Source organism: Panthera tigris, chromosome A3 (genome assembly GCF_018350195.1).
Source record: "Panthera tigris isolate Pti1 chromosome A3, P.tigris_Pti1_mat1.1, whole genome shotgun sequence".
Classification (NCBI taxonomy): domain Eukaryota; kingdom Metazoa; phylum Chordata; class Mammalia; order Carnivora; family Felidae; genus Panthera; species Panthera tigris.
The window spans coordinates 136,207,592-136,279,680 of NC_056662.1; the positions used below are offsets into that span (position 1 = coordinate 136,207,592).

The window sequence follows — 72,089 nt, forward strand, 5'->3', positions numbered from 1 at the left end:
GGCCATACCCAAGGGAGCTGAGAAATGTGGTTAGCGGGCCATTGGCTATTCCTCTGCTGCTGTGCTCCTGCGGAAGAAAGGGGGGGCGGGTATAAATCCCTGCCACAAATCCCAAGGATCAAAGAAATTAAGCAATGTGCTTCCTCCTCATTTTGTCTGTATATGAATCTTACTAATAAGGCCTGGATCTAATTCTATGTCTTTTGTAAATTCTTGGATAATCATTGCATTCGAAAGTGATTTTACTTCCGCTGAATCATCTCTGTGTCCTTTACTGTCTGACCTGTTTCGTTCTCCTTTCACTATCGGCTGCCTTTGTGTGGGAGATGTTTGTTTTCAACTAGGCTGTGAACACTTAAAATTATCGAGAAATCTGATCGCATAGATCTGTATTGTATATTTTGAGGCTTGTATTGTGTGTTTCACGTAGTAAACATTAATTTTGAAACGCGGCTAGCAATCCGTGGTAGCAATCCATGGTTGTATTTGTGACTCTGTTGTCATGCAGCACGTGGCTGTGATTGTGTCAAAAAAAGGGGGTGAAGAATGGGGTCTGGTGGGGCTATGAAATGTGTGCACGCACACACACACACACACACACACACAGACACACATCCTTTCCCCTTCAACCAGACCTGTCATTTCTGCATTCTAGTTGTGCTGGATGAAAGTCCCCTGTTATGGGTTGAATTCTCCCAAACTCCTATGTTGAAGCCCTAACCCCGGTACCAGTAAATGTAACCTTATTTGGAAAAAGGGTCTTAGCAGATGATCAAGTTAGGATGAGGTGAAGAGAGTGGGCTCTAACCCAGTCTGACTGTGTCCTTATAAAAAGAAGAAATGTGGACACGAGATACAGAAGGGGCCAGCTCTGCCCATGCCTTGACCTTGGACTTCTCTTCTCCAGAAGTGTAAGGGAATGAATTCCCGGTAAGCCACTCAGTGAGGGCACTTGTTGTAACAGCCCCAGGAGACTAATTCACCCTCATCCGTAACTTTCCACACATTCCTTGGTGTTCTGTAAAAAGAACCCACTCACTCCTTGTGCGGCTACCTTACGGTTGGGTGTTACTACAAGTTCAAAACTGTGTCAAGTATCAGAGAACCCCACGGTCAGAACATCCTGCTTTTACATGTCTAGGTAACATTGCTTATATGTACTCTAAACCCAATGGATTAGATCCTCTTTGTAATAATGGTCCCTTTCTGGCCGCAGGTGGAGTGTTTCCATTTTAAATTGTTTTCCTATTAGTTGTGTTGCCTTGGCAAATTAGATAGGAAGAATACAATTGCACTCTTTCAAGATTCCGTCTTCTTCCTCTGAGCCCGCTGAAACTTTTTTTCCCTGAGATCTGTGAAAAGCTTTTCTCCTTTTCAAGATTCTCTTTTCAAGCCATAAATACACGCACATTTATAGAGCTAGATAGCCTGCCATGTATTTCTGCAAAATCAGAGGCCCGCCTCCCTCACAGAGTTAAATACTGTTTAGCAACTTGCGAGGCTGCAACAGATCTAGAGGCTACTGCTTCCCCATCTTGTGCCCTTAATGAAGCCATACGAGCCTTATTCTCGTAAAAATATATGCTCCTCACAATGGTGGCTAAATACAAATTCCATACCTTTAAAAAATAAACAAATGAGCCACATAGTATTCATCACATAGCTTTGTGCCACTTGATGTGTATAAAGATGCGTGTCTTTAATTAATGACATTACATTTCCTAGAACCTCCCAAACCTTTTGTGAAATGTCGGCAACAGTACGCACTCAGTAACTGCTTGTCTATTTGACTTTTCTTCTATTTACATCATGACTGGGATTTTATAGGTGAGAACCATGAGGCTTGGTTCAGGCTTTTCTTTCTTTCTTTCTTTCTTTCTTTCTTTCTTTCTTTCTTTTTCTTTTTCTTTTTCTTTTTTTAATTTTTTTTTCAACATTTTTAATTTATTTTTTTTGGGACAGAGAGAGACAGAGCATGAACGGGGGAGGGGCAGAGAGAGAGGGAGACACAGAATCGGAAACAGGCTCCAGGCTCCGAGCCGTCAGCCCAGAGCCTGACGCGGGGCTCGAACTCACGGACCGCGAGATCGTGACCTGGCTGAAGTCGGACGCTCAACCGACTGCGCCACCCAGGCGCCCCCCCTTTTTTTTTTTTTTTGTATGTGATGTGTATTTGCTTCTTGGCTAGCAGGTTTAGAGGTCATGGGCATGAGACATACTAGCTGCTCTAATGTTGTGCAAGAGAACTTCTGGGATCCTCAGATCCTGAGGATCGATGCCGTGATTAAGTGAGCTACTCTACAAAAACCATTCAGCCCCGCACTCCGTGTTAGCAATTATTATTAACGTCATCTGCTTTGACCAGCCTCAAAGACAAAGGTTGCCCTTGACCATTTCAAGCATCATCCATAAACTGTAATGTTTTTCTGATGCCTTTTTTCTTGGAAGGCTGTCACATTAACTCCGGGACTTAGCCAGGCTTGGTGGATTCCTGAGGAACAGCATCTTTGTGAGGATGGAAACAGGGCCCAGCAAGAAGCCCACTTCCCCCAAGATTTCCCAAGTGCTTTCTGATGGAGAGGAAACAAGAAAATGGCTTTTCCTCTGTCTTTCCCCTGGAAGAATCCATTCTGCGACTCCTTCTGTTGCTTCTCCCTTCCAAAGTCCCTTCCAAAATAGGATAGGTAGAATTCCTCCCACAGATTGTTTTACCTTAGGTCTGAACAAAATTACTGTATTAGCAATAAACCTAGGATTTGCATCTAGGGATGGAGGGAAGAAAAGGAACCAGTCATCAACAAAATGGTTGTGCTCAAATGTCAAAGGACGCCACGGGATGCCCTTAACCCCATCCTGCCACACAATAAAATTGCTAGAAATCTCTTCCAATGGGGATATGGATCTCAAAATCGTGATTGGATCTCAAAATCGTGATCTGATCTCGACCAAAGTTGCACAGATGTGCTGAGAATAACACAGGAAATAGGTCATTTGCAGCATATGCGTACATCTTTCTTCCTGAAGGTCCACTGCCACTCAATAAGGTAGGTATCATGTGTTTTTCCTGGATCAAGCTGTACTAATTTTTGTCTACCTGATTGCCAATCAGGTGTTATTTAAAATACTACCTCAGGGGCTCCTGGGTAGCTCAGTCGGTTGAGCATCCTGTCCGACTCTTGATTTTGGCCCAGGTCATGCATGATCTCACGGTCTGTGAGATCGAGCCCCACATTGGGCTCTGTGCTGAGTGTGGAGCCTGCTTACAATTCTGTCTCTGTCTCCCTCTCCCTCTGTCTCTCCCCCGTTCATGCCGTCTCTGTCCCACTCTCAATAAAACAAAATAAAAAATAAAATACTACTGGAAAGAAAATGTTTTAACTTTAGTAATCCAAAAAATAAAATAATTCCAATCAAAACGTGAGGGAGAAATTTGAGGAAGAAGTGTGTAGACATTATAAGCAAGTGAGACATTTTCAGAGTCACTTGGGATGACTCTTGCTTTTGTTTTTATCTACCTTTTCTCTATTTTCCTGAGGCTTTAAATCCAGAATTTTTTTTAAGTCAGATGTTGTGAATTAAAATCGACACCCAATAAATGCACGATGTTTAGTGACAGTTCTGTGAGTTTTAACAAGTCATAGTGATGGGTGGCCACCACCAAAATCAAGACATGGAAGTGTCCCAGCACCCCTGCAGGTGCCTCCTGGGTCTCCGTCGCAGAGTCCTCCCTGCTTCTGGCCACCCACAAAGTCTGATCTGTTTCCTGCCCCTTAGCGTGGCCCGTTTCAAAGTGTTTTGTGAACAGAATCACACAGTATGAAGCCTTTGGTCTGGCTTTCCCCTTAGCACAGCACAAGTGATACCCATCCATTTGTGGACAGGTCAGTGGTCCTCCTCTTCATGAATGAGAGGTATTGTATCTTGTGCCTGGGGCTCTGTTTGATTATTATTTATTCGCAGTCGAAAACATTTGGGTGGTTTCCAGTATTTTGAAATTGTGAATAACAATGCCGTAAGCATATATGTACCAATCTGGGGGTGAACCTACTTTTTTCTTTCTCTTGAGTAAATACCCAAGAGTGCTGTCATTGGCCATGATGACAAGTGTATGTCAAAATTTATAGACAACCATCAAATTGTTTTCCAGAGTGGCTGTACCATTGTCCATTCCCATCAGCAACAAGGGAGGGTCCCAGCTGTTACACACGTTGATCTGGACTGAGTACGGTCAGGTCTATTTCTTTTATTTTTCAATTTTAGCCTCCTCATAGGCATATCATTGTGGTTTTAATTTGTAAGTTTCCTAAGGGGTGGTGAAGTTGGTCAATTTTTGTGTCCCTATACGCCATCTGTATATTTTCATTGGTGAAAATACTCTAATCATGAGCCCATTTTTAAGGGTTTTGTTCTTAATTTTGCAGTTTTGAGAGTTCATTATGTATGTGCTCTGGATTTAAGTCCTTTATCAAATATGCTTTTCCCAATATTGTGTCATATTCTGTTGGCTGACATCATGTTCCCAACAGGGTTTTTTGAAGTGTGACAGGTTTTAGTTCTTACAATGTTCAGTTTGTTCATTTTTACTTGTTGTGATGTTACTTTTGGTGTCATTTCAGAAATCTGGTATTCCAAGATTGCGGAGGTTTTTCTCCGAAGTTCTCTCCTGAAAATTGTATAACTTTAGGTTTTATATTTATTTCTAGGAACTATTTTGAATTACCTGCATTTCTAATATAAAGTTATGGGTGGAGGTTTCCTTTTTCTTTTATAAATGTCTAGTCATTCCAGCTTTGTTTGTGAAAGCGATTATCCTATTTGCACTGAATTATATGTGCCTTTGTCAGAAGTCAACTAGCCACACACGTGGGTCGTCTTCAGACCATCCATCCGCTGATGTCTGTGTCCAAGGTTTCGTCGGTATCATACTCTCATTATTACTGTAGCTTTATAACAAACCCTGAACATGACCAGTGTGAGTTCTGAAATTGGTTTTTGTTTTCTTTTCCTTTTTTCAAAGCTGTTTTCGGCTTCTGAGTTCCTTTGCTTTTCTGAGTAACATTTATGAACAGCTTGCCTATTCCCACGATTGGAAATTCTTCTAGAATATTTGTTGGGATCCTACTAGCCCTGGACTTCAGTTTGGGGATCACTGGCATCTCAACAGAACTGAATCTTCCCATCTGTAAAGATACACCATCTCTCCACTTGTCTAGGTTTTCTTGGATTTCTTTCATCATTATTTTGGAACTTTTCATGGGCAGCTCTTGTGCCTATTTTGTTAGATAACCCTATATCCAGTTACACTAAGGATAATTATTTTCTGAATATTCTTTCCTTGTTTCTGAATTAATACTGTATTTTTTTTAATGGAAAGCACTCTCCATTCAAGGTAAATATACATGTCCTTGGATCTCTTAATTTTATCAACCAGTGGCAGAGAAAATATTTTGAAGGCACACAGGGAAGTAGAAATGATGTTGCATTTTCATTTTATCGTATGAATTGTGCCTATTCAACATATGGGCTCTGTTGCACCAAAAGGTTTATTATTTTGAAATAATAAAAGTTTGCCTTTGAAATATTTAGTACAGATGTGTACCAAATGCATACTTTTGACTAAGTGACATTTTTTAAAGTTCTGGAATAAAATTGCAATTTCCTGACCCAGATGATTGGGAGCGGAGGTAGGATCCTGTGCTACCCACCTGTATACTTCCTGTATGGAGCAGGATCCTTGGATGGAGATTTGTTCTCACCTAGAACTGTCCACTCCAGGGCCTTGCTGTCCATGGTATCAGTGGCATAAAGAGATACTACTGTGTTGCAAAATGCATGGGCCAATGTAGAAGCGTGTTCCTGGCCCAGAGTAACCAGTTCAGGACAATGGAGAAGTTCTGGGATATCTGAGGGGGGTTATTCTCCGTTTTCTTATGGATTTGCTAAGAAAGTAATAGAAATGATCAGTCTTTTGAACACCCATGCATATAACTACTTAAAAAATCGATATAAAATGATGCTGGCAACTGTTTAAATTACTCATGATAACACTTCCAAGCTTCACAATTTGATTGAAAAAAAAAAAACACTACATTTAGTAGAAATAATGATCCAATCTCGAAATGCATGATGGCAGATGTTATGGTCAATACATGATATGAATGTACAACAAATATATAAATAGAATTTTACCATAAAACTCACTCAGACAGGCATCATTCTCTAGAAAAAAAAAAAAAAGATGTTCTGGAAAATAGAAACTAAAATGGAGAAATTCAGACATGTTTTCATTGTGCATTGTAGGTAAGGCATGAATTGATTAAATAGATTTTACTGTAATTGGCTTTGAAAAATACTTTCTAAACAGAAGTCCATCCGTCAGCTTGTGTTATACTGTCTAAGTCTGGCTCCCGAGCGCTTGTTTGATGGACAGCAGGAGCTGACGGCCATGCATTCTGTCCCCTGGGTGGTGGGGCGCAGGGTGGAGGTCCCTGGAGGAAGATAAAGTCTAACTCCAGGGGATCAGAGTGGATACACACAGGGTGGCGGTAAGCTCTGGTTTGAACGTGCAGATGAGTTAGTAAGGGGAAATATGATGGTTTTCTCTACATCACCATAAATTTGCTCAACACAAGCAGCAGCTCTAGGAGCATTCCTTTGGTGATCTAAATTCATGCCATGGTCAGAAAGTTGAATTTTCATGATATATATTAAATGTGAGGAATTGAGTCAGGAATTTAATTTCTGTTAAGAGTTCTCTCTTTTAGGGGCACCTGGGTGGCTCAGTCGGTTAAGCGTCTCCCTTCGGCTCAAGTCATGATCCCTCATTCCATGAGTTCGAGCCCCACATTGGGCTCTGTGCTGACAGCTCAGAGCCTGGAGCCTGCTTCAGATTCTGTGTCTTCCTCTCTCTCTGCCCCTCCCTCGCTCACATTCTGTCACTCTCTCAAAAATAAATAAACATTTAAAAAAAAGAGTTCTCTCTTTTAGAACCATCAAGAGTAGAATGGAGAATTTCTTATCACAGTCTATACTTGATGTCCCCCAGTACCAGGCTGGTTGACGGGTTAGATTTCCTAAATTGCTAATGGACTTTCAGGGGCTTGGTTCTGCATAACTCAATGTTGTCGTTCAAAGAAAAGAAAATTTGAATCGCAGACCTTACATCTGTGCTCACATGGGTGCTCCTGGGCTTGGCTCTGGGTTGGCCTAATCCCAGTCCGTATTTGGGACCATCTTCAAGAATCAATGTCAACCTGATCTTGCGTAACATATTCTTCTTAATCTGTTCAGTGTGTCTCCTTCTTCTGGGACACAGCTAACATCAAAGGGTGGACCTTGAATTGCTTGCAAATGGGAATTCAACAGGCAAACAACTTATGAGTGTGTTTTCAGACTCTGAAACAAAGAAAACAGCAGTGCATTTTGGTGGCTGCGCTGTTTTAACGCTCCGAGGATTACGGAGGGAACTGTTGGTATTTCTGAGTCTGAAAAATACTATGTAATTGCAAGTCATGTGACAAAGAGAAAATTTTCTCTGACGCCCGCGTGGGTTGGGAAGTAAAGCAAAACCTTCCCTCAGGAAGATCATAAGCTTACTGTGGTGGCGAGAAGGTAGAAAGGATGTATAACAAAATGCCAACAAGTTTTTAAGTAGTAGGTTCTGCGGATTTCCCAGGAAGAGAAGGACCACGATGAACTGGTGTCTTCGGGAAGGACTTCCGAGAGAAGGATAAAAGTAACACACGTTTTTGATGTTTCTTGGGATCTGCGTGAGGTGAAAGCATTGAATGGATAGAGCACAGCAAACGCAGGAACAGTGAGTCACCAGTGGGTGCCCTGGGAACGAGTAAGCGTTTTACTCAGTTCAACAAAAAAATGTATTGAGTCTCCCTGTGTCCCAGATGCCACACTGCGTGCTAGGGAAACGACACTAAATTAACCTTAAAACTTTGTCCTTGGGGAGCCTGTTTTCCGGTGGGGAAAGAGACAAGTTAACAGTGATCTGAATGTCGCATACATGTTGTGGTTGGAGCAAAGGCAGGTGATCCAGCAAAACATGGAAGGGGGTGCATCTAATCCAGCTGTGCTGTCACCACATAAACCTTGGAGGAGAGCATCTCTAAGGAGACGTCTAAAGGGTGGTTGAGAACGGCACAGAGGGCGGTGTTCCAGGCAAAGGGGAAAAAAAAATGTGTGAAGCCCTTGTCCCCAGAGTGTAAGGAATAATCCTGAAGCTTGAAGAAATTTACAACAATGGAGCTCAGGGGTGGGTAACGGGCGGTGAAGAGCGAATACTTTGAGCACCCAGATTAAACTTCACTAAGACATTCGGGCCGTGTTTTAATGGCAAGATCAGATCTGCGTTTTGGAAATACCACTCTGGTGGAGGGTGGAACTCCATCTCTGTTCCACAAGAGAAACATCCAGGGCTGGAACAGAAGCCGGATAGTAGGGAACACACAACAGAGTCAATGGGGAGAGAGCAAGTGTGTGTTCACAAAACACACAGTCAGGGATACTCGAGAATGGAAACAGCAATCAAGGATGACGCTGGATTTGTGGCTTGGACTAGTGGACTGATGTTTGTAAAAAAATCATTGGGATCTTGAAGGTATATTATTCATCAAACATCTAAATTGCGCAGCACATTCACATGTCTGTCCATAAACAATCTGAGTTCAGGATTTGGGAGTTACAAGCACATAGGTATTACCTGAAGCCATGAGAAAAAGAAGGACACATACCCCCGATGATGTGCTTCAGAAAATACACAAGAAGGTTTGGTGAGGGAGGGGGTACACGAAGCAACTCCTGCCCTTCGGCTCTGCAATTACTTTCGTGGAACTCTAAATATCAGGCCACAGAGTTTCAAACGATCTTGTAAACAGTGAGGACAGCGCCGGGGTTCCCCCGCTCCCCTCTTCCAGAAAGTCGGTACGATGCACAAGCAAAGTGAAATTCAAACTATGGCAGCTGCATATTTAATTGTGGAACTTGTTGGCAGTGTTATAAATAGATTATTACGGAAGTCTAGAGAAGTAATTAAGGAGATGAACAAGAACGGTGGCCAAGGAGACAGAAAACAGGCAAAGACAGATGTGAGAGAATCAGACGTGTCTGCCGACCTGCTACATCATAAAAAAATATTAGTCTTCCCTAGGAATTTTTCTTGGGTAAGAGCAAGCAAAATAAAATTAAGCCACAACGAGAACAAAGTGAGCAGTGTCCACCCCCCAAAGCAGGATTCTAACTATATCTAGATTGGGATTGGCAGCCATGAGTTAAAGTCCCACCGAGCTGGGAAATAGCCCCGGCCTTCTAAGAATGTTCAGATCTAGGATTTTAGGCTGTGATGCCACGTTTAAAAAAAAAAATGGAACAGAATTAAGCCTTGATCCCATCCTGAAACCACCCGCACTCCAGGTTAGAAAAATTCCCTACCTCGTGGAAAAGATTCCTATGCCATCTGTGACGTTTCTGATGGAAAACCGACACAGGGATACAAACATTTGTTTGTGTGGAGGCTGCATATCTTTCCTGCTCAACATCTGCTGCCTGGTTAGGTACAGTCTACAGCTCACATTCCACACGTCAGATTCACTGAGATGGTTTTGGGCCTCTGTTAGTGACTCTTCTCCAACCTCATTTAAATAGTCAAGCATTCATTATTTTGATGCAATTTTTTTTTAAGTTGTGGATGAATACTTCTCCATAAGTAGCAGAGAACTTAGATTTTGCGTTTGTAGGGCACAGTCATGTCAATGTCTGGTTAAGCTGCATGGCTCCCTAGGGCAGTGAGTCATTTCTATGGAAACTTCTTGGTCTAAATGTGAGATTGTAGAGAACAGGATTAGGGGCACCTGGGTGGCTCAGTAAGTTAAGGGTCTGGCTCTTGATTTTGGCTAAGGTCATGATCTCATGGTCCGTGATATTGAGCCCTCACATACAGCTCAGCACTACCAGTGTGGAGCCTGCTTGGGATTCTCTCTCCCTCTCTCTGCCCCTCCCCCCTGTGCACTGTCCCTCCCTCTCTCTCTCTCTCTCAAAATAAATGAATAAATTAAAAAAGAGGGTCGCCTTGGGGCACCTGGGTGGCTCAGTTGGTTAAGCACCTGACTTCGGCTCAGGTCATGATCTCGCGGTTCACGGGTTCAAGCCCCGCATCGGGCTCTGTGCTGACAGCTCAGAGCCTAAAGCCTGCTTCTCATTCTGTGTCTCCCTCTCTCTCTGCCCCCCCCTCCTGCTCTCATTCTGTCTGTCTCTCTTTCAAAAATAAATAAACATTAATTTTTTTAAATAAAAGAAAAAAAAGGAAGAAAACAAGATTAGATTTCTTTGAAGTCTCGGTACTTTCTTAATACATTTCTTATACCAGTTCTCATCCTCCACAGAAGGCTCAATCAAGAATAAAAGCATCTGCCCTTGAAGTTGAAAGGGGTTTTGAGAGGTCACCACACCCACATTCCATTAAAACACTGCTGATCCGTGGGGCGCGTGGGTGGCTCAGTCAGTTGAGTGAGCAGCTTAGGTCGTGATCCCAGGATCCTGGGATTGAGTCCACGTTGGGCTCTGCGCTGAAAGTGGAACTCGGGATCCTCTCTCCTCCCTTTCTCACAGCCCCTCCCCCGCTGTGAACGCACCCGTGCTCCCTTTCTCAAAAAAGAAAATACACACTGATGCTCCTTGCATATCAGTAGAGATGAAGCCTGAGCTTTCAGTGACTGGACACCTGCCTGGGTGTGGATGTTCTCCCTAACTTGAGACCCCCTGGCAGGAGTTTTGGGAGTCAGATGTTTGGGTTTTTTTTTTTTTGATTCAAATTCCAATTAGGCTAATTCTTATCCGTGCAGTGTCTGATAGTTTTAATCTCATTTAAAAAAAAAACAGCGCTGATAATTTATGCAAATATGATTTTTTTAGTAACTTATGCATATTCTTGGCATATGTACATGTCTTCAACCTACCCCATCGACCACCCCATTTCCCGCCAGTAGAAAACAGCACGTGTCAGGGACTAGTAGGCATGCCTATCACAGTGCCGGTGGTGAGTTTTACATTCTCGTGATTTCATGTACTTTCAAAAAATGAGAATAGGGGCGCCTGGGTGGCTCAGTCGGTTAAGTGGCCGACTTCAGCTCAGGTCACGATCTCGCGGTCCGTGAGTTCGAGCCCCGCGTCGGGCTCTGTGCTGACAGCTCAGAGCCTGGAGCCTGTTTCAGATTCTGTATCTGCCTCTCTCTGACCCTCCCCTGTTCATGCTCTGTCTCTCCCTGTCTCAAAAATAAATAAAAAAAATTTAAAAAAAACAAAAAATGAGAACAAACTGAGGGCTGATGGGGGGTGGGAGGGAGGGGAGGGTGGGTGATGGGTATTGAAGAGGGCGTCTTTTGGGACGAGCACTGGGTGTTGTATGGAAACCAATTTGACAATAAATTTCATATATTTAAAAAACAAACAAACAAAAACGAGGTACTTTCAAAAACGAAAAAGCAAGGTTTCACACAAGGACAGGGTCGTGTCACGGCCCACCCCCAGGCGTGCCAGGGAGAAGCTTCGGAAATGGATACCAACCGCCTGCAGATCAAGCGGGCAAGTGGTGTCGTGGGGCCGCGACTCCCCCCACCAGACTCACTTCAGCCTGCAGGCATCGGAATAAGTCAGAGGCAGGACTGGTTTAGTGTGATACGTTTCCTCGACCCTGTGCACCATGGACAGCCAGGGCTTGGGCAATTTCCACCTGCAGAGACAGGTACTTCCTTCCTGTTCCTGGCACCATTTCCCGGGTTTTCCACCGATTTCTGGGCACTTCCTCCTGGAAAGCGTAGCAAGGAAAACCCACAGCGGGCAATGTATTTCATCAAAGTGCTCTGGACTGGGATGGCAGAGAGGAAGAGCCGATCCTAACCTAGCGTGCTTAAGTGGTCCAAAGCCATAGCGACAGTGCTGCCTTCCAGAGGACAGAGGCTCCTGCACAGAAATGTGTAGATCTGCGCTGTTAGCGGATCGATATTCCCTGAGCTTGCGCGTGAACTCACATAGAGAAGCATCACGACGTTTATGAAAGCTAATGCAATAGACATGTAAAATATCCACACCAGGAAATTACAATCTAATTTCAGACTTTGATATCCAATGGCTGTCTAAAAAAGCAAAAGGCACAACAAATTAAGCTGAAATAATCAACTGCTGCCTGAAATCATTGATTTGAATCACACAGAACACATAATTGTCTCAATTGAATAAAGTCGCAATCCAAAACAATCCAGTTTTAATAACGAGGCATTTTAAATGAGTCACAATTATAAAGGCCCAGCTGCGACTGTATTCACCCTTAGATGAGAGTATAATATTCTGTCTCTAGCAAAAAGCAATTCCCTTCTCCTTTCCTGGTGCAAGAGAAATAAATAGGGATTTTAACAGGACCGATCTGTAGTAACTTTTATAGACTGCAAAACATCTTTGTAATCATCCTGATTTCATAGCTGGAGCCACTAGTTTGTGGCTCCTTTTCTTCCCCTCCACTAACTTGAGAATGATAATGCTGCACTAAACACATTTGGGAATTGTATATCCAGCATCTAGCTTTACTTGAAGAGGTAGACAAGCTCATGTTTAAAGCCACAGACTTTCATACGTGTGCTGGAAGAGATCTCATCGTAGAGTACGCTTACGTGAAAATGGCCATTTTTTTGTGTTCAGACAAACTCGGGTGGGATCCAGCCTCGATGAGTTACTCAACGGCTATCGGAGGGATGTCGGACAAGTCACCTAACCTTCATAAACTGGTTTGCTTAGCTGGAAAAAAAGAAAGGAAAACAACCTTTGAAAATGACATCGCACAGTGCAGAAAGTGCCCAACACACTTCCATTTTCTTTCCATAAATGAGCCTGTGTGTTTTTTCTCTGTGTCGTCAACACTTACCACAGAGACGACACTCGCAGCTTTTTTATTAAAATAAATCATACAAATGGGAGAACAAAGGTTATGGATGTCAAGCAACAACCCCAAGATCCCAGGAGACTCGGACTTAGTGTTCTGATTCAGGGTTTACAACAATTGCTGGATGACAAACCCTGGGGCTCATCGAACCAAGGGCCTTCGGACACATCGTCGCAAAAACTTTTAATCTGGAAAATACTAGGACAGGAGGCGGACCTCATGCGTCTGATGGAGACCGTAGGCTCCAGCTGAAACTTGAAAATGCCCTGCCAGAAGCCATGAATATGGTTCCCAGAGCGCAGATTTGAAGAACACTATTGTTATGGACTGAATATTTGTGTCCCCCCAAAATTCATAGGTTGGAATTCTACCCCCTAAAGGATGGTATTTGGACATGAGGTCTTTAGGGGCTAATTAGGTCATAAAGGTGGGGCCCCTATGAATGGGATTATTGTAAGAAAAGACCCAGGGAGCTTGCTTCTTCCCTCTCTCTCTCTCTCTCCCTGCTCTCTGCCATGCAAGGACACAATGAGAAGACATCCATCTGCAAAACAGCAAGGGCTCTGACCAGACACCAGATCTGTGGACACCTTGATGTTGGACTTCCAGCCACCAGAACTTGAAAAATAGGTTTATTGTTCAAGGCTCCCAGTCTGTGGTGTATTCGTTATAACAGCCAAGCAGACTAAGACAGGTGTTACCGGAGGAGAGGAGCGCCCCATAGATTTTAGCTCTCGAAGGACAGTGTGGGAAAATGAGATATATAAAGGCATTCCCAGATGGGGGAATCCTGACCTGGTCCCATGGCTTCTTCCTCAATTAGAATCAATATATTTGAACACTTGGGGATGTTTCTATGGGTCAGTGGAGTCAGAATCCACAGATCTCGCTGGGATCTTAAAGAAGCACCCTCACTATCATCCCACCCACCATAAATGTCTGAAACCTGCTGCGCTGAGGGGTCCTGGACGTGATGAATGACGGTGCCTCGCACTCAGTGACAGAGCGACAGGCGTCCCGTCCTCTCCGCAGGCTCTTACACACCCCCTGCCATGTTCGGGCCCTCGGTAAATATTCCCGGAATTATTCTGGGCTGTAGCTTCTGGAAGATCGTTCTTACTCGAAAGGCCGTTTTTCACAGTACATCGAATGCCTCGTAACACTCTTCTTCATATTCTGTTGAGGTGCGTGCGTTTTCACAGTGTCACAAAAACTGTTTGCTGCAGTCTTGGTGGGATGATAGCTCTCATGTAATTTTTATATTACAAAAAGATACTTTCGTATCTAGTAAATCACCCACCACAAACATTATAAAATGCATCCCAAAGCTGGCGGTTGGAATGATATTTTATAGGTTTTTCATCGGAGGATCATACTTCACCATTATGTCATAGTTGTGAAATTGCTTTTCCAAACAGTTAAACTCGGAAGCATTTTGCTTATCATCATCGGAAAGCTGTTTTCTCTCTTCTCTGGGGTCCACTTTATCCTGGCACAGAGCTCTCGGCTCTATTTCCTGCTTCCAGCGGCTCATCTCCTCGTGGCCACCGCTGGGACAGGTTGTCACTGACGGAGGGAAGGAAGGGGCTGTAAATCACTGAGGCAGCGGCGCCCTTTCTGGGTCAGCTGAGTCGCCGTGACCCTGCCCTGCGCACACAGTGAGTGGGTCCCAGGGGACAAGGACCCCTTACTTGCGTCTTCCCCTCTAACTTAGTTGGTCCTCGTAAGGGTGCTTAAGCAGACAGGAGAATTTTTTTTTTAAATGAAAGAGGAAACCAAGGCCCCGACAGCAGAGGTGACTTACCCGAGTTAGCACAGCGCACAGGAAGCAGGTCAGGGCTCAGGTGCAGGCATGTTTCCCCTTAGGGTCTTTCCTCTGCCCACCCCAGGGTCAGCGGACAAGTTCTACGTCTATAGTATCAGTTTCCAGTGAGGACGCCCGAAGTATGCTTTTCTTCTTGTTTGGTGTGATTTTGGATCAAGAGAAGTTGTTATAAACAGCTGAGAACCGGTCATGGCAGAAGCACCTGGAAAGACCACCTGAGGGGTGGGGCCGAGGGCAGGGGTGGAACTTATAACACCCGAGAGCCAGCGGGGGAGGTGTTGGAGCTGGAGCTCCAGGGGAGAGGGTCACTGAGCCTGGAAACCCAACACCAAGCATGTGAGTGTGTGTGTGTGCACGTGTGTGCATGTGTGCGCATACACACGTGTGGTTGCACATGTAACAACCCTACCTGTTGGTTTCTTCAGTGTCCTCACCCGACAAAGCAGTTGTGGAGGAGTGAGAACTCGTGAAAGGATGATTGGTTTTAATGATATGTTTATTTTTCTTCTAGGATGGAAAGTAAAGAATCTTGTGCACTGTCTTCTAAACTCCTTTCTGTGATCTCTGACCATTTATGTTCATATCCTTGCGATATTTAAAAATAACGGATCTCATCGATGAGGGCTATGTCTGTATCCAAGGGGAAGAGAGGCAGACCTTGTGCATCAATTACTTGTGAATCTGAAAATTTGTGAGGCAAGGGAATTATGTCATCCGGATCGCATTAGGAGGTCTAATTTTGGATATTTCCAGGCTGAGGTGCAATTTGTTTTACTGAAGTGACAAGACTCATTTTGAATGCAGCAACATGCAATTGCAAAACCATGGGTATGTTTTAGGGCACGTTTCATTCTTCAACCACAAATGTATCATCTAGTTCAAAAAACACATTCATCGTGAAAATTGATCAATTGAATAAGTAAGACAAAATAGTAGAAATCTTCATTTCCTTATAATTCACCATGGAAATGGTAAACCTTCACTTCACAGTCTGCGAAGCTTATAGATAATGTATGTCAGTCTCTCTTCGCGTTATTCTGTCAGCAACATGCTGTAATTCGTAAGGTATTTAGGAAAAGGAGTGCCGTAAGTTTACCAAGAACTTCTGAATGTTTGGTAAACGTATAGGCCAAAGGAAGGAGTGGACAGAAGAGTGAGGTAAAGGAGGGAGGGAGGAGAGACAAAAGGAGAGAGAAGGTAGGGTATCGTATTCCAGTTGCTAAAGGGACAGATCCCAAACAACAAAGGGCACCATTATCTTTCCCTCTCTTGAGGCAGTCTTGCAGCTCGGGGAGTTCTTTCCCACCGTTCTCCAGTGTTCCTGGGTTGCTGGTCACCCAGCGAAAGTGGGTGCAACAGCGGCATTTCTGGAAATGTGCAGGTGGCACTGGATGGCCAAGCCGCAGGGGATCACTTCCTCCGTTGCAGCGTTGGGGATGTTTCCGTGACTTGATTGTGTGTCTGTCCTTAATTGTGAACACAGAGGAAGTTAATTATATAATCTTTAAAAGTTAATACTGTGAGACGACACAGTAATACGTTGTGTCCTTAACATGACTTTTTTGGGCTCTGGAAGCTGCAAATCAAGAGTATGGCGACCACTTGGCAGAGAGGTAGCTCCTCGTTGCTCTTGTCACTTGAGCAACCATCCAACACCATTCCTTCCAACACAACAGCACCACGGAGTGAGACACCCAGGTCTTAGAGGCACAACCGGTGTGAAATGTCCTCAAAGAAAACCACCCCCGGGGTAAATTACCTTAGCCTCCTAGATCTTCCTCTTCGTCTACAAAGGGCTGCCAGCAATACCGACCTTCCACGGTAGTGACGGGAATTCAATGAGATAACGATGTGTGAACAAATTAAGCGCCGGCTGTATGTTCGGAGTACTAAGTCCAATTCTATAGGGGACACACACAGGAGCAAGGCAGCTGTATTCCCTGTCCCAGGACCGGGGTGTTCCAGTCCTTCCAGATTATAACTACAGATGATATTGATACAGATGTTGAAAGTAGTTTCTTTTTTTTTTTTTTTAATTTTTTTTTTAACGTTTATTTATTTTTGAGACAGAGCGAGACAGAGCATGAACGGGGGAGGGTCAGAGAGAGGGAGACACAGAATCTGAAACAGGCTCCAGGCTCTGAGCTGTCAGCACAGAGCCCGACGCGGGGCTCGAACTCACGGACCGCGAGATCATGACCTGAGCCGAAGTCAGCCGCCCAACCGACTGAGCCACCCAGGCGCCCCAAGAGTAGTTTTAACAGAGGAAGGCATCCCAGTAGCTTAAGATAGCACGGACATACTTATGGGGTTTTCCAGATAGATTTGGAAATGTATCTTAAATGTAAACAGCAATTTTAGAGAAGTGAGGAGAAGGAGGAAGGAAGAGGGAGGAAGGAAGACAACTTCAGAGGAAATATGATGAGGTTTGACTTCTTTAGGGGCTGGTAGAGTTTGCTTGAAATAGCGACCCATGCATGGGCTACTGAGGTGTGGGACTCACACAAATTGGTGCTGTGTTGTGAAGGGGTCTGAGTGCTGGCTAACACATCAGGGCCTTATCTGCTAGAAAACGTGTAAGAATTACAGAATTTGGAATGGCGGCAGAGGTCACCATGACTGGGACTAGACGTACAAAGAATAACAAGGAAGCTTCTCAAAGAATGGAGTCAGCCCAAAGAGGAGGTGTGGGACACAATCATTCCTGGAAGAAAGTCTCAGATACCAGCCACGTCCTTGTGCTTCTGAGCAAGTTCTGGTCCCTTCACTCAAGCACACAGGGCACTCGGTTTTCTCCAAGTCAACAGACATGTGCTCGTTTGCACTTCCCAGTTCGTACAGATCTCAAAAACAAAAATGCAAACTATTGACTGCATTTTGAACCTAATGGGGAAACAGAGATGGGGAAGAGACGCTTGCAGAAATCACCAAGGTACTTGTGAGCTGAAAACCAAGGGACATACACAGGTGCAGGTGCAAAGTCCCTGTGGCACACAGTCTTGGATTGTAGGCCGCCTACCCTGCTTTACTAGTCCGTGTCTAAGGGCGATCTTTCTCACTGTTTGAGTCCACACCTTTTCGTATTCCTCTAGATTCTGTTCCTTCAAAGAACAGCTGCTGGATGAGAAGTTGTCATGAGGGAATTGCCCATTATATTTTCAGAGCCTAGCCCATATTTCTGTTGGTCCATGAGCAGAATAGGGGCCACGAGCATCCACGGAGCCCTCAAGGGGACGGGACGAGTGTGGCGCATGGTGCAACATTGTGACTGTCCGCTCTCTTCCATGGAAACTCATTTCTTTCACCGTCTCCATGCCGGAGGGGGCGCTGTGCCCTGGGACCCAGGAAACCAGACTTGGAGTTCTTGCCCTGCCAGAGTTTTTCGTCGAACATCTGTTAAGTTCAAGTCGTCTGGCCTTTTTTTAGATCTCGGGAAGAAGCGTTTGAATAACCAGAAAATCAGAGACTCCAAACAACCCGGGAGTCCACACAGAGTATCTACGCACGCCGTGTGCATTTCCCAGGGAGAAGGGTCTGAGCTTTCGGCTCTTGTCACCTTATTTGGGTTTTTGAACAAACAGTTGACGATCTCCCTCAATAGAATGTAACGTTTACCCGGAAGAACGGGATGTCGACAGCACAATTACTCTCCCTTTCAAGTTCGCTTTAAATTTCAAAAACGTCCCCTGAGTTTTCAGATGTGTTCCCTTCTTCCTTAGAGGTGAACGGTGGCAGGACGTGGGTCTCAAAACACAGAACGTTTTCCTTTCTCACGGCACGCGAACTTTGGGGGACACTGTACTCGGGCTGTGTTCCTCTAGATGTGAAACTGCTAGGGATCCCACCACACGCCTCCACACCTGCAATCCAGATGTTGCCCCATCTCCCGCTGCCTCCGCCGCAGTTCGCACATCGCTGCCGCACAGCAAGTTGGTGATTCATCATGCCGCGATCTTCCTAAAGCGGGATGATAATAGAAAGTCTCCCAGCAGCTGTCAAGGCAGCAGGAACAACACGCCATTGCGAGGCGGCACCACCCACGTTCGGTGTGCGGGCTGGAGCACCGCCGGCCAGGCTCGCCTCCCAGGCTCAGGCTCGGAGGAACGTGGCGAAAAATCCGCCGTGTACACCCCAAGGCGGGGGGATGCGTGACCCCGTGGCGGCGACCTGCCCCGAAGGACGTTTCGCGGGCCGAAAGAACACGGTGATCTGGGCACAGAAGGCACCAAGACTTCCAGCCACACCCTGGGCCTGTTCCAGCCACACTGGGCGTGCGCCTCAAAACTGCGTCTCCCCTTGAAGAGGAAGGTGAGCATAAATCCAGACCTTGGCCGTGCTCGGTAGCACGCCCGAAAGCAGTCAGTCTGACCCCAGAGTTACACTCCCCACTCCCCAGTAATTCCGCTCTCTCTCTATATATGCTTTATGCTTTATATGCTATATATATATATATATATATGTTATATATGCTTTAAAGCATATATGTATATATATGAAGTGTTCGGTGTACTAAGTTAAATTCTACAGGGGACACACACGGGAGCAAGGCAGATGTATTACCTGTCCCATTACAGGGGTGTTCCCATCCTTCCAGGTATACAGATTATAGCTATATATATACATATATATATATGTATATGTACGTATATGTATGTATATGTGTATGTATGTATATGTATATGTATATGTGTGTGTGTATGTATATGTATGTATGTATGTATACATATATATATTTTCTGCATGGATGCTATTGTGTTTTCTGACACATTGTTGGCCAGTCTTTGGCATAGTGAAAGGATAATTATTTGGGAAGCATTCGGGGACTGTTAATTGACATGGGTGGTATTAAGTGCCGATGCAGAGGAGAAAGAGCGTGGTCTTCCAGAGAAAAGGAGAACAGGAAAAACAATGGTCATAACCATCATCAGAACAAAATGAAAAGAAAGAAAATGTGGGTTGCTGGATGGCATCCAGTAAAATTGTAATTCAACCTCCTGATAGATCTCAGACTCCAGTTTAACCGAGGGAGGAGTTTACCGTGGAACGCCGCAAAGGCAACGCGGAGGATTGCAGAGCTCTGTGGCAAGACCGGAAGATTGGAATGCAACAAAAAATAAAACAATAAACTCTGATGCACGTGTCCAAACCCGTGATGTATTGAAAAGAGGCTTGGAGAGCATATAACTTTGCATGGCAGCCAAACTTGTTTGAATACTGGAACACAATTTCTTTGTTTTTCTTTTACAAGTTTGTGAGTAGATGAGACTTGAAACTTTATGTTGAAATCAGAACAAAGCCTTCGGGAATAACCTGGAGAATGTCTGTGGCGAGCAGTCAAGTTGAAGTCAACACGGCAAACACTTGGTTTGCGGAGCTCAGTCACCTTTTGCCGTGTGGCCGTCATCACGAGTGTGCCTCTTGACATGGCGGCCCTTCCCTCCAGAGCTCCTTCCCTGCTGCAGGCCGCCGGCCCCCTGAGGACAGGAAGCTTAATGTCTGCCGGTGGAGAAGGGGTTCTTCCTGCCATTACTGACCCTCTTCCCGTGCCCCCCCCAGCCCCCCCTCCTCAGCTTGCTTTTCAACCACCCTGTCTCTGTCCTGTCACTCAAACTAGCAACTCCTTTCGTCAAGAGTGTCTGGTTTTCACTGTTTCCCCCAAAGCAGAGAAGTTTCCAGGAGTCCCAGAACTACAGCCCCCAACCACATTCTGTGGGGCTCCAAGCTGGGAGAGACCCCAGTCCCTGCCCCCGGGTCCTGACCAGCAGACATGCGGGTGCACATCTTGTGCTCAGTTGCCTGTAAAGTCATCCTTTATAAAACCAAGTTTTTAGTGAAGGCCTGGTTCCTTCAGCGCAGATGTACTGCCCTCAGCAGCTTCTAGAAGAAAGAGCGGAGAAGGACTTGCGTAAAGCATCCACTCTGAAAAACATAGATGCGATTTTTGCCTTATCGTATGGTGGGTAATTTTTCCAATTACGAAAATTCAAGTCGAAAATCTGTATCTTAGTTTCCATCCGAAATTCCTGTCATTGTTGCAGATGTGCAATATGTCTATCTACGCATATCCCCTTCCCACAGCCCCGCGGCAGCATGGGTCCGGGGGTCCAAAGTGAAGACAGTGCCCTCAGCGATGTGGGAAGCTCCCAGTTCTAGTGCATGGTCTTTCGTTCACGTATCAGCTGTCATTTTGGAAGGAGGGGACCGTGCTGAGAATCTCAGATTTCTGGAATGAAACGAAACAGGCAGATGTTCCATTGTTATCACGGTAAGCAAAGAGCTCAGCTCCTTTTCTGTGAGAGAGAAAACCGTACTTAAGACAGCCCGGGTTGGGGAAATGCTCATCCCCCTCACCCACACCCTCTCCCCTACAATTTCACAGATGTGCCTGGCTTCCCGGCTCCCTTCTAGACAAACCTGCAAAGGTGGGGCTTGCAGAAGAAAGTGCTAAGAAAAATAGAAAAGAGGCTATGAAATAGACTAAGCTTTTGGCCAAGAGACGGAGACTGTCGTCTTGGAGAACTCCTACCTCTCAGCCTGAGTCAAAATGAGATTTTCTAATAGTAACATATAAATAACATCAGACATCGATAATAATAATAATAATTGATAGAAAGAGAAAGAAAGAAAAAGAAACAAACAAAGGGAAGGAAAGAAAGAAAGAAAGAAAGAAGAAAGAAAGAAGGAAGAAAAAAGAAAGAAAGAGAAAAAAGAAAAAAGAGAAAGAGAAAGAAAGAAGAAACAAAGAAACAAACAAAAGAGAAAAGGAAAGGAAAGGAAAGGAAAGGAAAGGAAAGGAAAGAAAAGAAAAGAAAAGAAAAGAAAAGAAAAGAAAAGAAAAGAAAAGAAAGCAGATGGGCAATGTGCTGCCCTGCCCTCCTGGGGCTGATAATAACGCCTAATCACACGCCTATCGGGCCCTTATCGGGCGGTCTGCGCCCTGCCACCGCTTGGTATTTGGGTCACGTCTCCTAGTTCCTCGCACCAATTTGAAAATGATGACATTCACAGCTATTTTTATTTCTCTCCAATGGAACAGCGAGATTTCTTCCTCTGCTCTCTCTCCCTTCCTCACGTATATTCCAGGGTTGGCCTCTGGTTGAACTCCTCTGCTCCGAAAAAGCGCCTTCCTCTGTGGATTCGCACAGCGGCAGAAATGCTTTCGGTTCAGGAAAACTGCGAATTCGTACGGCAGATAAAGGTGTCTGCACGTAAAGCTGAATATGCCAGCGAAATGCTGACTTGCCAATTAACCAAGAGTGAAATTGTTAATCTTCCAATTACCCATCTCGGAAAGGCTTCAAGCTGTGAGTTGGGTCATTTACAGCAAAAGGAGAGAAGCCAATAGCCCGTCTGAGGCAAGAGAATGTGATTGTAAAAGTACATGCTTGTGTGTGTCAGCATGGATTCACCACGGGCACGCAGGGGCTTCTCGAAACCTCGTTTCTAGCTGCGCGCAGGGCATGTGTTTGGAGTCAGGGGGAAAAATGCATTTGCATTTGCTTTTCGGAAGGTCACGATTCCCCCTGAATTAGTTAATGCCACGTCCCTGGATTTCATCAGATCAGCGTCTTCCCCGAAGCAAGAGGCAGCAGAGACTGGGAGCCGCTCCCGGTTGCCCTGCACATCACAGTCAGGGCTGGCTTTTCATAAGCAAAAGGCAAAATAATTCATGTGTTTGCAAAGCCATCCATTGCTAGAACCGGTTTGACAACGACTACAGCGTTTTCTTGGCACCGGGAGAAAAGCTTTTTCCCTCTCCTTGCGAGACGTGAGTGTGCACAGAACACAGAAGCAGAGGATGAGCGGGGACTGATGAGCTTGCCCTGGGAGAGGAGCGAAGGAGACACTTAACCTGGGGGAGGCGTGGGGGGCGGGGCACACATAATTACATTTGATGGTTGAAAAGCTAGAGTGCAGTGCAACAATCCCGGAAGCTCTTCTCTCCCCTCCCCCCCAAACTGAAGTAAGGACCAAGGGGTAAATATTCAAGGGAAAAGATTTAGCTCAAGGCCATGGAGAATCTTCCAAAAGAGCGGTCCGTCCCTGAGATAAACCGCCCGAGAAACTCTGAGGAAGAGGTGAGGCTGCTTTCCTCGAGACACGTGTTTCTCTGCTTAACAGTGGTTACTACCCCTGGGGTCGGGGCAGGTTGGGAAGAGAGAATCTTCCCAGAGAAACAGGCAGAGGAGGAGAGTCCCTCCAGGAAGTGCCGCAGAGCCAATGGGAGCTCTCCATGGTGGCTGGAGGCGGGCAGAGCCCTGGCTAACTCTCTTCCCGCCTGTTGCTCATAGTCAATTCTGGTTAGGCCTTTGTCGGAGCAAATCATCAACATAAAATCCTTTGTATAAGAATCATCATCAGATTTTAAATGAATTATGGGGTGGGCTGCCAAGAGGCGCAAACCAACCTATTATTTTATTTTATTTTTTTGGTCCTAACGAAATGCACACGATTAAAAAGTTGGCATGCTAATTTTTACCTCTGCCCATCCTAAGCAAATATTCACACGAAATCAAGTGGGAGAAGGATTTCCTGCAGTACGTACAATTGGAGCTTTACATACTTTCTTTCTTTTTTTGAAAGTTAAGTATTTATTTTGATGCATTAAAAAAAATAACTCCTATATAAAACTTTCCAGAGATAGCTTTGCTTAGATTGAAGCTAAAGGTAGAAATGGGGGTGCCTGAGAGCTAGTTAATAAGTGAATATTCATCCTGTCAGTACCGAGAGAAGATCAAAATCAAGGCTGGTACATAGACAACAGAAGGAGGCATAACCATGGGACTAGGAAACGTCCCCAGACTGACACAGAAAAGGCCCCGCTCATCACTAAATGGGATCGTGTTTTACATTTATATGGGAGGTAGTTTGGGGGACTGATAAAAATTAAAGCTATGTTCATTAAATAAAATCATATTTAGAGTGGTATTTTGCCTGTTCTTATTAATGTTTGATGTGTCGAAGGCAAACTTAATTTGTGTTTTTTATTTGCACTAAAACGCTAAAAAAAAATGAAGGACTAATTTAGAATCTGATGCAACATTTGTGCTTGTACTTAAATCAGCACCTCTATATCACCACATTTAACATTCAACAACGTCAGATCTGACACTGCTTTGAGCGGAGCCAGCTGCATAATTGCAAAGCTCAGTGCAAAATGAAAACGTGGGCCCCGTGTTCAAAGAGCAGAAAAAGATCTTGCTATTAAAGAACTAAAATATAAATCTTTCCCTTTCTTCTGTGGTCTCTTGTTCAACTTACAGCAATTTTATTTGCTTCTTTAATGCCCTCAGTAAAGAAAATTTTAAGTTATAATTATTAGCATATATCATTCATCTTTATATTGTACAATGCTAACTGTAAATTTTAGATGCAAATACCAGAACATTTCATGGTATGTGAAATCACAAAAATCGCACAATTCATATTCCATAGCTCATATTTCATTCTTACCCAATCGGTGGAAGCACAGCAGAAAACTAACTCAACTGTTTTTATGTCACTTCTTGATTTTCACATATCCTACCAATCTTTTCCTTCCTTCTATTATTTTCCGTGCTAAGTAGTTGGCCAACACGGAGAAATGAAATGACAAAGGAAGACTAAAAGATGGGTTCTTTGGTCATTCTCGGTCCCTTATAAGCCACTACCTTCCCCCAGCAAATTCTGGTTTGCACAGAAGGCATGGCCGCCTGGGCTGTCAGTGACCCCATTTACTCAGTAGTAGACTTATCATGCCTAGCCTGTATTGATTTGAGTCTCACTGAGATCCCACACCTGCCATCTTGGGTTGTCCGGAATCCTGTGCTCAAGCCGGCATCACCGACACTTTATGAGAATGAGGTGGCAAGAAGGGAGACCATGTTGTCTGTCAATCCTCTGATCGCCTGCCTTCCATACTGTCCCACTGGACTTCACTTACAAAACATGAGCTCAGAGATGCCATTATCAAGAAGTCCGGCATTGACGGAGCCTGGGGTCCATTTGAGTGTGGGACCCCATGGGATTGCCTGGGTTGAACCTCAGCAGTCCGACCCTGGCTTGGAGAGAAGAGGGCTAACCCCAGTTCCAATAAAGTGAAAACACGGGCAAAACCATGATGCTTTTTAGTATCAGAATCAGACGGTTGAGAAGCTAGAATCATTTTCTTAAGAAGTCCTGCTTAAAGTTATTACTGTGGATACTTTATAATGCTCTTTTCAAAAAAAAAAAAAAGTTCTGTTGATCTATACTCCCATGACTTGACCTTGAGTCAAGGTCACCACCCAAGCACAAGATACACAGAACAGTTTACCAAACACCGGTTCCAAGTCCGCTAGCTATCACTAATTTATAGGTAACTCATGGTGTTCCCTGAAGTAGGTAAATTATGGGTCTCGCTAAAATTTTAGCTCATAAAGGGGCGCCTGGGTGGCTCAGTCGGTTAAGCGCCTGACTTCAGCTCAGGTCATGATCTCAGTTTGTGAGTTCGAGCCCTGCGGCGGGCTCTGTGCCGACAGCTCAGAGCCTGGAGCCTGCTTCGGATTCAGTGTCTCCCTCTCTCTCTGCCCCTCCTCCACTTGTGCTCTGTCTCTCAAAAATGAATAAATGTAAAAAAAAATTTAAATTTTAGCTCATAAAGCTCCACGGAATCATGTGCTACCACCTAAATGGTGTTGGCAAGACATTTAATCTATTTATACCTCAGTTGAACTACATGACTTTTGACGAGGCTTCCACATCTAATTTTGGGCAAAAGCATCCTATCTTCCTGCCTGGAAATGATTCCTTTCAACAATTGATCATTTCCTGTGCTGCAACCAAAATAAAATAATCATATTTTTGTTCACTACGTGGACCTTGCCTCACACAGGAACCTTATAGGCTGCAAAAGCAAATGGAATATGGGGAATGAAAGCAATCTCACTGAAAAATGGTTGAAACGGCAATCTTATGTTATATACGTTTTACTACAATAAGTGAAGTAAAAAAAGACCAGCTGATCCCGTGTTTTCTGCTTTTCAGACGATTATGTACGCATCGTAACATGTGATCATCAGCATAATTTTTGCATAGAAATACCAAGTGGCTTATTCTCATGTTTTTAGGTACGGCCTTCGAAGCAGGCGCGACTGAAAATGGATGGCACACGATGTCGGCCTCTGAGCTCCAGCCCAGGCCCCTGCGACGTTCTGTCCTGCTCTTTAAAGACTATGTGCTTTACTAGTGGTTCCCTCAGTATCGTTTCTCCGTAGTTAAAACGCGACAACTATTTCACCAAAGTTGGTGTAAGTCAGGTAGATTTGTGTGGGGTCCCGCGCCGAGCTCCCCTGCATGACACACGGTGAGTAAATGCACACTCTCCTCCCACGACATGCTTCCCTGAGTTCAGAAGGCTGTTGCCATGACTGTCTCAATTTTGGTTTGTACTTGCTTTTGCATTGATCTTTTGCTTTCTGTGGTGCTAAAAGTTGCCTTGCAGAGCTCAAGCTGTTTTCTGCGCTATTCAGAGTTCTTGAATTCCTTCCTTTCTTCATCACCTGTCATGGCCCTGATTGTCCAGTCCCTAGGATGTGAGCAGGAAACCAGCCCAGGACAGCACCACTCTGTCTGAGGTCTCTCTCCAGTGGCGACCCAAGTACAGAGGGTCTTGCCACACCTTGGCTGCACCCCGGCCCCTTGTCAGGACAGTCACTTCGCCACCCAAGAGCTCCGCTGAGCAGCCATGGGATGTGCCAAAGCCAGCTGCACCACAGCTACCCTTTCCTGCCCTGAAATGACATCCCAAGGACCACCTTCATCCGGCTGGGTCTCTCACATAACTTTTCTTCCTGCTGGGTCTCTGGCATGACCTCTCTTCCTGCTGGGCCTCTGGCATGACCTCTCCTCCTGCTCATCTAGGGGACCCTGTCCCACGGAGACACTTAATTCTCCTTAGCTGGACCATCTAGGCTCCTGAAGATACCAAGGATTCAGGTTTAGACCCCACATCCAGTTTGGGGTGTATTGTGTCACAGGGATTAGGGACACAAATAAAGGGAATTTCTGAGAATTCTGTGACAGTGATTTAGGGTTTTACCTTTCCTTTGCATTCATGGATTACCTATAATCAGACTGAGGGGACCCCAAGGCAGGAGATGTGTGTCTTACTCTGTCAATGCTGGCATCATGTGGGTGAGACAGACAGCTGAGTACATTCATCTAAAATACAACCCTTGATGGGGCCCCTGGGTGACTCAGTCAGTTAAGCATCTGACTTTGGCTCAGTTCACGATCTCACCGTTCGTGAGTTCGAGCCCCACTTCGGGCTCTGTGCTCTCCGAAGTGAGCCCGCTTAGGATCCTCTGTCTCCCTCTCTCTGTCCCTGCCTTACTCATGCTCTGTTTCTCTCTCTCTCTCTCTCTCTCTCTCTCTCTCTCTCTCTTAAAAATAAATAAACATGAAAAAAATGATAGAAGACAACCCTTCAAGAACAGCAAGTCCCCAACTCCTGCAGTTGGACTTCCAGCTAAGCCCTCTGGTTGGCCTGGTGAAGGGGCAAAATGGTGCATTTGGTGGCCAGCCCCTCCCTCTGGCACGTCTTCTTCTTTATTCCCACGTGGCTAACTCAAACAAAAAAAAAAAGTTTGTGTTTCCAACCAGCTGATCTCATTTTTTACAGGGTAACGTTACTCCTCTTAGAAGCAGGCGCATTTCTTAAGGCTCTTCCTCTTCTAACGCAAACAACCAAACACCCACCGTTGCTGTTCACACAATTTTTGACTGTACGTGCGTCAATCACTTCTGCCTCTAGGTATTGTTCTGGTGAAACACAACCGCCAAAGACAGAAGCTGTGCGGGATAATATCATGCAATATTAACACTGAATAAGCATATTAAAATTTTAAATCAAGCACATCTACTAATTGCCAGCGCGTTCCTGTAATAACAAAACACTTAATTTTCTAGGAAGTTGTACTATCACTAACAGTATACTAATGCGGTTGAATTTGGCTCTGTTTAGAAACACGGTGCCAGAACCTCGCGCTCTGTTCCGTTGGCTGGAGGCAACGCACTCAGCTCCAGCCCAGGTCCGGAGCTCACACGCGGTCTGCAAGAGAGCAGCACTGGACCAGAGGAGGAGACGGCCCTCCTGCTTTCCTGCACGCCTTTCCTGGAGTCCTGCAAACTATCGCACCCCTTACGTACGATCTTGTGAAATTTTTTCAGTTTAGGGTTTGAAAGCCCGTGTTGCAGATGATATTACATTATGATAGAAGCCCTAAGTGACCATGATAGAAAAAAAAAAAATTAAGACTGTAGAAAATCACATATTAGGGGCGCCTGGGTGGCTCAGTGGGTTACGCGTCTGACTTTGTCTCAGGTCATGAGCTCATGGTTTGTGAGCTTGAGCCCCACGTCGGGCTCTGTGCTGACAGCTCAGAGCCCGGAGCCTGTTTCAGATTCTGTGTCTCCCCCTCTCTCTGTCCCTCCCCTGCTCTCTCTCAAAAATAAACATTAAAAAAATTTTTTTAAGTCACATATTAAAAAGAAAAAATATATGTATATTTTTACCATGATATTGGCATTGTACCCTTCCAGTCTATTTTAGAATGCTAGGAATATATTCAGAATGACTATATATATGTATGTAATATAATATTTTTTTAAGTAGGCTTCTCGCCCAGCTCGGAGCCCAATGTGGGGCTTGAACTCACGATCCTGAGATCAAGACCTGAGCTGAGATCAAGAGTCAGACGCTCAATGGACTAAGCCACACAGGTGCCCCACAAAATGCCAACATATTCTTGAAGACTCTATCAATTCAGGAGTATTTTCATTTTTCCCATCAAGTGTTTACAACTGGATGGCATGATACACATTTGTAAACGTGGATTTTGTTATTTGTGGCAACTCACAAAGATGTAGAAGTGTCATGGTTTTATGAAGGATGGTTGACTGTGGATAAAGCATCTCATGAGACACTAATTTGTCAAGTCTATAAAAAAAAGAAAGAATTAAAGGAGCATTAAACTGAGGGAAGAAATGCCAAACTCACGACAGCCGAGTCTCCTGGCTGCTGCTGGCAGTGAAGGGAGTCGTGCAGTCTCCCTGGTCCGTGTATTAGTGGAAGAGGTGACACAAAGTGAGAATTGCCCCTTGGATCTCAGACTGGCTCAGGTCCTACCTTGTAGCCACAGAGAGCAAGGCAAGTGAGCCTTTGCACAGACACAATTATAACGATACCTTATTTACAAGTAGGAGGAGGAAAAAAATAAACCTAAGGGCGGAAATAACCAGATGTGCCCAGAAAGTGTTGGAAGGATGCTTAAATCTAAGACCCCAAGTCCACGGCATGAAAAGTGGACAGTGAGATCACGGCTGAGCTTAGTGAATGGTGGACCGTGTTGTGATGAAGTCCTGAGGAGTGGGGCTGGGTGGGCACTCCAGGGGCACCGTCTGTGGGAGGTCACTGCACACCCCTCTCTGAGCTCCTGGTGGACTTCTTGGAGGAGGTGCCAAGCACTTATGGTCTTCCTGTAAGGCATCACGGTAGGACTCTTTATAGATGTTTTTATTTGTTTTCACGAAATACTTGTTATTTCCTGAGTTTATGTGACAAAACTGGGGCACTTTTCTGTGGCCAAAGCGACAAAGCTAATGAGAGGCAAGGCTGGTATTTTAAACTTGGGTCCACCCGAATCCAAATCTTTCCTGAAGGGAATGTAGAAACCCCTTCCCATTCCCATCCAAGCGTCCTTGTGCTTTATAAAGTCGCAACAGAAACACGCGATCAAATGACGGGAGCATATTGAGAAGAAGTCTCTCTCCTGGGTTATCTTCAGAGTGATTCTAAGATAGAAGAGGTGGCCGAACATCAGGTCCCAGAGCCAGACTGTCCGGACACTACTGGGCGTGTACCATTGGCCCCGTTTCTTCATACGTAAGATGGAGACAGTAAGAGTATCCGCTACAGGGCTGTTGTCTGACGTGTATAAATCAATCTATGGGAGATCTTGGCAACAGGGCTTCCTACTAATGTACAGAGCTGTACGTTCTCGTATGATGACGATGATGGTAATGATCCTGCTTCGTGAGTCAGGCTGACACACGGCTCTTTGTCCTTCACCCCATCAGCACCAGAGCACAGCCTTACGAAGCCCGTCTTCGGCTGGTCTACCTTATACTTGTTTTGGTGAGTTGGTGAGTGAGGACGAACAAGGTCAGAGTGAAGCGGTCAGAGTAAGGACACAGAGAATTATGAGAGATAATAAGAGTAGGATTACCGCATATTCAATACCTAGATTATCTATTATTTGTTAAATTCATTATCGCTTAGGGGCGCCTGGGTGGCTCCTTCGGTTAAGCATCCGACTCTCGATTTCGGCTCAGGTCATGATCTCATGGTTCGTGGGTTCGAGCCCCACATCGGGCTCTGTGCTGACAGTGTAGAGCCTGCTTGGGATTCTCTCTCTCCTTCTCTGTCCACCCCTTTCTCCCTCTTTCTCTCTAAATACATAAATAAACATTAAAAAATTTTAAAACATAGGCACATGTATGCCAACATATGAGAAGTTTCTTGCAGAAAGGGCCTCCAAATGAGAATTCCAGATTGTTAGTAACGTAACTTTTCTGTGACCTAGAACAGGCAACGATTCCCTCCCCCTTTAATGACAGCCCTTGACAATGTACCCTTTACTCTGGTAAGGTACTCATCTCGGTTCCCTATAGCTTTACGAGATTTGTCTCATAAGAACATGTCGTTGCTGTAAATATATTGTCAAGATGTTGACATAAACTGTAATGAAGATTTTTTTAAAGTTATGACCAGGTTTTGAAGGAGCTCGCACGTTAAGGAAAAGAGGAAGTTGAAGAAGTTCCTGCCGAGGCGACCAGCGGAGTGCTGATATGTAACACAAAGCAATTATATCAGCCCGTCGTAGTCATACATCAATATACTTGCTAATAGTAAAATATTTGAAAACATGCATAAGTGAAATGTCGATAAAAATCAGCTGTAGTCTCTTCACCTCAAAAATAATTACAGCTATTATGGTAAACACTATTCCGGATCTTTATGCCTATGTTAATATAAAGGGATTCATAGTGTACAACCTGTTTTATAAGCTTTATTTTGATTTCATTCTTTATCTTTATATGTGGCTATGTTAATAAATATAATATAATCCTAAAAGACTGCTTAATATCCCATTTTAAGTATGCACTACCAAATGTCTACTATTAAGCATTTTGTTTTCAATATCTCGTTATTATAAACAGAGTGTCAGTGAATATCCTCGTAGGTAGATCTGTACGTAAGTACTTATTTATCCTTAGGATAAAACCCCAATAACAGAAGATCTCTCCATGCGCTGGTATGACTAATGCTTCTGCAAAGGGTATCAAGTGAGCTTCCACAAAGGCGTTCCCCTTCCTCTCGGCAGCGTGTGGGGTCCCTGCTTCCTCTGCTCTCTTGCCATCATTGGATGACTTCAAAAATTCCGTGTATTTAATGTGTAAAAGTGCAGTCATGTTTTGATGACCAGCTTTGTTGAAACTGTATATATCAATGTGTGTGTGTGTGTGTGCATGCGTGCGTGTGTGTGCACACGAGTATGTAGAGGGGCAGGCATACACACCCATGCACATGTACACGTAGGTACACGCACGTGTGTGCAACCTTAGCGTTTTCAAACCACGTACTTTAAAGAGCACCACAGTTCGCTTCATGCAGTGGGGATGTTCGGCCGACACAGGAGCCAGCTGGGTGGGGAAAGGAGGAGGGTGGCACCAGGTCCTGTCCTTGTGTGTGGGCCCGGGGAGAAAGCCGGGTGTTTCTACCTGACTACATCAGCCGTGCGAAAGACGAGGGACTCAGATGACCGTTGCCAACTTTAGCGTTGCTGGTCTCCTGGGCTTTGTAAGAGTTCTCCGTTTTTCTCTTTAAAGGCAATATTTCCTCAGTCTTACTTTATCGTTATTTTTAGATACGGAACCCCCGGTGTGTCCAGGGGCCTGTGGGCTTCCTGCCAACACACGGGCATCCACGTCTGGTGTCACCTTAGCACAAAGGTGCGTTTCCTGTAAGACCTGGAGAGAGACAGAGAGGAAGGACGCGTGTCGGAAATAAATGTTGAGCCATAAAATCCTTGAAAACCTGTCTTATTTTATAAAAGATCTGCTCACAGCCACGGCACCCTCCTTCCTCCTTCCCACATGCTTGCGCGGTGCCCTGCGGCTTTCCTCCTCTCTCCATGTCCCTGCATCTGTCCCTGATGGACAGCAATTGAACTGTCCTTCCTGTTTCCACCCCCTGCCCGTCAGCAAGGTGAGCTAAGGATGTGACAAGGTGAGCCAAGAGGGTGTGGCATGGCTGTGGTTGAGTGACAACGTTCTGCAGTCACAAGCATGTATTTTAGTTTCTTTAAATTTTTTTTAATGTTTTATTATTTATTTGAGAGACAGAGCAAGCAGGGGAGGGGCAGAGAGAGGGAGACACAGAATCCGAAGCAGGCTCCAGTCTCCGAGCGGTCAGTACAGAGCCCGACGCGGGGCTCGAACTCAAAAACCATGAGATCATGACCTGAGCCGAAGTCGGACCTTGACCAACTGAGCCACCCAGGCACCCTGCAAGTGTGTATTTGAAAAGGCCCATTACAGAGGCACCTGGGTGGCTCAGTCAGTTAAGCATCTAACTCTTGATTTGGGCTCAGGTCATGATCTTGTGGTTTGTGGGATCGAGCCCCGTGTCGGGCTCTGTGCTGACCGCTCAGACCCTGGAGCCTGCTTCGGATTCTGTGTCCCCTCCCTCTCTGCCCCTCCCCTGCTTATGCTCCGTCTCTCTCTCTCTTTCTCTAAAATAAATAAAATAATAAAAATTAAATAACATTTAATAAATAATATTTAATAAAATTTTTAAAGACTTAAAAAATAAAAGGCCCATTACAGTCATTAGTTTATTCCTGTTCTCATCTGACACCATTTCCATCAATAAGCATTCGCATTTTGTCCTTCTCATTTGTAACTCTGGCTCCGCCCTGGGTCCAGGGTGACCAGGGAAAGGGCCGGCACGAGGGCTACCTCCCCAAGCCCAGCCCCAGGGACGCTCTCCTGTGGCCATGTGCTCTCATGGCCCTTTGTAAATGCACCGGGCCGAGGACAAGCGCCAGGGTCCAGCTTTTGTTTGTTACGTAGGAGTGTGTGTGTGCATGCCTGCCTGTGTGCACATGCGTGTGCATGTCTCTGGGGGAGCAGTGTGCCTCACACGAGTTCTACACCTGACAGAATAGGTACCTCTCCTTTCGAGGGGGTCTCTTTCTTTTTCGCTGCCTCCCTGCTTCTGGAATGTCCTTGGGCAGAACCTATATTCGCCAGGAGACGTGACTTGGCTTCAGGACCGTGCCACCTGGGGCTGGCCTCTTCGGGGCTGGATCCCCCCTCGGTTCCCCAGTCCCCACGTCTACGGCCTGTGGCGTGTTAGCAAGTCCGAGTGCCTTCGGGAGGGCTAGGAAGTGGGCTCAGTCTGCATTTTATCCTTATACCCCTCCGAATATGGGACCACAGCCCTTTATGTATGTTTTGTCATGAAGAAACTCACCAACACATGATGGTCACACCTCACATTTGCTCGATCTCTTTCTCCCTTTTGTGAGTTCCAGAGGCTCCCTTCCCTACACTTGATACGGTCACGATCGGTGGTCGAATCGAGTGGCTTGCAGGCCGCAGAATGTTGTTACTTGTGCATCAGACCACGTGGACCCTAACTTTCTAGCCGAGAATCACCTTCCACGCGTCCAGGTCAAACGAGAGACAAGTCCAGTCGTGGTTACCTGCTCAGCTGCCAATTCTGGTTTGTTGGGAATAGATTTTGTGGAAAAACCGTATTCCGTTAACAGGAGCGCAGGCAAAGAGACTGATTTTCCCGAAGCCTCAAGCTGAGGACGCCAAGCTCAAAGCCTCCCGGAGCTTTGAGGCGCCCGAACGGGACCAAAGCCCAACGGGACCAGGGTGTGCGTGTGTCACACGTTTCCCCCTCCCCTCCCCGTCTTTTGCCTTTACTGTGACGAGACGTGTGTTTTGTCCCGATGATCTGCCTCAGCCCCTTTACACAGCAACTGTGCTCATTTTCTCCCCGGAAGGATCTCTCCCGTTCACGGGCATGCTTAGGTTCTAGGCAGCTTTCAAAGAACACATCCAAGGACTGGACTCGTCTGAACGCCTCTGTGATTCTCAGCTCCAGGCCTTTCCTCCTCCCCAGTCAAAACCAGTATCTTCCTCTTCTTTAGCCCACATATGCTGTGTGTACCTCCCCTTGACTTACGGATTTTATAACCCACCATATCCTTGGATCCCTGTTGGCTCAGCGGGCTGCACAGAGAAACAGAATGGTGTGAGGCTTTAGGCTTGTGTTGGACTCACAGCCCCGCTATCTCGGGGCCAGAGAAGGTATTTGCTCTAGTGAAACCTTCCCTGAATTCTGCCCCTTCCGTGAGAACTGGAATGATAGCCAGTGTGGCAGTTAATGCTGGATGGCTGACCCAACCCCCTGCGGGAGCGTAGAGGCTCCAAAAATAACAACTGTACTTCTCAGACGAGCTGAAGCTGAGGTTAGAGGTGCTGGGAGTCCTGCCGATCGGATTTACTCGGAATATTGGATTTTCCAATGGATCTAAGGGGATGAGCCCCATATTCTGTCGACGTGCTCCGGGAGGTGTTGGCTGCCCCATGGCTTCATGCATCAGCCTCGATGTCCTGAGTGTGGCAGGGCCAGGGGCTCCCTTCATGGCTCCAGCTTGAATGTTGCCAGGCTCCACCCCAAAACCTCAGTCCTTCTGACGATCGGCAGCCTAAAATAAAGCCCTTCCTTTAAATTAGCTTAAATTAAGAGCCATACAACAATCTCCCAATATCCCCTGTGTCAGTTGAATGAAATTATACGTACGACTACCCACAATGATACGTGTACATAACAAACACATTATCTTTTTTCAACTGAAAGGGGTCTTATTTTATCAATCCCCCAGTTCTCAGGTGTGGGATCGTTCTGATACAGCTCATTGAGAACAAGACCCATGGTTCGTTCTTCTCTTCTTTGCTCTAAATACCCACCAAGTGCGTTTCTACACGACTGGTGTCCACTAATCCATTTTGAATTAAGAAAGGTAAAGGGTGGGGCGTCTGGGCGGCTCAGTCGGTTAAGTGTCCAACTCTCGATTTCGGCTCAGGTCATGATTTCAGTTCGTGGGATCGAGCCCCACGTTGGGCTCTGTGCTGACAGCGTGGAGCCTGCTTAGGATTCTCTCTCTCTCTCTCTCTCTCTGTCTCCCGACATACTCTTTCTCTGCCCCTCCCAGTCTCACATGCACTCTCTCTTCTTCCTCTCTCTCAAAATAAATAAATAGACTTAAAAAAAAAAAAGAAAAGAGTAATAAGGAATATTTTCTATGACACTGGTACATTTTTGTACTAAGTAAACTGTCAAGAACCATTGTATGTTTTAACATTTTTAAGGAAGAAACAGAGAAAATCTTGTTATTCTTGATTTTTTTACCTCGATGACCAAATAAAACGCCAAAACCTAATGATGTACCTGGCTTTGTTTCAATGTACTCCCTGAATGCCCTTTCTACTGATGGGACCTTTCAGTGACGGGGCTGGGGACGGGGGCGGGGGGGGGGGGGGCGGGGATAAACACAACCATTGTTGCTTTTGTTTCTAGGATGTTTGCCCTATAAAGGCCTATCTTAAGATGCTTTGTGGGCATTGCCAGAGAACATTCCTATAAGGAAAATATGCATTTAATTTAAACACATGATGAGCTAAGAGGAGGATAGGAGACCCACTCAGTGGCTGTACCAGTGACGAGCCCAATGGCAGACCTTCCAAGGTTGTGCCCAATGTCACCTGCTGACTTTCTCCACTTCCTCGAGGGCATAGTTTACCTGCTCATGTATGGTTTTTGGAAACACTGATGGAAAATAAGCCCAATTCCTGGTTGTTTCTGGTGCTTTGGAAAGAATTATTTACTGCTTTTATGGGAATGTGCTGCTTCTGTCTCTTCCTACCGGCCCTCAGCATTGTGCTTCCAGAATGATAACCATCTATTTCTTTCCTCACACTGCCGAGCCCAGAGTGACCCCGTCTGACCCAATTGAAATTGATTTTGTTGTTGAACTCCTGGCTAGTGCAAATTAATCTTAGATCCATACAAGATCAGGGAGGCAAGACAGAGAGGACAAAGACCTCAAGTACTGAGGGAAAAATTAGTTCTGGAGAAGGTATTTTAAGTTTGGCAAGATAAATGGCCACAATGACTTCCTTTGATAGAACATCTGTAGGAAGGGGGAGGAGAATGGCAGGGCCCCTCGGAGAAAGGCTGTAATTTAATAGCCTCATTTCCTGCCTCGTCTTGCAAAACTACCTGCCCGCTCCTGACAGCTGATGAAAATCACCAAGGGTTTGACTGGGTCCCTAGTGGGGGACAAGTTGAGACCCATCTTTCCTTCAGACTCCTGAGGCGAGAGTATGTTAGCAGGCCGGGAGGGTTTCTGCCTCCTCTCCATAAAAAAAAATCTGATCATTTTGCTGAGTTTTTCCCAGATCCCCGGAGGGACTGGCCAGGGCCTGCCTGCCACACGAGACCTACCCTCACCCCGCTGTCAGCGGGGGAAAGCGATTTCGTTCAGGGGCGGCCTTTGGAACTTACTCTTTTCCCTGATAAGAGATCCAGCCGGGTTCCCGGACAGTGGAAACAGAAATCTCGCTCTGTAAAGGGCTCCCCTGGTTCGAATCGAAGTCCTGCGTACTTGTAAAGTCTTCTCACAGCCGCTGTAACATCTCCAGCGTGCCTGTGCGCGTTCTTGCCAGGAGGGCCCTTCTAAGTCCTTCTCTAACACGCTGACCACTTCTCCACCTCCTGCACGGTCTTCCTCTTTGAACAGTGCACCCTTCGACGGGCCTGGGGGACATCCGATCCCGCGGCGTCCCGGTGCCTGTGTCGGATCAGTAACACTCCCGGCTCCTGATGTGCCCTGCGAAGCAGGAGAGCAGCGTGTCCTCTGGAGACGTCCCCCACGTGGGCTGTTGGGCACGGACATGTCAGGAGCAGAGGACTGAAATCTGACAGCCCTGCTCTGGGAAGACAGAAGTCAGGGCTCCACTGCTCCCCTTCAGCACCTCAACTTTGATCTTCAGGCAGATGACGCTGCCCTTTTATTTTACTTCCTATCTCACGATTTTTACACAGATCAATTTTCGGAAAACGTTGACTAACATTCGTGGCCATGTTATAAATAAAAATGCAACGACGCCGGGTTGTTTTGTTGTTGTTGTTAGTGTTTTTAAATTTATTTGCTTTATAATAATGTTTAGCCGCAAAGTACCAGTGTTTTATCACTTAGCTTTTAAAATTTTTTTTAGTGTTTATTTATTTTTGAGAGAGAGAAACAGAGCATGAGCAGGGGTGGGGCAGAGAGAGACACACACACACACAGAATCAGAAGCAGGCTCCAGGCTCTGAGCTGTCAGCACAGAGCCCGATGCAAGGCTTGAACCCACGAACCGTGAGATCATGACCTGAGCCGAAGTTGGATGATCAGCCAACTGGGCCATCCAGGTGCCCCAATCACTTATCTTTTTAAAATAAATAATTTAACTGGAAACAAAATAAGGTATTATGTTTTAAATGCTTAATGTAATCTTACCGGCCAAAGACAAGAACTTTCATTCAGTATGCTAATGTGTAAGTTATATACATATGTAACATATACATAACTTAACATAGTTTAAATCAGTAGCATATCTACTCTTTTCCTGGAACAAAGTGTCCCAATTTCTATTCATCTATATGGACTCCATCATCATAATTTTAATGTATTGCAATATTGCATATTTTACTACTATTTATAGTATTGGGAAAACATGCCCATTGCATACATTGATTTTTCTATGAAATGATTCGTTTTGAATCAGTTGCTAAGAGTGCAATTGATGGATTGTCAAAGTGTAAAAATATGAAAGACTCTTGCTATCCATTGCCATTTTTATCCACAAGAGGTACATCGATGTGCACAGCCACCAACAAAGGCCACCAGTGTATGCATGGATGTGTGTGTACGTATGCACGCATGACCAAACTACACCGGTTATATCGATCTTAAAAAATAAGGATTTGCAGAACTCTCTAGACTTCTTATACGTAAAGTCTCCTCAGAGTATTTCGGAGGATTATTGCTCTGTTCAATCTTCCACCAGTGAAAACATAATTTAAGTGGAAAGGCTCAGTGTAGCTGTGGAGGATCTGGAATAAAACCTACAATTTGTGGCTGGGCGACTCTACAACGTTCTTATTCAAAAAAATAAATGATGTCATTTTCTATAAAACCAAACATGACCTATGACTCTAAATCACATGAGTGGGTTCATTTATGCTTTTAAATACGTTGCATATTAAGTTTAGCCTAAGGGTATTTTAAAAGAAGAAGCGAAAATATGTGAACTTGAGAGACACACGGTGTGGGGGCACCACACCATGGTGGTTCAGCCAGTTGAACGCCCAACTTCAGCACAGGTCATGATCTTGCAGTTCTTGAGTTCAAGCCCCGCATCGGGCTCTCTGCTGTCTGCACAGATCTTCGGATCCTCTGTCCCCCTTTCTCTACCCTTCCCTCTCTCTCTCTCTCTCTCTCAAAATACATAAACTTAAAGACACCCTGGAAACCCCAGGAAATGGTTAGAGTGTGAAAATGAGTCTGTGATGCAACCATTTGAAAAGGAAAAGTACTTCGCAGGCTCCTGGAAGTCTGCATAAAGGACCCTGAATTATGGATAATTCCTTCTTGCCCCAGAGGTAGTCTTTGCATTAAATGTCAGTGCACCTGCTTGACTGGGGAGGATTCCTTTCACTTGAACAGGAAAGTCATTTAAAAATAGCTACAGAGTTAAGGATTATCTTTTCATCCAGCTGAACAACAAATTCAAACTAAGCCACCGCATTGCCCCCAGTGGACGGACGATCGCGAGCCCTCGGTTGGGGCTTGGCGGTGCGTGATCTTGGTCAGTCTGCCACGCTCCCCCGTCAGGCTACCCCGCCACTTTTCTAAGAAGAATCTGAAACTCAAGGCTCCACGTTCTTGCAATGAGAGTGTGCGAACAGTGCTTCCGACCTGGGGATTTCCTCAGGGAAATTCTGGGATGAAATACTAAGCAAGTTATTAGAATTGTCCTTAAACGTCTACGGTACTTGGTCAGGGTATGAGTGTGAATATTAAAACCTGTGCGTTTCTATAGGTCTTCCCAGTGTTTGTTTCTCAGCAGACAGAAAAAAAACAAAATGCCAGCTTCGATGAATTGTTTATCCGGTGAAGCATTCCACCTGCATTGGGGAAAATGGGTTTCACGTTAGCATGAAGGAATTCTCATAAATCCAAAATATCTACCGATAAGCTCAGGATGTGTGATCAGTTACTTTCTGGTTAGTAATTGGTACAAAATGTGAAGAATCAATAACGTGTAGCGTTTGCTGATTTAACCAGGCAAAGCAGGTTATGTTCACTTAGTCGTGGACTAATCCTTCAGAGATAATCAATATTGTAATTACAATACATAAAGAAACAACAAGGAAAAGGAAGCCATAATAATTTATTGTAAATGATGTCTTTCTGGTGTCTCTGGAACATTCCCAAAACAATTATAGCTCATTTTTCTACATTGTGCTTCACTGTGAAGACTTAGCATATAAATCAGATGATTATCTAATTGGATTTTGAGTCTTTCGAAAATTGTTAAATTTCTAATTTCTTCCTCTCACAGCATACTCGGGAGTTATGATACACGAGGCAAATGGTTAGGAGCGTAATTAGGGCCCAAGAACGGAGCATATGTTACGTTTAACCTTGTGAATATAAAGGCTGAAGTGCAGTCGAGTTCTGTTTAACCTTGATATCGAGACCAAATGAATAAAGTGCCTGTTAATGAGGAGAAGAGAAAAAAGAAGAAGTCACTGTAATCATATGAAAATCCATGGAATAAAATCCACATATATTTAAAAATGTCTCTCTATAGCATTTGACAATATCGCCAACTAAATATTAAACTCTTCAAAAGGTCTGTATTAGAGGTGACTAGAAAACAGGTTTTTATTTGGCATTGATCAATAGCATATTTGGAGACAATCCGTTGCTCTCCCCCTGATTTTCTGGTTTACCTTGAAGAAATCCCTATCTGTTTATGTTCTCGTCATTTCTATGGTGAACCAGTGAATCACATGCCATAAACATAGAGCTTAGTGCTTTGGGAACTGCTGAGGCATTAAAGCATCCTGGTGTTTCTGTCTGGCACTCTGTGGAACATGCAGGACGCATGGCCATTTCCGAACGCGTTCACACGCACTTTGGTTCCACAGGGCCCAGTCTGGGAATATGGGCAAGAGGACTTCACTGGGCCTTTCTCCAAGCGATGGTTCCATGATTTAAGGAAGCCAAGTACATTCAAGGTAAGAGAGTCAAGGAATTCATTCCAATAGGCATAATTGACTTTGACACAAAGGACAGAGAGGACTAGAAATGGAGGGGGGCATTGGCCTCTGTTCTTTGGCTCCAATAACAGTGCCCTCCTGGCTCTACTAAATCACCTAATGGTCCACTATGAGACATACTTCTTCACCTCTCCATTTAGCTCTTTCCTGTGAAAACACAAGCCTATCTCAGTGTGTTTATTCCTTACACATGGTTCCCAACATGCATGTCCCAAAGGGAAAGTGAATGTGTAGTGAGGCACTTCATATGAGGTGTGGACCGCAATACTTGCCTTGGAGTAAGAGTTCGATTGCTATTATACCAGTATTCTCATCGCCGTTGGTTGTCGCCCCCATATTGGCCGTTCCAAATGAAAACAGTTAAGTAATGCGGAATGCCCTAGAAACCCCCAAGCATCAACCAGGCATTCAGACTGACAGAGACGTCCAGAAGAAGGACATAGGGACCATTAAACCCTACTTCCCCAAAACAGTCCTATCACACAGTCTTCTCCTGGCTTACCCCTAAGCCTATTTTAAATTTAAAGGAACCTAAGCTGCCACAGACTGAATGTCTGTGTGCCCCCAAGTCGGTAAGCTGAAGCCCTCACCCCCAAGGTCATGCTTTTAGGAGGTAGGGTCTATAAGAGGTGATGAGGTAGTAAGGGCTCCACCTTCATAATGGGATTAATGCCCTTATAAGAAGAGGAGAGAGAAAGCTATCATCTCTCTTTCTGCCATGCGAGGACTCACCATGTATTCATTCGGGCCTTATGGACCTTTTCGAACAGCGAGGCGGTGTCCTGCTAGTTCTCGCCCCAGATTCCGCAATCCTGGAATGCCTCCATCTCTAGTTTTTATGTCCGGGTCGTACAGCTTATTAATTGCATTTAATTGCATGTTACAATCATGGGCTTCGCTACTGGCCACAGGAAACTATTGCATTATTTTTTGTTTGGTCGCCTGCCCTTTACTGGCGCACGGAGCCCTTACCTTTCTTTAAAAACAAAATTTTTTTAATGTTTATTTATTTCTGAGACAGAGAGATACAGAGCATGAGTGGGGGACGGGCATAGAGAGAGGGAGACACAGAATCCGAAGCGGGCTCCAGGCTCCGAGCTGTCAGCACAGAGCCCGACGCGGGGCTTGAACTCACGAACTGTGAGATCATGACCTGAGCCCTAGTCGGTCGCTCAACCCACTGAGCCACCCAGGCGCCCCAGAGCCCTTATCTTTCTGTACATACCCTCGTTTTTTTAAGGTACAAAGAAGGAAATCTATATGAGCGGTCAGCCTTCCCCGTGACCCTCAATGCAAACAAAACTTCCATCTGTTTGTTTTATTTCTGCGCGGTGCCCTGAGGCTCTCTCCGGCCTCCAGGAGTGTGCTGGACGATGAGAGTTCTGTCTTGGACACAGAAGGCCAACGTTGGCAGCCCGGGTCTTTCCTGTGCTCGTTTTTCACTTTAATGAGATCCTCGGGGGCAAAGGCAGTTAAAAATATAAATAAAAAAATAAATACATCTCGGGTGGCCATGCAGGAGGCCAAATCTGAGACCCGTCCTCAGTATACATTGGGTCTATTAAAATACATCTCTGAGCCAATAGAGGGCAGAGCCCCAGAAATCCTGTTTTTCAAGGAAATAATAATAATTAAAAAAAATCTTTGAACACTTCTAGAAAACCCCGAAGTTTTCTAAGTGTAAGTAAACGGGGCTGGTGCCTGCTTCCCTGGCCATTTCAACAACAGACAGAAAGGCGGGAGGGCTGCAGACAGGACATTCTAAGTCACTAGTGGTTCTGTGCATCATGAGAGAAGTTAAACAGTGTTGAATCCCTGGCAGTTGTCAGCGTGTGTGTGCGGGAACGTGCGCGTGCGTGTGTGTACTGTTTCTAATTTTGTCGTTCACGGCTTGTAATTAATTTCTTGGTTTTCTTCTCTTTCTTTTCTTTTCTTTTTTGGAGAAGCGCACATCAGAACACGATTCCCAGTGAAACCACTTACACCCAGCCTTTCAACTCTGGAGGATGCGACAACCTATGATACACGGAAAGACTACCAGCCCCGTGTTTTATTTGCGCAGTTTAAGGAACTTTGGCTCCAAGAGGCTACCTGGCTGGCCCGAAGGAAACCAACATCTTCAGAAATCGGTGAGTCTTGCCTTTTCAAGCAAGATTACATTTTTATTTCCCCCCAGTTTTCCTGAGATATAACGCTGTATAAGTTTAAAGTGCGCCAGTAACGATTGGATGGACTTATGTATTGTGAAATGACTACCGTGATAACTTCAGTGAACACTCATACCCTCACATAGTTACATATTTTATATTTTGGTTTACAAAATCAGTAAGAAAGGGAAATGGCGATACCTTAAGGCCAAGACAAATTGTTCTTCTATTTCATTTTCTAGAATAAACACAGTGCCAAGTGACACAAAATGTTCCACGATGTTGGAGTCGAGCCTGAGGAGGAGATCGGGATCGGTGAACTTTCTGCAGGCCTCGGATCCGGGCGTCTCCACGGTGCCCCGATAACAGCAGCCACCTCGAGGACCTAGCAGGCAGTCACCCGGCCAGCTGCACCGGAGTGCCAGCAGTGACAGGGCAGGGGATGGTCCCCTCTTCTGTACTGTTTCGCCTGGAGAGGAGATGGGCCATGCAGACGCTGAACTGCAGTCTTCTTACCCCTATTTTGGTCACCAGGGGCCAAGGTTCTTCTTAGTTTATGTAGTGCACAGACTCGACAGACATTCTTTCGAGTAGAAAGCCTTTGGCACTCATTTGGAGACTTTTACTATGTTCTCTTTCGCTACATTCTGGCACCTGTCTCTGGAAAATGCAAACGTCTGCCTTAATATCTTCCCTCAAAACCATAGAAGACAGTCTTCATACTAATGGCATTTGTTCCTCATGAAAGATATTTTTTTAAAGCTTCTCCAGCGGCTGGGGTCCAGGAAAGGAGAGGGCGGATGAGAACTCATGAAGCTCTTAACAGGTGCACGACCACACCCAGGTGAGGAGGACTACAATTACAACCCAAGTTCTTGGCTCCATTTTTCTTCCTCTCTTGACACGGCAGAAAATGCAACATAAACCCTGTGAATGTGGACGATTGGCTGTGTCCTACCTCTGTGAAGAGAAATTAAATTTTTCATTAGCCAACTTGAATTGTTTCTTATTTTTCATGTATCACTTTGCTGGACATAGGGCTAGTCTCTTACAAAAGAGGCATTTTTCTCTTAATCATATGGAAATTAGGGATCAATTTGTTGATGAGGCCATGAAGTGAAAATTCTGAGCTTCATGGTCGATTGGGCATTAAAAATATGACTGGAACTGGCACAGAGGCTCAGAGCAATTAAAATGGCAGTGATGTTTCACCGCGGAACGGTGTGGGAGAAAAATCACCCTTGCACGCACCCAGTGTTGCTCTGTTTTAGTGTATGTGCCCCTGGCCCCGGTAAGGTTCACCGTTCACCACCCAATGTGACATCTTAAGAGCAAAACATCGTTTAGGAGGGTTTTTTTTTTCCCCAAGAAGATAAATTACCACTTAGGAATTAACAGTCCAAGAAGTTGAATGTTACAAAAAATTTCCATGCAGCATAAGGATTTCTTTTTGAAGATAACGCCTGCAAGGATGACAATTTCCCCTGGATCTCAAGAGAATGCATAGTGAGGTTGTCTGGTTCACTTGAGAATAAAACCAAAACACAACAAAAATATCAGATAAATTGTCAAAAATTGTAATGTCAACAAAGGCCCTCAAGTTAGATACACTGGCCCAACGTTACTCACGAAATGTCAACAAAGGCCCTCAAGTTAGACACACTGGTCCAACGTTACCCCTACTCTGCCGATGACAAATGTTTTGTCGGCATCAGCCCGTTTTGGAAAACCACTGTTACTGTAAAATCAATACATTCTCAGTGTGTTTCAAATTACTGCAAAGTTTTGATTAACTCAACCACAGAGAGGACCTGAATGATTTTTGACAGCCATTTTGATTTTTAGAAGAAAGCAGATCGACACGTTTATCTGGTCTTCTATCTCAAGGAAGTAACTTTTAAGACGCTTACACGAAAACTTTGCTCTGTGTGTTCGTTAGCCTGCAGTTAGCTGTCAAATAAAACACTTATGTCCCCAACATGGCGTGATCACAGTTGATCACTGTAGACGCTAAGCAGCGGTAACGTTACTGTTTTTCACAGAAGGACTCCGTTTCCCTCTCCAGATGCTCTTCAGCACTAAGGGGATCCTGGTTTACACTCTGGGCTCAGTCTGGCCCATCGAGAAACAGAGGCCTGAAGCAGTGGATGGGTGTGGATGTCACGGCAGGTGTCCGAAGCTGGGAAGTCAGTTATGGCCATCGCCCTCAGTGCCATATGTTTTTGCTGTCTGATCTCTCAGGAGAAATTCAGACCTGGGGACGGGAGGGACACAGTGTAGGTATGTGGCCTGTATCCCGTTATCCCATTTTCCCAACTATCACAAGGTGTAGGCTTGTCCTTACGCCCATGGTGGAAGCGAGGCAGACAGGGGCTTTGTGAAGTTCAGTGATTTCTAGTGATCACCCTCAAAACCACGTAGACTGGAAACAGCAGAGTCACGAGCCACACCCATTGTCCTGTGGGGCCCCCAAGTCTGAGCTACCCTGATGTGAAAGCACGTTCACACCTGGCCGACTCCACACCTCGGGGCTCGGAATGCCGAGGTCGGTATTAAGAATGGAATACGTTGTCAGACACACGACTGCAGGTACCAACGTGCAAGATGTGTTTCGAGTGACCCTCCTGAGGAACATTCCTCTCTGATCCAGCTGAGAGGAAATTTCCCAAATTTCAGCTACCGGATGTAGCCTAGCAACTTCTTTTCTTTCCTCTGGTTATTCCTTCCTCTGGTATTGCCTCTGGTTAGTGGCAGAGACCTTGACCTAATTGATTGTTTTCTCCCAGACGTAGATAATCACAAAACCTACTTTCTAAAGTTCTTCTTTTACTAAAAACTTCTAGAAGGCAAATTATTTTTCTTCAGAAAATGACCCCAACTTCCTGGCCACAGTTGAAAAACCCAGCAAGGAACATTCCATCTCAGCCGGGTCAACGGAACCCCAAATCCCAGAAATGGGGAACAGGCGGAAGGGAGGCAATAGGTCTGGGGCAGCAAACAGACAAAGCTGGGCCTCGAGGATGTCCGGGTGCTGAACTGGAGGCCAGATTCAGCAGCGTGGACTTTATAAATCTCGCAGTAAACTGTGACAACACAAAGGTCCCCGAGCACTCTCTCCATCTGTGATATTTATCTTCTAAAAGGCCTGGCCTTCTGCACGGACACACATTGAGTAATTCCCAGGTTGGCATTTTCTTTTTTCTGCGTCTCAGTTTTCTGACCTTTGCGGAACTGCCAGAGAGGAGGTCGTCCACCTGCAACTGTGTGTGTCTCCGGGACAGAAGGAACGCGGGCAGGGCGTCAGGGAGGGGGACTGGAGGGACTTGGTCTGCGTTAAATGCTTCTATTTCTGGAGCAGGACGTGAGCCGAGAGAGAGAGCGAGCCACGGCGGCCGATTAGGAGGCAGCGTAGGGTGTCACCCCCACGCTGGCCCGAGCCTCCCAGGAGGAGGTGCGACGGGAGATGAGCAAGGCGAGGAAATGCCTTAAGGGGGGAAGACAAAGAGAAGGGTCTCCCGTGACACTGCGCCTCAGACAAGCTGAGTCTCAGGATACCAGACACCGAGGAGCTGGGCTTTTCAATACCTGAGGGTTTGCTATCAAAAAACATGGTGAGAACTCCCGTCTCCGCGATGGACCGTGTGTGGAACAACTCGTCTGTGTCACTGAGAACACAGCCTTCCTTTCTCACGCGCAGTCAGCGGCTGGACAGACTCTCCTCCCGGGTGACCTTAAAATGACGTTAAGAGGGGACACCGAATGCACGGCCTCCTTGCTACCCTCTTCCAGATGAGTCAGCTTCCTAGGACGTTGTGAGAAATTCTGGCCACGTTTCCCGGCAAAGCCCCCGATGGCCCCAGGACAGTTCATCTGCTCCCTCTGTTCTTCCTTCGGTTCGTGCACTGCGCCCCCCCCCCCCATGTCTGGGCTAATAACAGGCTTACAACCTCATGGGGCAAATACTTGGGGGGGGGGGTTGGGAGAGGTGAGAAGGGGTGGTCAGACGATGGTTTGGGGGACGGGGAACACAACGCCTCCCGCAGACCCGTTTGAGGTGGGGCCCCCTGGGAGCCCCTCCAGAAGCAGGTGTGGATAACTGGGGGGGTCTGTCCTGTTCACTGGTCGGGTGCCCCCTGCTGGATGAATTGTACAGCAGGTTCTGTGTATTTTGGAGACCCCGCTGCTGACAGAGCAAACTCGTTGTTTGCTTAGAAATTTTTTTGTTTGTTTGAGAATTTAGGGGATCCACTTGGTAAATGATCTAAAAGGGCTTGTGTGGAACAGGAGGACAGATCGCTCGTGACCCGACGGGCTTCTACCCGGGGCCCGCAGACATCAAGGCCAGAGACCCTAGTTATTATCCAGAGTGCGTCACAAAACCGGGTCCGATCGCGGCCCACGTGGCAGTGGCTCTTAGCAGCAATGACGCCCACGTGACTTGGGGTCCCCGGAAACAGAATGCCGGAGACGTGCGCTCCAGCCGGGACGTCAGCGGCACACGTGGGAGCAAAGTGTGCGCACGCGCGCAGCACCCTGGGCCGTATTTGCCCGCGTCGGGGCTGGTAGGCACCGGGAGCCTATCGCGGGCAGCTAACCGCAGGTTTGCGTCTTTGCGAATGAATTCTCGTTTGCAGACGAGGAGCTCTGGGCCCGGTTGTCAGTCGTGGTCGCTGGTGCGGCCCAGCGGACCGTGGGGCGGACCCTGGAAGCAGTTACACTGCAGGCGTCTTCTCGGTCCCCAGAAGGCAAAACGATGGCACCGCTGTCGCCGCCACCGCCCAAACCGGAAGTCGGGCACGCCCTGGTGACCTCGCCATTGTCCTGATCGTCACCGGCGCCGCCGTCCCGCTCGCATCGGCGGCCGTTGGACACTCGCGGGGCTGAGGGCTTGCATGCGTCATTCGCTTCCCCAGCAGTCGTACGAGATCAGCTGTTACGAGCATTCCCATCATGAGGAGTTTCCCATTTTTTAAAGACAGAGAATCAGAGTTCAGACAGACTCGCCAACGCCCGTACGGCCGTTTCATGATACAGCCAGAATGGGAACCCGTAAGGTACCTTTATTCTGGCTCTTATCCTGCGTTTGTAACACATTTATTAAGCACCTCCTGCATGGCCGGCCCGTCGTAGAAACTAGGGATTCATTAACGACCGAAGCAGAAGCCAGGCCCCTCCGGGGGGAAAATAAACTGTGTGATTCGCCTAGTGGTGAGGAATTCCGAGGAGAGGAGCGGGGCAGGGTCCATGGCTGGAATTATGGAGGGGGCGGGGGGCAGGCGTTTCTGGGTCTCCACTCGCTTCCAGAGTCCGGCCTTCCCTCCCCTCCTGTCCTTGTTTCTTGGAATTCTATGGGACTCTTACCAAGGGTGGACTGCTGTCACAGCTCGGCTCTTTTGTTGGAATCCTTCCCCTCTGCCCAAGAGTGACCAACCCCATGTCCCCACCGAACAATCTTTGTCGTCTGGGGGCGCCTGGGGGGGCTCAGCCGGTTAAGCGTCCCACTTGGGCTCAGGTCATGATCTCAAGGTTCCTGAGTTCCAGCCCCACTTCTGGCTCCGTGCTGACAGCTCAGAGCCTGGAGCCTGCATCGGAGTCTGTGTCTCCCTCTACTTCTACCCCTTCTCTGCTCATGCCCTGTCTCTGTCTCTCACAAAATCAGTAGACATTAGAAAAAAATTGTTGTTTTCATCTTTGCCGTCTGTCCAGACCCATTCAAGTCACATCTTCCCTGTGGAGCCTCTGGTCCCACCTTACTTGCCGTGGGGAAGAGTGGGACAGCGTAAGAGCATGCGTGTGAAAGCCTGTGCCTGGGTGTGAGCGTGTGTGTGCACGTGTGTGTGTGTTTGTCAGAGCTAGCTTCCCTGTGCGGCCACAGCACTTTGTGCACATCTCCAGTAGAGCACATCGTAATCACACCCCGTGTCTTTTGTGTCCTTCCCCAAGATGGAGGTGACACTCCTTGAAGGCATTATTTCTTTTTTTTTTTAAATTTTTTTTTTAATGTTTATTTATTTTTGAGACAGAGAGAGACAGAGAATGAATGGGGGAGGGGCAGAGAGAGGGAGACACAGAATCGGAAGCAGGCTCCAGGCTCCGAGCCATCAGCCCAGAGCCTGACTCGGGGCTCGAACTCACGAACCGTGAGATCGTGACCTGAGCTGAAGTCGGACGCTCAACCGACTGAGCCACCCAGGCGCCCCTTGAAGGCATTATTTCTATTTCTTGCACACACTTACACGAGCGAGTGAACATACCACATAATTACATTAAATATATTCAGTTTCACGTCTTGACTTGATTTCAGATAACCATTGCCGACAGCAGGCAGGGCCTCTGACATGGCGCTACCCCTCTGAGTCCAGTTTTTAATTAATAACAGAGATATTATGATTGTTGCTTTCTTAGCTTAGTCCTCGCGATCACTGATTATGGGCGTGAACGCTCCCCAGGTCTCTTTCATTGGGTATAGTCTGCGCTTAACAATAAAGCCTCGCGATTGAAACAGAGGCTCAAATTATATAGATGAGAGAACGTTTTAAACAGCACAGGCCGCGTCAGCATCAGCTGGTGTTATCCCTTGCGAAGTTCCCCCCGTGCCAGGGTTTGCTTGATCTTCGAGAGGCCTGTTACTCTTTACGGTGAGTGTTCCATCTATATGCTACCCTTCCCAGGGGCGAAGAAAAGTATTCTCCCGGGGGGGCAGGCAAGATGTGAATTCACACAGAAATTGTTAGAGACAATTGTTAAAAATGAAACGAAACTTGCATGGCGCATCATCATTTTTTAGAACGGTTTTTAAATCAACTTTCCTCATCACAATGATTGGTGGATGATCAACGTAGCCGAAGGTCACGTGAAGACGCATGAGCTCTTTGAAAATCGCCAAGAGGAGGGAGACAGGACTGAACAGGATGGGAATTAAAATGAGATTCACAATCAGGACGTTTGCGACTGTGGAAAGTAATCATCTGAGAATATGCATTTGTAAATTGGACCATTTGTTGGTTAACGATAGCGGTAAACCCGGTGATAGTAAGCGTTTCCTAGTAAATAGCAAATTACAGAAATAGACTAAAAGTCACAAAACCAGTTTCCTCAGTAATCCCTTACGTTATTGTGAATAGCTCACAAGTAACGTCTTGGGCAAACACGTCTCCCTTGCAACCCACAGCCGCGCTTCTTTAACAAGGTGGCTTTTTATGTAACGAGTGCATTTTGAAAAATAACTTTAAAATTACTAAAGTAAAGGTGATCATTTAAAATATCAAAAATGAGAAGCGGTGTGAGGCAAGTATCAGCAGTAATCTTAAGACTTTGTAGAAAGATAGTTTTTGTAAAATAAAAACAAACTTCATATAGTTTTGAAACTGACTTTTTCCCTCTGCCATGTATCATGGCTACTTCCCATGCTAATTTATAAACTTCAATAATGCTTTGCATGGTTGGCCAGTGTCTCCTCTCGGTTTATACCCCTGTACAAGTCCACTGGTAGAGCATTTGAAGTCTTGTCTAAGTCTGGCTATTCATGCAATTAATATCATTCTGACTCAATTTTCTGCACATTCTTACATTTCCCCCATTCATTAATGTGTCAAGGAGAATGGATGTATTAAAGAATATGCGGGGCGCCTGGGGGGCTCAGTCGGTTAAGCATCTGACTTTGGCTCAGCTCGTGATCTCGCCGTTTGTGGGTTCAAGCCCCGCGTGGGGCTTTGTGCCGACAGCTCGGAGCCCGGAGCCTGCTTCGGATTCTGTGTCTCCCCCTCTCTCTGCCCCTCCCCCACTCGCCCTCTGTCCCTCTCGCGCTCAAAAACAAAGAAACATTTTAAACATTTATAAATTTATAAAAAAGTAAAGAATATGCCATTTTTAATGGCCTAGGATATAAATCTGTAAATGACTCTGATGAGCACATTTGCTGACACAGACACCAGCAATGTGTGCGAGCTGGACCCCCTCATCTTTCTCAATTCAGGGTGGTATTCTTTTATGGTTGCCCTTGGAGTAGTTTTAAAATGCCCCTTTTTATATTTCTAATAACTGGGCCATATGATTTTTGATCACTTGCAGGGTGTGAGAAATTCCTTTTTCATATAATGGAGTGTTTCAGGTGGGTGATGGATTCGGGAGAAACGAACACAATGATGCCTTTTATATCTTTCCAATTAACTTAGCCAAGGAGACAGGCCTTAGGGGAGGCCAGCTGGTTACGGGGCAGAAGCAAATGTAACGCTTTGTGGGTGAATCACCCCTGCTTTGCCGGGTCCCTGAGGAAGCTCCCAGGTAGTCCTTGATCAGGTATGAGACCCAAGGTTGTGGTGTCCCAGGCCTGTCACTGGCAAAGCTTACGGCCCCGTTCCAATAACCCGCTCCTTCTAGGGGAATCTAGAAACAATGCTGTGCCGACCTCCGTTTTTCTGAAAAGTGACTTCCCAACGTATTCTGTTCCTTTTCTGTCAGTTGGGTCCATACTTGTTTTGATGGCTTAGAAAGATTCTATGTGTTTTCAGGATCTTTATAAGTTGCCAATCACAGGCAGCACACATATTTGCCAATCCATTTGTTTTTGAACATTTTCCACACACAAAAGTATCCATCGTTTTCTTTACAGCTTCTGCTTTGGAGTTTGGTTTCAGAGATGAAACCAATCTTTACCTATATTAAAAATCATAATTTTCTCATTTCTTGTTTTACACATTTAGATCTTTCACCCATCTCTAAGTAATTTTAGAAAATAGTGCATGTTCAGAATCGATACTATTTTGTCATGGGTTGAGATAATTCATATTTCCTTACTGATTTGAAATGACGTTATCATATAAATTTCCGTGTGCAGGTGGATGGCTTGGGGACACCGTAGCCCTTTTTACTGATGTGCCTGCCTATTGAGGCAACAGTTTCACCTGACAATATGCTATTAATTATTCTTATTTGCCTCATATAATACACAGAATGCAAATCTTGCCACTTCCCCCACCAAATCATGACTTTTCTCGAATGTTTTTTTCGATTCGTTATCACAGGTGGGCTTCAGGGATATTCCTCATGCTTCCAAAAGTATTCATTGGGATTTTGAAGGTGGTTGCACTAAATGCATAGATTAATTTTGTGAGAAAAACAGTATTTATTCTCCCCACGCAAGAGCACGGTGCATCTATTTATTGAGTTTTTAGATGCCTCCTGATAATGATTTGAAGTTTCCTCTGCATGGTGTTGTATTGGCAGTTAGGTTCATTCTCAGACACGTTTAATCTTGCTGCTGAGAACCATTATTTTTGCAAAAGTTAATTTTTACATATAAGAAATTCACTAGTTTTTATAGTTATTTGAAACTAACCATCTTTTTGAACCTTGGTATTCTACAATTTTGGTTGATCTACTTCATTATTTTCTAGGGTAGAATTTATTTCATCTTCAAATAACCCACATATTGCACACATTTTTTATTAACCTTTTTTATGTTTCAGGCTCCGTCTGTGGTGTTGGGGCACAGAAGGGAAAAAAAAAACAGAGAGAAAAGTTCTTGTTGCCTGAAGCTAACATTTTAGTAGAAGAATACAGACAGTTGATAAATAAGTTAAATACAAATAGAATAGCATCTACTACTAAGGGGTTATAAGAACTATGAAGAAAAGCAGAGGAGGAAACAGGAATCTGGAGTACTAGAAATGGGATGAAGTTTTTTTTTTTTCCTCCTAATTTAAACTTTTTGTCCCTCTCATTAAAGAAAGAAAGAAAGAAAGAAAGAGAAAAAAAGAAATAATCTTACAGCATCAGCCAATGACCAGAGAGTAGTCATTTTACAAGGCAGCTTCAGTATTCATTTTTTTCTTCGTTCTGTATTTAGAAGACATGTTTGTATTTTTTCAGTGAAGAAGCTTGATTTTAGCAAATTGCTTGAGGTAGGTATTCTTTACCATGTTAAAGAAGCATTTGCTAGACTAGACACTTATAACTTTCTTGTAATAAAGTTGATGATTTTCTTCTCTTGCTCTACAGGGGACATACTTTAGAATCAAAGAAACAGATATGGAAACAAAAGAATCAGAAATGATATCATGTCAAGAAAGCATGAGAGACTCGGAGTAGCCAAACTTGCAATAGACATACTGGACCATAAAACAATGACTTTCTTAAGAGAGACAAAGGACATTTCATAATAATGAAATATATATATATATGTGTGTGTGTGTGTGTGTGTGTGTGTGTGTGTACACATATACTTAACAACAGAGTTCTAAGTTACTTGAATCAAAAACAGAACAATTCAGGGAGAAATAGAAAACTCAACAGTAATAATTGCAGACACGAATAGCCCACTTTAAATACTGGACAAGACAATTGGACAGATTATTGACAAGTTTAGGTAAGACTTGAGCACTATAGAAACCAATCAGAGCTAACATACCACAGACACAACACTTTACCCGAAGAAAACAGAATACAAATTCTTCTCAAGCATAAATGGAGCACTCCAGAGGGTAACATCCATTCAAGCCTGTAAAACAAGACTTCTGAATTTGAAAATATTGACATAGATATGGATACAAGTATATCCTAAAATTTCAATATAACTAAACTAGAAATCACCATGAGAAAGAAATTTGAAAAATTCATAAGTATGTGAAAATTATAAAATATGTTTCTTAAAAAAACAGTTGGTCAAAGAAGAGACTAGAAGAGAAATTATAAAATATTTTCGGATACGTTAAAATGAAAACAAAACATACCAAACTCATGAAATGCAGTTAAAACTATTTCGGAGAAAATTTACAATGGGAAATGTTTGTATTAAAAAAGAAAACAGACCTCAAATCAATAACCTACCATTTTTTACCTTGAGACACTGAAAAGAAAAACAAAATAAACCTTAAGAAAACAAGGAAGGAAGTAAAGATCGGAGCAGGAATTAAAGAAATAAGGAAAAGAAAAACAATAGAGAAAATCAAGAAAATGCAAAGTAAGCCCTTGGGAACGATCAACACACTTGATATATTTTCAGCAAGACAAACAAGAAAAAAAGACAGAAGACTCGTACCATCAAAATTAGAAACATAAGAGGGGACACTGGGGCTGACTTTACAGAAATTCAGAAAGATTGTGATGAAATACAACTAACAACTTACGCCAACAAATTAGACAACTTGGATGAAAAAGAGAAATTCCTAGAAATGCAAAACTACCAACAGTGACTCATAAAGAAATACAAAATGCAAACATACCCACCACAGGAAAGTGTCGAATTATTCGTATGAGAACCTCCCATGAAGGAAAGAGCAAAGCTAAAATGGTTTCACCGCCCAACCGAATTCGCAATTCAAATGGCAAATTCCACCAAACATCCCAGGAAGAATTAATACCAGTCCCTCACACAATCCTCCCAGAAATCTAAGGAAGCATCACTCTCCAGCACATGGTGTGCGTCTAGAATTTTCCTGTTCCCAAACCAAAGGTACTGCAATAAAAGAAAACTGCAGACCAAGAAATCCTCAACAACATGCCAGCAAATTTCATCCAGCAGAACATAAAAGGGATCATGTGAATTACCACCACCACGTGGGATTTATGTCGGGTATGCAAGGTTCTTACGACAGCCAGAACCCAATTATGATGCGTTGCATTAAAAAAATAAAGAACAAAAGCCACATGACCATCCAAAGAGATACAAGAAAAAAAAAAAAAAAAAAAGGGAAAGAAAAAAAAAAACATTTGAGAAAACCCAACCTCTTTCGTGACAAAAACACTCAGAAATTAGACACAGGAAGGAACTTTCTTAACCCAGTAAAGGGCATGTAGGAAAATGCCACAGCTAACACGTTCACACTGAATGACTGACAGCTTTAAGACGAGGAGCACATCGGCCCATCAAGGCTGCCCGGTTTCACCAGGCCGTCCCACATTGTATTGGAAGTTCCAGCCAGAACAATCAGGCAAGAAAAAGAAACAAAAGGCAACCAAATTGGAAAGCGCAGCCACTTTACAAAACAGTTGGCCAATTTCTCAAAAGGCTAAACGTAGGGAAATCAGATGACTTTCTAAATCCACACCCCCAAGTATCTCTCTAAGAGATTTGGAAACAAACATCCACCTAAACATCCTTCCCTGTCCCCGAATGTTGATAGTAGCATTTTTCGTAACAGTCAGAACATGGAGACAGCTCAAATGTCCATTGTCTGATCCTGGATAGGTAATGCGGATATCACGTACAACGGAATAGTATTTTCCAATAAAAAATGAAACGCAGATACAAGCTGCAACGTGAAAAAACCTTGAAACGTTATGCCTAATGAAAGAAGCCAGTCACAAAGACCGTGTATGGCAAGATTCTATTTATATGAAATGCCCAGTGTATGCAAATGTATGGAATCAAAATACGGATTAGTGTGCCCAGAGCTCGGGGAATTTGGCAGAAAAGAGGAATGGCTGTGAATGGCGTGAAGCGATGAAAATATTCTAAAAGTAGATAGGGATGATAGTGAATAGATAACCACGCAACTCTATAAATATGCAAAGAAGCATTGAATTGTGTACTTTCAGAGGATGCGTTGTAGGGCTTGGGAAAGATATTAAATAAGGCTACCAAAAAAAAAAAAATACTTGCTGATTTTATCAACGTATTGTGGCACCTTGTTGACCTACTGGATGCATTGCGATGGTCCTATATGTTCGATGAGGCTTGTTTTCCTGCAATAAATCTCAGTCGGTCTTATTGTATGGCTTCAGCAGCATCTAGTAACTTTTTTACGACTTTGAACCCATATTGTTAAAGTAGGTTATACCATTGGTCACATTTTTGTTATGGTTCATAAAATGAATCTAAGAGAACTCCAATTTCTTTTTTCTTTTTTCTTTTTTTTTAATTTTTTAATTTTTTTTAATATATGATATTTATTGTCAAATTAGTTTCCATACAACACCCAGTGCTCTTTTTTAATTCTCTGGGTTATTTTGAAATAGGATGTGACTTATGTGTTCTATAAAGTTTGATTGGAATTAACCCACAATCCTGTATGTACCTGTGTAGTTTTGAGGCACTTCATTGCAAACTTTGAAAATAATTTCTGTGCTTACTGCCACATTTAATATTTAACACTTGTCTTGTGTTGTCTCATTAATTTAAATTTATATTAGAAAGTGAATATTTAAAATTGGCTAACATTTATCTATGTACAACATTTGCTTTGAATTATTAAATGCCTCTGTAGCTTAGGTTATATAGCCTTAATCAATTTCAGTATGATATATTGATACTTTTTTGTTTTTGTTGGACATTCACTTACTAAAAATTTCAAAAATTATTTTTGGCTGCACTGTCAGTCCTACTAATTTTCTGTCATAACTCACTAATTTCTCCTTATTTCCTTTTTACAGTTTATTGGTGTATACAGTTGTTTAATACTTGGATTCATTGTTGATTTATATTCATTTATAGTTTTGGTTTAAAAAAATTTTTTTTAGTTTATTTACTTATTTTTGACAGAAAGAGGGAGAGCAAGCAGGGGAGGGTCAGAGAGAGAGAGAGGGAGAGAGAGAATCCACACCGTCAGTGCAGAGCCAGATGCAGGGCTCGAACTCAGGAACTGTGAGATCATGACCTGAGCCAAAATCAAGAGTCAAGCACAGCCCACTGAGCCACCCAGGCACCCCACGTTCCATGTTTGTTTTTATTTTTTTTACACTTGATCTTAGCCAAAAGGCCGAGAAGCGATGTTTTTATTTTTTTTTTAATGTTTATTTATTTTTGAGAGAGAGAGACAGAGCACAAGCAGGGGAGGGGCAGAGAGAGAGGGAGACCCAGAATCCGAAGCAGGCTCCAGGCTCCGAGCTGTCAGCACAGAGCCCGACGCGGGGCTCGAACTCACGAACTGTGAGACCGTGACCTCAGCCAAGGTCAGACACTTAGCCTACGGAGCCACCCAGGAGCCCCACGAATCCTATTTTAAATGCAGCTGGGTAGTTAGGAGGATGTGCACCCCTGCATAAACACGGCACATCTGAAGTAATGGAATATTTCCATCTCATACGTGAATTTTTCTGTTTCTCTTCTCGGTAGGTCTCTTGCTACCACATCCAGGGAACAACTGAATTTTATTACAGAGTGGATTTATTGTTTAGAGATTTATTATACGTAAATTGAATTACGCAGTGAGTATTCTTTCATACTAGGCTATTTTTGGTTCCCCATTCTGGTAACGTGTGCAGAAAGTATCTCAAGAACAAAGCCAGAACAATGTTGGGACTAATTTAATTTTTTGCCCTTTCCCCAGGATCCCAGATCTGTATTGCCTGCTGTCCAAGATCTGACCGTATTTGCATCTGAAAGTTTTCCAGTTTTCTAGCTCTTTGCTTGAGAGAAGAAAAATCTTCAACTCTTCTAGTCAGAAGTAAAAGTCTTTTCATTCTCTTTTTCTTTCTTTCTCTTTCTTTCTTTCTTTCTTTCTTTCTTTCTTTCTTTCTTTCTTTTCTTCCTTCCTTCTTTCCTTCCTTCCTTTCTTTCTCTTTCCTTCTTTCTCTTTCTTTTTTTCTTTCTTTCTTTCTTTCTTTCTTTCTTTCTTTCTTTCTTTCTTTTTATGTAGTTGTCTCTAATAAGATATTTTAATTAATTGGTATTTTTATCATTATTTTTTTTATTATTACAGCTAATATATGGATATTTATAACAAAAAGGATATAACATTTATATGGTAAAGTATTAGTCATCTCTTTTATAGCATTTACATATATATTTTTTGTTATTTGTGTATTATGTGCTTTTGAGATATCTTATAAGTAAAATTAGTTAAATGATGATATAAATGAGATGATAATTTGCAATTAGGGATTTGTCTTTCTCTTCCAGGCTATTATTACAGGATAGTCTTTTTGGTTTTTTTGTTTGTTTATTTTTGAGAAATAAAATAAATATTCTCTCAAATTTTTGAGAGGGAGAGCATAAGCAGGGAAGGGGCAGAGAGATAGGGGAACAGAGGGTCTAAAGCAGGCTCTCAGATCACAGCCCAGAGACCTTACACGGGGCTCGAACTCACACACCATGAGATCATGACCTGAGGGGAGGTCGAGAGAGGAGAGCAGAGAGGAGAGGGAGAATCCCAAGCAGGTTCTGCATGGTCAGTACGCAGAGCCTGAAACGAGGCTCGAACCCACGAAACCGTGAGATCATGACCTGAGCTGAAGTCAAGAGTCAGTCACTTAACCAACCTGAGCCACCCAGGTGCCCCTGTTGAACTATATTTAATATGCACGTTTACCCGTCATGAACTCAATGAAAAACCAAGCAGGTTGCAAAGAGTATTTCTCTTCTGCTCCTTTCAATAAAAACATGATATTAGAGATTGTATATTACTACATCAATAGTAGTTTATAACTTATTTCCATTATTTTATTTTTTATTTTACTTTTCATGATTTATCACTGACAGTTTTCTACCTTTCCAATTAGGAAAACAATTCACTTAGATCTTGGCGAAAACTATGACCCAAAATAAACTGTTCTTTTGTGTGGATGATAAAACATCATGGCACCAAAAGAGTCAAATCGCGATTATCCACGGTTCATTCTCCTTCTCATATTTCAGTATTGTTATACATTGTTTTAATGTAACCATTTCCTGTTACTTGCTTTTTATAGCAACACAGCTTTTGTTTCAGGAGAACACCTGCTAAAGACCATTTTGAACATGTTGCACTGTCAGTTAATACTATTTAAAAATATGCTCACAGTTGCCATCAGAGGAAATTTGGTATTTTTTATTCATTTTAATATCCAAAATAACCTACTTCATGATGGATGCCAAAAATTAAAGATTTTCCACACTTTGGGTTTTTCTGTGTTCCTGAAATCAGAGCTGAAAATATAGGCATCATGTGTCTATCATTTTATATAGTGTATTACATCATTTCACTTTCTAAACACACCCCAAGTCTACCGTCTTCATATTAAGAATTACGACAAAAGGAAACTCTTAAAAACGTAGTCATCTATTCTGAGCCACAAGTCTCAAGTCTAAAATGAAATACCAACCGTGGAATTTACATGTAAGGTCAAGCACAATGGCTCTTTATGCAGTGCGGTCTTTGATTTTTAACTCTGAAGATAAGTTCCTAGAGACGGATTGCATATAACTTGCTAATTTCAAAATTTGGAAAGGAGAAGAAAAATTTCTGAGAGTCCCTCACTCTAAACTCCTTCCTCTTTGTGTTTGCCGGGGCTTTTCCATGGGGAACATCGCGTGCCTGGGTAGCAGCCGTAGCTTATAATTTAGTGGGACGCATAACTGCTCCCTGATGGAAGCTTTCTCCCTGACGGAACTGGAGCCTCTAACCCGCAAAGGCTAGAGTTTCAGGAAAGGAAACCGCATGTTCCCCCAAGCAGGTCACTGAGAGCGATGTGAAGGAGAGCCGCTCTGACTTGCGCTCACTGTTTCAAAGACGCAACATCACAGCTCCGGAGGACGCGGCACCGTGTGATGGTCGCGATTACGGGCGGTCCACCCGCAGATGGCACCCCGGAAGTCTAGCTGGTGCCACCTTCCCAGCAGCACGCCCACGGGGCACAGTACCAGGGCAGCTGGCTCCCGTCGTCGTGGGGTTATGGGCTCAGGCGTCAGTGTGGGGCTGTGCGCACAGAACTGGGGAGTCACTGCAGGTGCATTTTGCCTCTCCCGTTGGTCTTCTGTTAGCAGGCTCTGCCTTTCCCCTTACTGGTTATTGATCTGCTGCTCAGAAGCGGATACTGGGCTAGGGATACAGGCACCTGTAACCCTTCACAAAGTGTCCATCTTTGGGGCTCCAGGGTGGCTCCGTTGGTTATGCGTCTGACTCCGGCTCAGGTCACGATCCAACTGTCTGTGAGTCTGAGCCCCGCGTTGGGCTCTCTCCTGTCAGCCCGGAGCCTGCTTTGGATTCTCTGTCTCCCTCTCTCTCTGCCTCTCCCTCACTAATGCTCTCTCTCTCTTTCTCAAAAATGAGTAAACGTTTGAAAACATGTTCACCTTCTTCCTATTTACCTCCGTCCTGAGTGGCGAGATTCCCTCTGAGACAGCGATACTCACGCTAGAGACAAGTTAGCCACAGCGATGGCCAAGAACGAGCTAAAGTCATAAGAGCACTTATTTCCATACTTAGCAAGATTTTACCTTATGCTGCACACTGACCCATTGGTTTTTTAGGGGAGAAGAAGCGACTTGAATTAACTACGTGAGTGTTGCACATAAAATATTTTAAATGATAGGCCTTGTGTAGGGAAAATGAAAGGGTGTTCGTGGTAGTGAGAATTTTGGAAACCCCTGCTCTAGACGTCTCTCCATCTACCCATGCTGCACCCATCGGACTTCTTCCTTCCGCTGACGGGTGGCCAATCCATCCACGGAGGCTGAGGATACCGCTGTGCTTCCTCCTGCGTGCTTGCCCTCTGGCTCCTGAGGGACTCATCTGCATAAGCCCACGCGCACACCTTCCGGAATCCCCTAGACAACTGTCTTTCGGCCTCGCGGTGCCATCCACTATGACCACATCGCTCCACCGCCCTCCTTCCAAATGTCCACCTCCCTTTTTCTCAGTTTGTAGCCACTCTGTCCTCATGCTTCTCAAGTGGCTTTTCTACTCGATTCCTCCTATTTCCTTATTCCCTCTAACTGCTGGCTCCCCTGAAATGGCTTTTGACAAAGTGACTAGACATTCACATGTTGTCAAATCCAGCAAATGATATCTGAAGCCATTTCATTTCTTCTTGTTTATTCTCTCGGGAATTTTTGACGCACTGGACAATCTCTCCCGATTAAATCGCTGTTCTTGGAGCTCAGGATTTCACATACTCCCGGTTTTGATTCCTATGGCTGTTCTCTCCTTTGTTTGTTTTCTCTTCCTATTTTTCCTAGTGACTTGGGAAGCCAATTGAATTTTGAATCCTCTCCCGCTCTGTCCTGTCATTCCATCCTTCTCTTATTTTATGGCCTCGGATAATTTTAAATACCACTTAGGTACTGGCAGATCCAAAATGCACACCTCACACTCGGACAAAATTCAACTCTAGAGGTCGTATCCCGCGCCCAATGGACATCTTACCAACATGCCTCTCCGATTTTCAAAATTATGGTATCTGAAACTGAATCCTCATTTCTACCCTCTTAAATGCATCCTTCCATGCTTTTACCTCTTAAAACTCCTGTCCCCACAGTATACCTGGTCTCGGGCAATCACACCAGTCTCAAATCATTTGCCCTACATTTGCTTCAACATTCGGAGGTATTTCTGAAGAACCTCTTTCCTTCACTCCAACACGTCCTACTGGCCATGTGTGTGCCAACCTCAAATCCATCCATTTCTTCTCAGTTTCATAGCCAATGGCCTCACTCGCAATTTTCAAGCGATCACCCTCCAGTACACGTCCACATACACAGAAACTTCTTAACATGTCCAAGGACACACCGTGTGACCTGACCTCTGGAATGGCTTACTTGGCATCGTGTTTCCTCAGAAGTGGGACTCACTCCCCTGCCTCAGGACCTAGGTACGTGCTGTGCCTTCAGTGTAAAAAGGGCCCCCTCTGTGTTCTTCTCCCGGCTGGCTCCTTTTATGTCGTCTGGTCGCATTTTAAACATTACGATCCCAGGGATGTCCTCCTGACCACCCACCACCGACATCTTGTGTTTTCCCTTTCACGCTGTCCTGTTTTCTTCCCCAAAGTCCCGATTACGTACATTTGATATTTTACTCTTTTATTATAGATGTGTGCTGATCACTCTGTCTCAGAAGAGCAGAATGGTATCTGTCCTGCCCTCTAACATATCGAGCAAGGGGCTGGCAGATAGCAATTACTCGATATATATTTGTTCAATGAACACACAAAGTAATTCGCCTATCTTCACTCTCCAGGGTCAGCGGGGTGTGCAGTATTTTTCCCTTGACCTTTTTGTCATCTCCCTCGACGTGGAAGAAGCTGGAAAGCCCGCACACAAGATCTACTGTCTGTGCCCCACCCACAGTTTCAACTCTATGCATCCTTTCCGTCCCATATAAGGGACCAGGTTTCAAAGGACAGACGAAGACATGACGACAGGTCACGGGTAAGACAAAAGACCTAGGCTGTCAGGTGCCGTTCTGGTGTTGTAGCCCTTCAGGGATAGGTCGCCTTGCCCACGCTTTTGAGAGCGCCTCCAAGCCCAGGGCCTGTGAAAGTCTCACGTAACGCCCTCTACATGTTAGGGCCCCCAGCCTTTCTACAGATATTATCGCAATCAACCGCTCTCAGGTTGCCCTGTGGATAGGGTTGGTATTGTATGTGTCTTGCAGATTAAATAAATAGCTGAGTCAAAAGCATCCTTGCTGTAGGCACGTTTATGCTTCGTCATTCGACCCTCTTGTGGATGAAGGACATCACGAAAAGGGGTCTGTACACCTTCTCTTCACACAGATTCCTGTACAACCTGTGCTGCTCAGCACCAAGAACTGGGCTGACATTAAGGGTGTTTCCTTTGTCCCCAGTTCTTCCTATATTGCAAGGCCAAGGATTGTACCTCTAAAATATCCCCTGTAAAAATCACGTAATGCGCTGAGAGCTGCCCCTTGAAAAGACTGCCTCACAACATCCTTGACAAACTGCTCAAGGTGGGGTGAGGCACGGGGTCTCAGAGGCAGGCTGCTGTTAGCACTCGGCCAGCCATAAATTAAGTGCCTGCATGCCAAGTGGGTGTCCTGTCGGAAGAGTCACAGACACGACCGGTCTGTGCCACAGATCTCGGGAAAAAAAAAAAAAAAGAAAGTCGCATAAACAATATCATTTATGAGCTCCAAAACCGAGGCAGGCATGTAAAAACATCGGGGGGAAAAAGGGAGAAATGGGAAAATGTTACAGTAGTGTTATCTTTGAGAGGGAAAAAAAATGCACTTTATCCCAATTGTCTCCAAAATTATGCAACCAAAGGAAAGGAGCCTGTCAAATCCCTTCCTAATTAAATTCATACATTTGTTCCTTTTCAAAAATGGCCACACGCCCCATCTGCTAGTGCAGAATGCTTGGGTTTTTCAGCCAATATCCTCACGCTAAACCGTGCTGCAGAGTCGAGGGGCACAGGGGCCCTGGGCGCTCAGAGCAGCTCCCTGAAAAGAGGTAAAAGAATTTCTGTTTGCACTCGAGTTATTTATCTACACTTTTATGACGAGAAGACGGAATATTGAGGGAAAGTTAAATCATCGGAGGGTTCAAGCTGCAGGCACGGCTCTGACAGGCTGACGAGCATTTTTAGGGGTATGATAATTTGGTCGAAAAGCAGTGATTCTTTTTAACAGCTCATATTAAATCAGAGGAGTCGTTAACTAGAGCCACTCAAAAAAAGTCTGAGGCACCTCACGCACATTTTCCGCGGCACGCACGTTTACTCCGTGGGTTAGTTGCCTTTGTTCTGGGCTACCGTACAGGACCCACGGTGAGCCCTTCTGCCCCCCGAAGGACGCGGAAACGTTGCTCTACGTGATCCCCTCGTCATTGTGACCTTCTCCAGACACCTCTGTACGTTCTAATGTGACCTCCCTCCCAGTTTCGGATCAGGTGCAACCCTGTGAGTCCCACAACGCCGGTTCTCCAGAGCCATATCCTTCCTTCCTTCCTTCCACCTTCCTTCCTTCCTTCCTTCCTTTGTTTCTTCCTTCCTTCCACCTTCCTTCCTTTGTTCCTTCCTTTGTTCCTTCCTTCCTTCCTTCCTCCCTTCCTTCATGCTTCTCCATCCACAAACACTCAACATTTTTGAGATCTCTCAAAATCTCTCCAAATCTCTCAAAAAATTGAGAGATTCTTATTCTCTCAAGCCAAACGCTGTGCAAAAGCTTAAATCTCTTCTTCCTCTGGATTCCAGGTCCTCATTACATGAGTCATTCAACCCATCAGCACATTGTAATTCATCTTGCATATGGTTTGATTGTTCCCATGTAAAATTTGTGTTGATGTATGAATTTTAATAAATCTGTAACTACATAAGATCTCATCAGGCAAACTCTAACTGTTTAGGGTTATAATTGTTATTATCAATAATAAAATCTATAGTGAGTGCTCAGGAATCTGGCTGGAAGATTATTCTTGCTTCTAGTAGATGCCGCTGGATAAACTTTCAGGCAATTTTGTCCGAGTAAGCTGCCTGTCTTGTTATCCAATTACACACACTCACGGGCAGCACGACGTCTCCTTGACGTGCCTGAGCGTTACAGCCCCTTCTGCTAATGGCATCGCCCTCCCCGCTCCCTTCAAAAGTTAATATCACATACATGTTTTGGAAATAAAAGCTTTCCACGTAGCTACAAAAGGCCATATTTCATTCTTTCTCATTGCCAAGTAGTATTCCATGGTGTATATAAACCACAATTTCTTTATCCATTCATCAGTTGGTGGACATTTAGGCTCTTTCCATAATTTGACCATTGATAGCCTTCTGTAGCAATGTGGATGGAACCACAGAGTGTTATGCTAAGTGAAATAAGTCATACAGAGAAGGACAACATACCATATGTTTTCATTCTTATGTGGATCCTGAGAAACTTAACAGAAGACCATGGGGGAGGGGAAGGGGGAAAAAATTAGAGAGGGAGAGAGTCAAACCATAAGAGACTTAAAAACAGAATAAACTGAGAGTTGATGGGGGTGGGAGGGAGGGGAAGGTGGGTGATGGGCATTGAGGAGGGCACCTGTTAGAATGAGCTCTGTGTGTTGTATGGAAACAAATTTGACAATAAATTTCATATTTAAAAATAAAAGAAAATCAATATGCCATATTTAATATTTTCTGTTAAAAATAATACTTTTATTATTCATTTACTTATAAAATGTTATGTTGAAAAGAAGAAAAGAAAAGAAAAGAAAAGAAAAGAAAAGAAAAGCTTTCTCCCTTGAATAAGCCCCTTGTCATTCTAAGTGTCAAGAGAATCGTTTTATTTCATAATCATGGAAAGAGGTAAAAAGTTGTCCTCAACATAAATCTGGAAGGTAATGGATGGATATATGGTAATAACTAAACCTTTAGGCAGAAGAGCAAGAGACATCTGAAAATGGGGCTCTAACCGCCACCCCCCTCCGTTCCGTTTCTCTCCAGAGCTCCTCGCACACACCTTTGGCACATTGCAGGGACCTCCTGACCCATCGTCTTGTCGTCTGACGCTCACCTTAGCAGCCTCTTAGTGTCAAAGCCTGATCTGTCTCCCGACCTCTCCAGGTTCCATCTGCTGTCCCCTCTTCGGCCACCAAATGGTCCTCTTTCTTTGGGTCGCTCCTCAGCCTCTGTCCAGACACCGTTCGAGATACTTCATGCGTCTGGCAGACGTCGGGCCCGAGGTAGGAACGCAAGTTTCCCTGCCATAGAAGTACATACTCTGCTTACAAACACATCCTGAGCGGCTTGCCTTGAGGTTCTGTGTTCTCCTTCTCGGCAAGAAGCCCTTGCGCAGTGCAGTCTTTTCAGTGAGGCTGAAGAAAACCACAATTTTGCCTCAAAGTAGGACAATTTTGTCTCCTATGGGCTTACTGGGCCATGTGTCGTACATGAATCGTGCTTACTTATGCCATTGTTCTGCAGATCACCATTATTACGTTTCCCAGAAGAAGGAACTCTTGAGGTATAGTTGCCTCCTGGGGACAGCAGACATGGTATCAAGATTCAGAGGACATTACTGTCTTATTTCTGTCCGGCCCACTGAGTGGCAGAACGCACATCCTGTAGCGAAGCAATGCCCACAGAGGGATAGACTCCAGGTGGCCACATTTCCCTAATTCAGGTGGGACATTGTTCCCCGGATCCATTGTTCCGTGGAGCTGGCTGATGGTGGGAGCTTGTTTTCCTCTGGGCTTGGTCCCTGAAAGCAGGAAGTGAGCTGTTTATCCAGACAATGCAAAGAAACAGAAACAAAGGATCCGGGTATCTGAGTACACGTTTTCTTTTCCAAATGATGGGAAACACAAAAACGGCAACACATTTTACTCTGAGGGGAAATAGAACCAAAAATTTCAAGGCCACCTGCTGTAAATGAACTCACAGCAAAACTAGCAGCTGTAAGAGTGGCTCAGGAGGAAGTTTTCTAGAAAAAAATAAAGTGTTGGTCAAAACTCCTTTACAGATGGAAGCGAATGTTTAATCTTACGTGTAAAGTTTATTGTACCTATGCTCGTGCCTAACCAAACATGCTCTTGAAATTGCACTTTGTTACAAACTGGTAAGAAATAATGACAGTTCTTGGTAAAGTTTCTGGTCATATGTTTGGAGTAAAGGTTATCATCAAGACAGAAACTAATAATGAATTTTAAATGTTCATCATAGTCTATACGATCTTCTCGATGTTCTCATTCATTTATTATTATAATCTTCCCAATAACCCCGGGGTTTCAAAGTATTACTTGCATTTGAAAGAGGGTCTGAAGCTGAGAAAACTGAGTAATTCCTCATGTTCGTGTGATTGAATGGTCATGCCAGGATTCACTCGGTTCTGAGTCTATAGCATTGCGCCCAAATCGCACGTGCCAGAAGATTCCAGAAGAAACCTGCATCCCATTTGTTTCATCAGCTATACATCCTTTTCTAAAAATTCAACTTATTGCCTTGTAAACTCTCAAGAAGTGTATTCCTATCATTTTAGGCATGCCCGCCATAAAGGAATCACTAACTGTTCTGTTTCAAACTCTTCAGCACATTCAACTTATCCAGCTTGACCACCACTCGGTCCCATGCCCCACGTCACTGAAATGCGTTGTTAGGTTAATTTAGATTATGCTGCAGTAACAAATGATCCCCCAGATTTTAGTGGCTAAATGCACGGAAGTTTACTTCTCCTTCACAATGCGTGTCACATATTATGTGGCGGGAAACTCTGTTCCTCCCGATCATCCAGGAGCCCAGGCTTAAAGAGGAGCCAGTAGCTTGTAGATTCCCGTGTGAAATCTGGGGCCTCCTTGGTTGTCCTTGTGGGGGAGATAATATTGAAGTATTAAAGTACTCTGGCCTTAAATGGCACATCCCGTCCATCTGTCTCTTCTTCTCTGGTTGACTGATACTCCATAAAACAATTTTTGGGTCACAACAGTAATATGAAAGTAGATAAACTCAGTTTATCATTATAGGACATGGAAATTAAGAGAGAGAGATATTTATGTTATTTTAATGAGAGGACAGCTATTTCCAGAAATCATTTCCAACTTCAAGCGTGCATACGTTATCGTGTTTTTATAAATCACTTTAGCACCTGGATTGATTGAAAATATATGGATTGTTCTATCTATTTCTCCACTAAATTTGTTTTTATATGCTACTGTGTTTTAAACATATATAGAAGATCCTGTCTTTCACAAATAAGGTGTGGAAAAACAGGAGTATTTTAACGGTCTTTTCCGATAATTGATGGTATCCTTCCTTAATACTATACCAAACCCCAGCAAGTGGTAGTTTGATATCTGGTTGCAAAGTGGAATCAGAAACCATACCCATCAACTTTGTGCACAATCCATATGTCTATATTACGTTTTGAATTGTCTTTACATTATTTTAGATTATTACAGATACAAGTTATTCACTTGAAAGCTCAACATTTATCACACTGTATTTTGTCACGCAGGAGAAATACTAAAAGCATACTCCTCATTTCGCAACATAGACTACTTTTTTAAATTTTTTTTTCAATCTTTATTTATTTTTGAGAGAGATAAAGCGGGGGAGCAACAGAGAGAGAGGGAGACACAGACTCCGAAGCAGGCTCCAGGCTCCGAGCCATCAGCACAGAGCCCGACGCGGGGCTCGAACTCATAATCAGTGAGTTCGTGACCTGAGCCACAGCCGGACGCTCAACTGACTGAGACACCCAGGCTCCCCTTGTAACATAGACTATGAACAAGACACATATCCAGTGTGAAAACGTAATACTGCTTCTTCAAGGAGATCCTTACATCAAACTGTGTTTTCCTTTGTTTTTTCCTCTCTGCCTGGTGCGTGAAGGTGAATAAAATAAATGGTGGAAAGTACAGTTTGATTCTAATTAAGGCATAGCAATTTTATCCACCAGAGCAAATAGCAACACAGTGAAACAGGCAAATTATATTTTATTTTATTTTATTATGTGTTTTATTTCTTATCATTATTGCTTTAATTTAAATCTGTTAGTTAACATACCGTGCAATCATGATTTCAGGAATAGAATTTAGTGATTCATCACTTATATATAACCCCATTGCTCATCCCAACAAGTGTCCTCCTTAATGCCCATCACCCCTTGAGCCCTTCTCCCCATGCAACACCCCACCAGCAACCCTGTTTATTCTCTGTATTTAAGTCTCTTACGGTTTGTCTCCCTCTCTGTTTGTATATTATTTTTGCTTCCCTTCCCTTATGCTCATTTGTTTTGTTTCTTAAATTCCACATATAAGTGGAATAATATATTTGTCTTCCTCTAACTTATTTCACTTAGCATAATACCCTCCAGTTCCATCCACATTGTTGCAAATGGCAAGATTTCATTCTTTGTGATCACCGAGCAATATTCCATTGTATATGTACACGACATCTTCTTTGTTCATTCATCAGTCAGTGGACATTTGGCACGTGCCCCTTCAAATCAACACTCCTGTATCCTTTGGATAAATTCCTACTAGTGCAATTCCTGGGTCAGAGGATAGTTCTGTTTTTAATTTTTTGAGGAACCTCCATGCTGTTTTCCAGAGTGGCCACACCAGTTTGCATTCCCACCAGCAGTGAAAAGAGTTCCCCTTTCTCTGCTCCTCGTCAATATCTGTTGTTGCCAGAGTTGTGAATTTTAGCCATTCTGAGTGGTGTGAGGTCGTATCTCATGTGATTTAGATTTGCATTTCCCTGATGATGAGTGATGTTCAACATTTTTTCATGTGTCTTTTGCCCATTTCTTAACTAGATTATGTGCTTCTGGGATACTGAGTTCTTTATCGATTTTGGATACTAACTTTTATCCAATATGTCATTTGCAAATATCTTCTCCCATTCTATCAGTTGCCTTTTAGTTTTACTGATTGTTTCCTTCACCTTACAGAAGATTTTTACCTTGACGAGGTCCCAATAGTTCATTTTTGCTTCTGTTTCCCTAGCCTCAGAGACGTGTTGAGTAAGAAGTTGCTGCAGCTGAGGTCAAAGAGGTTTTTGCTGGCTTTCACCTAGAGGATTTTGATGGCTTCCTGTCTTACATGGAGGTCTTTCATCCATTTTGAGTTTATTTTTGTGTATGTTGTAAGAATGTGGTCCAGGTTCATTCTTCTGCATGTCGTCTCCAGTTTTCCCAACACCATTTGCTGAAGAGACTGTCTTTTTCCATTGGATATTCTTTACTGTTTTGTCAAAGATTAATTGGCCATACGTGTGTGGGTCCATTTCTGGGTTCTCTATTCTGTTCCATTCATCTGAGTGTCTGTTCTTGTGCCAGTACCATACTGTCTGGATGATTACAGCTTTGTAATACAGCTTGAAGTCTGGAACTGCGATACCTCGAGCTTTGGTTTTCTTTTTCAGGATTTCTTTGGCGATTCAGGGTCTTTTCTGGTTCCATACAAATTTTAGGATTGTTTGTTCTAGCTCTGTGAAGGATGTTGGTGTTATTTTGATAGGGATTGCATTGAATGTATAGATCGCTTTGGGTAGTATCGACATTTTAACAATATTTGTTCTCCAATCCATGAGCATGGAATGTTGTTCCGTTTTTTTGTGTGTTTTCTTTAATTCCTTTCATAATCTTTCTATAGTTTTCAATGTATAGGTTTTTGACCTCTTTGGTCAAGTTTATTCCTAGGTATTTTATGGGTTTTGCTGTACATTTTAGTATCATTATGAAAATACTTTCTATCTCACAGGACCTCTGAAAGTATCTCAGGGATATTCCCCCTGGTGGGAGGGCTGGAGTGCAGAAATCACTGTGAGAATCAGCGACGTATGCACATTTGCTTGAGGTATAATCAAAGAAATGTGAATTATTCCTAAAATGACATCATCTTCCTCTAGGTAAATTAGTAAGATTTATTGCCACAGTAAGAGACAAGTTGGATAGTTCTGAAAACTTTATTCCCACACCTTTTCTTTTTTAGCTTCAACTGGGTCTGCAGTTAATAATAATTATAAAAATCATTTAAAATAGTTTGGAATCAGAGAATAAGGCAGAAAACTCATGTAGCCTCATTGTTTTTGTTTTTGTTTTTTTCTAATGGAGTTGCTTTTGTAAAAAGATAAACTTTTAACCAAACCACTATATATTTAGCTCCTTCGACACGACTTAGTAAAAGCGATTAATAAATAAAGGTGAACACTGACTGAAATAAAAACTCCCAAGAGCTGTGCAAACAGAGAGGTAAGAAGGGAAAGGACTTTTGTCAATATGTATCTGTTCTGGTGAAGCGTTAGTTTTCAGATAATAAGGGCCCCAATGGACTGATTTCAGAAAACGGGCACAGCACAATTTGAATTATTTTTTCCCCAATCACATGCAAGCTGTGTGAAGAGAGACAACTGAGCCTCAGGTGCCGAAAAGTACGTATATTACTGAAGAAGTTGGGAAGATTAACTTCAACAGTCCATGGAAACATCAGTCCGATAACATTATACTGATTTCACTCATTACTATATTCACTGTGGATATGCTATTACTGTAATAACCACACTGCACATGTTTTGCGTAGTTTTTCCAATCTCATTGGCTATTCTGCCCTTGCCCAGTTTTATTGTGAATAATAAATCACACCCTGAAGACCACTGGTTGCAACTAAGACGCAGATCGAAATTTGAGGCCTTGATAGTTTTTGTACCAAACTGAGCTAACCAGACACTGCAAAGAAACAACAGTCCTCCAAATTTAAAAAGCAATGAAGCATTCATGTGGGATGGCAGCGATTAAAATCTTAATGTCAATTAGTGAATATTTAAAAGATCATTAAAATAATAAGGGGTTAAATGAACCTTTCAAGGCATGTAAGTCAAAATGTTCTAGCAAGTTCTAAACATCCATTTTTTCACATCTGCAGCATGCTAAACATACTATGACATCCAAACGAACTTAGACTGATGCTAAATGAAGAAATTACACTAACTTTACTAGTCTCTAAAATGTTCTGGTTTCCCATAGGTCGTGGGCTTGCGATCATGAGAAGCCAGTGGGACTGGTGGCATCCAACTGAGCACCAACACAGGCAGAGTTCAGGCCAGTGTTAATGGAATCGCCAGGCTTTCCAGGGGCAATGTAACAAAGGACGTTATCAAGAGAGAATGATTTGAATCGGCGAAATTGATCACTGACCCAAAATTGTTTGGAAGGGAATACGCCATATATTTTATCATAGAATTATAAAACAATCACGTATCGGCTGGATCTCTTTCTGTAAAACTGGTGTAACATTTCAAGAATTTCTCCTTACCCAGTGTTTTAACGAGTGTGATCAGAATTACACAGGCCCCACCTTCAGAGCCTCTAATTCAGACAGGAGCTCCGGAAAGGAGCATGTTGGATGATTCCGAGGTCAAATATATGCACATACATGCAGCTCACAGCGTTTGTGTGCTTCTTTGGAGGATGCATTATTTGAGAGTTCATTGGTGACCAGAGCTAAGTTGGTCATGTTTAAATAGAGAAAAGATACATAAAATCCTAACCCATGAGCATTGTCATTATCGCAAATTCTTCGGACAGTACTCATAAAATGATTTTTGTAAAAGCAAGCAACATTTTACCACCTCCAGTACGTGGATAAATGTAGTTGAGCTCTAACTTGATGGTCAACCTCACTGCATAAATGGTTAGAATCTCAGACTTCAGAATCAAAGTATTTGGTTCAAATCTTACCTGCGTTCTTTTTGGTCGTTCTAAATTTTTTTTTAACATTTCTTTATTTTTGAGACAGAAAGAGACAGAGCATGAACAGGGGAGGGGCAGAGAGAGAGGGAGAGACAGAATCTGAAACAGGCTCCAGGCTCTGAGCTGTCAGCACAGAGCCCGACGCGGGGCTCGAACTCACGAACCAGGAGGTCATGACCTGAGCCACAGTCAGACGCTCAACCAACTGAGCCACCCAGGCGCCCCTTTTTGGTCATTATAGATGGGAAAACTACTAAACTTGACCGAGTTTCAGTTCTATAATCTACAAATCGGGGCTACTAATATCACCTTCCTCCACGGGTCATGATGACATTAAGTGAGACACTTGACACAATGTGCCTGGCACATAGTAAGTGGTCGATGTACTTAAAACATTATTATTATTGCTTGTGTATATAAAAATTGTGAAGCTTCACCCTAAAATAAATTTATTTATTTATTTATTTATTTATTTATTTATTTATAATTGTTTATTTTTGAGAGAGAGCAAGAGAGGGTGCACATGACCAGAGGAGGAGCAGAGAGAGAAGGGGACAGAAGATCCGAAGCAGGCTCTCTCCTGATAGCAGTGAGCCCAGATGTGGGGCTCGAACTCACAAACTGTGAGATCATGACCCGAGCCAAAGTCAGACTGAGCCACTCATGTACCCCTAAATTAATCTCATATATTTCTTTCCTTTATTACTTTTTTTTTTCATTTAGAGAGAGCACGAGTTGGGGAGAGGGACAGAGGGACAGGGAGAGAGAGAATCTCAAGCAAGGTCTGCATTCAGCTTGGAGCCCAACTTGGGGCTCTATCTCATGAACCATGAGATCATGACCTGAGCTGAAACCAAGGATTGGA

The 72,089-nt window shown here is 44.1% G+C and overlaps 1 long non-coding RNA gene across 1 annotated transcript; it reads right to left on the reverse strand.

The window, feature by feature from the left end:
* Positions 1-39,527: 39,527 nt before the first annotated feature.
* LOC122237453 lies at positions 39,528-46,946 on the reverse strand. The gene is made up of 3 exons (XR_006216054.1): positions 44,315-46,946; positions 42,606-43,364; positions 39,528-39,688 (listed from the first exon to the last, which is right to left on the reverse strand). It is a non-coding gene; the product is annotated as an uncharacterized LOC122237453 (long non-coding RNA).
* Positions 46,947-72,089: the final 25,143 nt, after the last annotated feature.